General features: G+C 45.8%; 1 protein-coding gene across 2 annotated transcripts; it reads right to left on the bottom strand.

Annotated features, from left to right (window-relative positions):
- Window positions 1-25879: 25879 nt before the first annotated feature.
- On the bottom strand, window positions 25880-41360 carry LOC141166697 (gastrokine-1-like). Of its 2 annotated transcripts, none has more exons than XM_073653641.1 (6): window positions 41245-41360; window positions 40359-40400; window positions 39832-39969; window positions 38821-38931; window positions 36469-36604; window positions 25880-26092 (listed from the first exon to the last, which is right to left on the bottom strand). In XM_073653641.1, exons 1-6 carry the CDS (start codon window positions 41308-41310, stop codon window positions 25998-26000), a joined length of 588 nt encoding a protein of 195 aa, XP_073509742.1. In that variant the 5' UTR covers window positions 41311-41360; the 3' UTR covers window positions 25880-25997. The 2 variants fall into 2 exon arrangements, with proteins under 2 accessions (XP_073509742.1, XP_073509743.1); XM_073653642.1 differs by lacking the exon at window positions 25880-26092 and adding an exon at window positions 34619-34891.
- Between the last annotated feature and the right edge of the window lie 30729 nt (window positions 41361-72089).

The following is a 72089-nucleotide window of genomic DNA, read 5'->3' on the forward strand; positions in this document are numbered from 1 at the left end:
AAGCCTGCGCCCCTGTGCCGGATGGGACTGCCACCTAGCGCAGCCACAAGACCCCCGGCCTGGTCGCAAGGCCGAGTGCCCCCGGGCGCTGCTCCCAGATCAGGTCCCCCCACTATACCATCGCTGGGCGTGGACCTATTGACACATCACACCGGTCCGGATGGACTGCCCCTGGAGTGGCCGGCTGAAGTGACCGGCAATCAGCCATGGAAGGCCCAGCCCCCGCGCGAGCCTCTGATACCGGCTCCTGAACCCGTTGAGGTCACCCTACCCCCACTGGAGGACGTCCAATTTGCGTGGGACCCCACCAGCGAGAACTTGATGGGGTTCTCTCAAGAGACCCGGGCAGACGCGGTCCGTCGTCTGGAGGCCTGTCATCAGCAACTGGCGACCTTTGAGCGGGAGCGACGAGAGAGGCGCGTCAGAGAGGAACGGCTCCAAGCCCAGAGTGCTGAACAAAAGCGCAAGGCCCGCCAAGACCCCCAAGCAGCCCGTGGTCCCCGAATCACCGGGACCATAGTCAAGTTCCACATGGAGAACGACTGGGGCTTCATCAGGGGCCCAGAAACCGCAGGCGACGTCTTTGTGACCCCCAGGGACGTGGAGAGTCATCTACTGGAGGGACATCGCGGCCGTGACCTATACCCTGGTGATGTGGTCGCCTTTACCCGCCACGTAGGTGCAAAAGGACCATACGCCCTACATGTCCATCAGCTCACCGAGGAGGAGCTACAATACCGCGGCTATGAGGAGAGCCAAGAGGACCCGGACGGGTCTGAAGAACCATATGAAGAGGAAGAAGGAGCATATGGAGGACACCGCTACTAGTAAGTAGCAAAGTACCTGTGTACATAGTTACCCGTCAGGGTATCAGAACTGTTTTTGGGACTGCTCCCGTCTTGAAAGTGTGGTCCCCGTTGGGACAAATATTGAACTGTTACCTGTGTGCCCCTCATCCCCTACCAGGCAGAGGACTGTGAGCAGCCATTCCCCTTCCCAAAACTGGCCGAGGACTGAGAGCGGTCAATCCCTTGTATATAGTTGCGCTTCCTAAAGCGCCCCCTACTGGTTTTATACAAAAACCGCAACGTCTACCTCAAGACAAGTTTACTGGACTGTTGCACCTTTACCTGGTCGCAAGTTGCACCGCGGCCATGATCCAAGATTTCAAGAATGTGCTTTACTTAAAAATGTTTTACATGAGAAAGTTTAATATGCTGCTAGGTGATAATGCAAATGTTTTACAAGGTGTTTTATATGACAAAAGAGTTCCAGAGGCATTAGCAAAGTGTTTTATCATAGTGACAAGAAAAGAAAAGCGTTTCCCATAAAGGGAATTGAACGGTATTGCCTGTTTTCTGATGTGAAAAGTTATTGAAAAAGTTTTGCGTGTCCTGTAATTATCTGTTTTTGCTCTTTTCCAGCCCGAGGACGTGCTGTGCTTTACCAGGAGGGAATGTAGCGCCCCGAGGGTTCGGCCGCTACAGGGGTATTGCACCTCAGACCAGAGGTGTGATATTCCACTCCCAGGTAAGGATGGAGTATGGACCAGGGCTCAGTTAGCTGCATACAGCACACACACCCCATTTCCGAGGGACAGCTCAACGGTGCTCCCACTAGACATAAGTGCAGGCACGACCGACTATGTCCCTGCCTGGAGTGGGGAGGGGGGTGGAACACCCAGTGCTGTAGGGGCAGATAGGGGTTGGCTCCTGAGCGTAGGTAGGAGCCCATTAGTTGCTGGTCACCTGGGCTCATGGCTAGAGGGAGGTATAAAAGTTGGGCACCATCTTAGATCGAGGTTCGTTCAGCCAGAGGAGAAGACAGGGAGTAGAGGCTCTGTAGGAGCTCTACTCCAGGAGGGCCTAGTGAGAGGCCGAGGAGGAGGTGAAGGGGAGCTGGGATTTTGGCTCATCTCAGCTCCAAGAGAACGGAACAGAAAGGAACAGAAAGGAACAGAGAAAGAGAAGGAGAGACAGAGAAACAGAAGGGCTCAGGAACAAGAAGGTGGAAGGGACCCTAAGAACCCACGAGAATCCAGGGTGCAGGGTCAGGCAGATTAAGGGTACCGGATCCCAAGTTGGTGGAGGAGAAACAACCCTCAGCCAAAGACCGGTCGTCGTGATCATCTATTGGTGCGACACCTCATCAAATCTGCTAGGAAGGCACCATATAGGACAGCGGAGGACGGGGCCCACGTTTAACCGCACAAGTCCGCGGCAGCCGGACAAAAGTGGGTCACTGGTGAGGCAGGCCAGAGAAAGGATTAAAGGGGGTCCTGTGCCATGCTCTTGACTGCTTGGGAGTTGTCCGAGCCCCACACCTGGTGGACGCAGCACGGCTTGGGCGGTCACTGCCGACGGAAGTGACCCGGGACAAACGAACTGTGAGTAAAGACCCTGGACTGTAACTTGTTGTCCGTGTGCTCCTTCGCTCCTCCGGCACTACCGGTACTGGGACCTTCACCACCATCACTCCCACCATCCACTACACTGCCCTGGGGCCGCACTCTTCCCGTGGGGAATCACACTACCCTAGCTGCACACTTCATCAGCCCCAGCGGTCTGCATGCAGCGGCGGTTCCTAATAACCACAATCCACGGGTGGCGTAGTCGGACATTATCTGAAGCACGTAGCAGACTACCATTGGCCTGACCACCCTGAGCCACGGGACCGGGCCGCCACTACTACTACCCCCATCGTTCCCCTATCGCCCGGATCCTCGTGCCCCACGGCCCAGGGGGCGAGTCAACTGCACTCCGCTGCCTCCGTCAGTTATTTCCGCTGTGCCATCTCTCCTACACCACAAGCCCCCTCATCACCATCTTCTATTCTACACTGCCCTGGGGCCTGCTCCACCTGTGGGGAGCCGTTCCAACCCAGCTGCCCTAACAACCGCCCCAGAGGTCTGAAGCAGCGCTGGTACCTATTACCAGAAACCACAGGTGGCGTCACGAAACAAACCATACACTAAAAATCCCTTTTTCAAGAGAGACCCCAGAGAACGGGCCCGGGAGCCGACTGCTGTGACATCCTAAGCAAGGTAAAAGGCCCGGGTACCGAGTCCCCTATATCCCCCCTGGGTGACACATAGACAAACTGGTTGGCTTAGTGGAGAGATACCAGGTGGTTGTGAGGTCCCTAAGGAAACTTTGCGGTGTTGCATCCCCATACTGGGATACCCAGAAGGAGCCTGTTCCCCTAAAGAAGGGTAGTAGAGCCACAACTGGGGGAAACCAAGGTCCCAATGGCTTGCTGAGGGGTTGCTAAAGGCCACTGGGAAAGACTTGCTCTGCTGGAGGTGTCATGGTCCTGGACACATAGCTGTCCCATTGTCCTATGTCCTCTGAACAATTGGACTGCAGCATAGGAAGGCGGAGCTCATACTATGCCTATTCCGCCTGCAGTGTGGATTATCAGCCCAGTAAGGGGCCACAATCATGTCCCGTGACCTTAATGGGGTACTGGTGTTGGGAATTTTGGACTCGGTGAGTTTGGTGACTCTGGTAAGGGCCACACTCCCCCACCAGTTGATCCCTGGGAAACACATGGGCGTCCGCTGTATCTTTGGGGACGCCAAGGACTACCCCGTCGCCCAAGTGGCAATAAAAATGAACCGTTACACCCAGTTATAATTGGGCGGGACTTCAGGCTGTTCTGGGACTTGTGGAGAAAGGCGGGGGTACCCATTAACTCAGACCAGAGCCGGTTCATCCAGAAGAATCCCCATTACAGTCAGAGCTGGATGAATTCCCCCTGTGTGTCCTTGCTGGTGACAAGAATGTGACAGGGACCCATGAGGATGAGATTCCTGAACTGGGTGTTTCTGGGGGGAAATTTGGCAATGCGCAAATGCAGAATCTTACATTGAAAGGTGCATTTAACAATGGGACTGTCATAAATGGGGTTGAACAAGAGCTGGGGGCTGACATCAGGTTCCCATATTTCACCTTAAATGAGAAGCTGCTCTATCGGGTCACCAAACCAAGAGGGGAAGTGATAGAGCAGTTGTTGGTGCCGGGTCCCTATAGACATAGGGTATTAGATTTTGCCCATTCGCATGTCTTAGTTGGGCATCTGGGAGCAGACAAAACCCAAGAGCAGGTCCTGCAGAGGTTCTACTGGCCTGGGTGTCACCAAGACATTGTTAATTTCTGCCGGTCTTGTCCTACTTGTCAGCTACCTGTTCCCGTGTCCCACTTCCAGAGTCCACTGGTCCCGTTACTCATTATAGAGGTCCCGTTTGATCAAATTGCCATGGACCTTGTAGGGCCCTTAGTTAAGTCTGCCAGGGGTCACCAATACATCTTGGTGGTGCTGGACTATGCCACACGGTTCCCAGAGGCGGTACCATTGAGAAACTCCACTGTGAGCAGTATAGTCCTAGAGCAGGTACATATCTTCTCCCAGATGGGCCTTCCAAAGGAGATCCTGACAGACAAGGAAACTCCTTTCATGTCGAAAGTGATGAGGGAGTTGTGCAAGGCTGTCTAGATTACACAACTCAGGACGTCAGTGTACCACCCGCAGACTGACAGCCTGGTGGAGAGGTTCAATAAGACCCTAAAGTCCATGCTTAAAAAGGTCATGGGAAAGGATTGCCGAGACTGGGATTGCCTACTCCCCTACCTGCTATTCTCCATTAGGGAAGTTCCCCCGGCCTATACGGGGTTCTCACCCTTCGAGTTGCTTTACGGACAGCACCATTGCGGACTGTCCGAAATTGCAAAGGAGACCTGGGAAGCAGAGGTAACACCCCACAGGAGTATTATCAAGCATGTGGCCCAGATGCAAGACCGGATCGCGAGGGTGATGCCGATTGTAAGAAAAGCCTCTTTCAAGTACAAGAGACCCAGGCAAGGATCTACAATCGGTCGGCGAGACTGAGACAGTTTATCCCTGGAGACCGGGTGTTGGTTGTTACAGATCTGGGTGGTGGAACCTCTGTGCTGCGGTGCAAGGAGGGACCAGAGGGGCGTGACTAAGTATCTACTCGGCCTGACTAAGGTCGCAGGGCGGCTCAGTCGACTCCGTGAACCAGCAAGGGACCGAGCGGAGGGACCAGGTGCCACTCTGGGACCGACCTTGTATGAGTGCAGGTGACTCCCACGGGTCAGAAGGCAGGAACTGACCGGTACAGCGGAAGAGCATGGCAGGCAGGCTGACGGGTGATCCAGGTGACGTGCTCCCAGGGCAATGGGGTACTCGGCAGCCGGACCTATGGATGCTGGGGGGGGGTAAAGGTCACAGTGGCTGGCCCGGTCCGTGGCCCAGGGTGGTCAACCAAAAAGGGGATTGTAACTTGGATAGAAAATAAAAAAATAAATAGTTCGTGACGCCACCTGTGGTACCTGGTAAGGTTCACCAGCGCTGCTGCAGACCTCTGGGGGGTGATGGGATAGCAGCTGAGGTGTTTCTGCTCCCCACAGGTAGAGCAGGCCCCCGGGGCAGTGTGGAGTTTGATGGTGGGTGGTGATGTTGGGACTTGTAGTGTAGGCGGATGGCGCAGCAGGAGTAACTGACAGAGACAGGGGATTCGCTTCAATACCTTTATTGGTGCGGATGTCAGGTACGGTCCAGGGTACTCAGTAGGATGGGTACACTTCAGGACTTCTCCCCAGTGAGCGGGTATAAGGCCTCCTGGTCCGTGTCTACCTCTCTGCATGCTCCTGGCCAGCCTGCAACTGGGCCTAGCTTATGTGTCATGCTGTTCCTTCACCTGTCGCTCGGTAGTAGGACCTTCTGCTGGCAACCACTATCCCTGGTAATGCTGGGGCCTTCGTGGTTCCTGGTCCTGTGATGGGTCTAGCTTCAGGTCTGCCAGGGACTTGTAGTCCTCCTGGAATGCCAGTGATCCCTGCTGGGTATAAAGGAACCCTGTAGGCGCGGACCCGGTGTCCGGTTTGTATATCGGGGTGAGCTTATGATGCTCCTCTGCCCCCTCAACTCCTCTCTCTTTTCTCCTCTTGCCTTCGACCACACTCGGGGCCCTCAGAACTCAGCAGCAGACGCGCTGCGGCTTCGCTGCTCTCAGGGTCAGCACGCTCTCTCTCTGACTGAGATACTACTCAATGCCTGGCTCCACCCTCCATATATATATATCCCTAACGGGCTCCCTCTGGTGGTGTGAGGTGGAAGGGTGGAGGTGTTTGTATGTAATGAGGGCCTCTTGTGGAGAAGTCCGTCCATGCACCCTGGGTCCTGTGGTACCTGTGCCCAGCAGGGTGCCACACAGGTAGTCAGGCAGGCTGATTCGGCTGATAGTCAGACAGGTGCTCTGGGTAGGCAAGCTGGTGGGCACAACAGATAACAGGCAGGTGCTTCCAGGTAAGCAAACAGACAGGCACGGCAGGTAAAGACAGGCAAGTGGGCACGGCAGGTAACAGGCAGGTGCTTCCAGGTAAGCAGGCTGGCGGGCACGGCAGGTAAAGGCAGGCAAGTGGGCACGGCAGGTAACAGGCAGGTGCTTCCAGGTAAGCAGTTGGGCAGAACCCATAGACTCGCGGACTGGACGGTAGGCAGACTGTCGGGCTAGAAAGTAGTCAGACTGGCGGACTGGACTGAAGCAGACTGTCGGGCTGGAAAGTAGTCAGACTGGCTGACTGGACTGAAGATCAGACTGGCGGACAGGAATGACTTGCAGAGGACCTGAGGGCTGAAGCAAAGTAAGCATCACAGAGCAACAACCTTGCACGGGCACCTCCATATTGGAGGACTTGCCTTATATAGGGAAAGTCCTCCGGCCATTGGCCGGGGACTTTTTAGGACGGCGCACGCGGCCCCTTTGAGAGGCAGGGAGCGCCCTAAGCACAGAGCTAGGGAAGCTGCGTGCACCAGCGGCAGCTGCAGGGAGGCCGGAAGATGCCTGAGCAGGACCGCGGCGGTATGGGGGACGGCATTTCTGCCTGGCAGGGGGCAGAGATGCCGATGCTACATTGGTGTTGATCCCCACAGTACAGAGTAAATTCCTGGCAAAGTGGCAAGGGCCATATGAGGTGGTCGAAAAGTTGAGTGACGTCAACTGCAAGGTCCACCAACTAGGGAGAAGAAAGCCGTATCAGGTGTACCACATTAACCTGCTCAAACCTTGGCAAGACAGGGACCGGTGGAAGCTACGTGCCTGGGAGTCCATCCTGAAGCCCGAGTCGAGGATGTCACAGTGGCAGAGACACTGTCACCGGCCGAGAGCTGCTTCAGCGGAACCAGGACCTGATTTCGGAGCTGCCAGGTTATACGCAGGTGGTCGAGCATGAAATCTTGACGGAGCCTCATGTGAGAGTGAATCAAAGGCCGTATCACATTCCCGGAGCCTACCACAGGCTGATCTCCAAGGAGGTGAGGAGAATGTTGAGCCTGGGCATCATCGAGGAGTCAAAAAGCATCTGGTCCAGCCTCATTGTCCTTGTGCCAAAGCCAGATGGAGTATGGCGGTTTTGTAATGACTACAGGAAGCTGAATGAGATGTCAAAATTTGACCCATATCTGATGCCCTGGGTTGATGAGCTCATTGAGAGGCCAGGGTCAGCCAAATATATCACCACCCTGGACCTAACAAAAGGGTACTGGAAAATTCTCCGTCCCCAAGTGCCAAGGAGAAGACGGCCTTCTCTATTCCTGACGGGTGCTTTCAGTACACCAGGATGTCGTTCAGTCTACAGGGAGCCCCAGCTGCCTTCCAGAGGGCCATGGCGGATACAAGCCTCTCACAAAAAGTACACCTCAGCTTACCTGGATGACATTGTGATATTCAGCCTGGATTGTGGAAGTCATTTACAGAAGGTCCAGTCAGTACTGGATGTGCTAAGGAAGGCAGGGTTTACTATAAACCCAAAGAAGTGCGCCATGGGGAAAGAAGAGGCAAAATACTTGGGCTACATCGTCGGGAGGGGCGAAATAAAGCCACAAGTAAATAAGGTGGAGGCTATCCAAAATTGGCTGCAACCGAACTCCAAGAAGCAAGTTCGAGCATTTCTGGGAATTGTGGGATATTATCGGTGATTTATCCCAAATTTCGCCATGATAGCTGGCCGCCCCCTGACTGATCTTCTTAAGGGCACGGAGACATCGAAGGCCAAATGGTCCTCTGAAGTGGAGATGGCATTCCAGGAGTTGAAGCTCGCACTATGTAAACGGCCAGTCTTAGTTGCGCCTGACTTCACTAAGGAGTTCGTGGTTCAGACGGACACCTCCAAAGTCGGTTTGGAAACTGTGCTGTCCCAGGAAATAGATGGGGATGAACATTCAGTCCTATTCCTGAGTAGGAAACTCTCCCTCTGTGAAAAAAACTATGCCATCGTAGAGAAGGAGTGCATCGCCATCAAATGGGCAATTGAGACACTAAGATACTATCTGTTAGGCTGAAAGTTCAGGTTAGTATCAGATCATGTGCCCCTAAGATGGATGGCCGGGCACAGGCCCGGTAAACTACATAGGAATGCTGAAGCCCTGTCTAGACTTCTATGTTTAGTCAGTGAAGGGGCCAAAACCCACAACTTTTTGACAAAGTCACTGGCAGAGTGCTGGAGGGGACATATGTTTCACCGAGGCTATTAGCTTCAGTGATGTGAAACCTGGAAGTCTTCTCCTGCATCATGTTATGTCCTGAGAGGGTTAATCAGCCAGTTTTTTTTGTGAACGACTATAGTGCGGGTGTGAGGTCGTTCACCATATCTCCACCCCAGGGTGTGGTCTGGGGGTTTAATACTTGGCCTATTGAGGCATTCAGTGTTCAGTAGTCCTGGATAGAGTAACTCCAGATCTTTTTGTGTGGATTATCCCGAACCATGTGGATTTGCTGAACTCTGAGCAGGCGGGTCCCTTCTACCACAAAGACTGTGCTTTGTGCTACTATTTTGTTTTGTTTTCCTGTTTTGCCCAAAGGGCCTAGTTTTTCTGTTATGGCCTTAATATTGGTTCATGCCGGACTTTAATAAACCAACAACAAATTTAAAGAGACAGCGTACCTGTGTCTACTTCCGTGTGCAGCTGAGTGAGTGATCTACCACAACATACAGTATATACAGTATATACCACCAAGAGTCCATACATTCTAGGCTCAACCACATACACAGAGACACACAGTGATATACACAGACAGACACACACACAGGTCCATTCAGATCATTGAGCTGTCTGTGTCATACAGGACTTTTTCTCCAGAGAGAGACACTCTTTGTAACCATTTATACTCTCAAGAGATGAGGATTCTGAAGACAGGACACCTCGTATTAATTATGAATTAGCTAAAAATGTTTAATAAAATAGGTTTTACAAACTGGTAAGTTAGTAGGAAGAATGTTTTCATAGGATCATCTACTTCAATGTAATTTTCAACATAAAGCTCCTATACACTTCATACTAAAGTCTATTTTACACAAAAAAAGTTACATTTGAATTATTGAGCATCATCCTAGTGTTCCAAAATCCCTATGACAACACTTTCTGTCTTGTGTTATTATGGGGTCACTAGTGGAAATGTTAATTCCTTGTAAGTTCTGCCTGATAACTGTCTATACATTTAGAAATTTAGGAGTGAGTTACCCTAACCCTAATTACATTTTATAGATATGATTATTTTTTTTAGTTTGTTAGTAAACCTATCATGAGCATCTGAAGAATTAAACCTGCCGAGAGCAGTCGTGCTGCTATTATATGGCTATTACTAGGATTTTAACCTCTCCATCCCCAGGCAATTTTAACATTTTTTTTCTTTCCTCTTCTTCCAAGAGTCATAACTTTATTTTTCTATCAATATAGCCATATGAGGGATTGCTTTTTGCGGGATGAGTTGTACTTTTGAATGACTCCATTCTGTTACACAGTGTACTGAAAAACGGGGAAAAAATTCCAAGTGCAATTGTTTTTTTTATTTACCATGTTCACTATATGGTGAAACTGACCCGGCAATATGATTCTCCAGGTCAGTATGATTATGCAGATACCAAACATGTCTACTCTTTTTTTTTATTTAAGTGGTGAAAAAAATTAAAAAATACATATCTAAAAAAATTTTTGTGCTTTTGTCGCCATTTTCCGAGACCTGTAACGTTTTCAAATACGGGTTGTGGGGTTGAGTGAGGGCTTATTTTTTGCGTCTTGAGCTGACGTGTTTACTGATACCATTTTGTAGTAGGTATGATGTTTCTATCACCTTTTATTGATTTTTTTTTTTTTTGCAATGTTGCGGTGGCCAAAAAAACGTAATTCTGGTGTTCTTTTTTTTTCTCGTTACGCTGTTTGTCAATTGGATTAATTTGTTTTAGATTTTGATAGATCTGACTTTTCCGAACACAGTGATACCAAATATTTGTATTTTTTAAAATTGTTTTAAAAAGATATGCTAAAGTTCCCCCTTTTGCGCCATTAAAAATGAAACAATTTGAACTTTTGTGTTTTTTTTTCACATTTTTTAAAACTTTTTTTATTAACTTTTACTGTACTTAATAGTTCCTTTACTAAGCTACGATCATCTGATCGCTTGTGCTATGCATTGCACAAAACACCATCCCCTATGAACGCCAGCTACAGACCAGTGTTCACAGGAGGATCGTAATCATAGTCACGGGGGTCATCAGCAGAACCCCCTGCTGTCAGATCAACCTATTGGCCCCCCGGTGATCATGTCACAGGCGCTCTGATGGGCTCATGCAATGACGTGCACCCCTGACGGCAAGTCCCATTGTCAGAGATTGACTGCGGCATTTAACAGCCGTGGCTGATTAAGAACACACACGCGCCCACACACGTGCCCACACATGCGCCCACACAAGTCTATCGTCTCCTCAGTCGCTCTGACTCCAGCAGAGTAAAGGGCTTGTCACATGACAGTCCTGTAGAGTAAAGACCTGTGGTGACATCACAGTCACATGTCTGGTCAAATGATCATGATGTTACCAAAGGTCCTGAAGTCCTGTAGAGTAAAGACCTGCAGTGAAATCACAATCACATGACCCGTCACATGATCATGATGTCACCAAAGGTCCTGAAGCAGTCTCCAAATAGGAAGCTTCGCTGATAATGTTATAATCAGTGAAGCTCCAGCTGTAGACGCTGGGGGCTCCGAAGGGACTGGGGGTCCTGGGCAATTGCCCAGTCTTTCCTCTCCTAATGCCATGCCTATTACACCATTAATAATTCTGCACTACTTTGTGTCCAGATTAATATTCATGCAGCTACTTTCCCCTTGTTTCAGTCATAGATGCTCCCTTTGAAGCCACATATATCCATCAGGATCTAGAGTGCTCTTGCTTTCTTCATCTGGCTAGATTTCTTTTTGCATCAGACGCATAGTGCTCGCCTCTGAAGTCAAAGAATTCTGCTTTAAGGGTTCCCATTTTAAAATGACTTATATCAGCAAATAAAATGCTGGTGTGGAAAAACTGCTGCAAAGTCAGAATGCTTTTAAAAAAAATAGATATTCATAGTTTACTTTTATCAACTTGCAAAATGCTAAGTGAATGAACAGAAGAGAAATCTAAATCATATCAACATTTGGTGTGACCGTCCTCTGTCTTCAAAACAGCATCAATTCTTCTAGGTACACTTATACACAGTTTCTGAGGGAACTCGGCAGGGATGTTGTCCCAAACATCTTGGAGAACCAACTACAGATCTTCTGAGTATGTAGACTTGTGTACATCTTTTTTGTCTCTTCACATAATCCCAGACAGACTAATAGATGTTGGGACCATATGATCACTTCCTGGACTCCTAGTCCTTCTTTATGCTAAAGATAGTCCTTAATGACATTAGCTGTATGTTTGGGGTTGTTGTCTTGCTGCAGAATAAATTTTGAACCAATCAGACACCTCCCTGATAGTTTTGGATGATGGATAAGTATCTGCTTGTATTTTTCTGCATTGAGGACACCATTATGCCTAAAAATCCCCATCTCCATTTGCAGAAATGCAGCCCCAAACTTGCAAGAAGCATTCATCATTCTTCACTCATTATTGCACCTCTCTGCAGCTCTTCAGAGAACAAACAGCCTTTAGCTTGTGGCCAAACGGCCAGATATTTAAAGGGAACTTGTTACCAGGTTTACCCCATATGAGATATGGCCACCACCTTTCAGCCCTCATATACAGCATACTAATATGCTGTATATAAGCCCCCGTTCCGGCCTGCAACAAAAGAAAAACACTTTTTACTATACTCACCTGTGGGTCAGTCGGGTCCAAGGGGCGTTGCTGAACTTGGTCCAGTGCCTCCCTTCTTCTTTCGATGCCGTCCTCCTTCTTGCTTCATGTGGATGACGTGTCCCTAAGTCATCCACTCAGAGTCCCTGGCATCTCACTCCTGTGCGTACTTCTCTGCCCTGTTGAAGTACTGTAGTGTGAATGCGCCGGGAAATGTCAAAAAGCCCTGGCGCATTTGTGGCACCCTGCTGTGCACAGGTACCACAGAACCCATAAAGATGCATGGACGGACTTCTCCACAAGAGGCCCTCACTACATACAGACACCACCACCCTTCCACCTCAGACCACCAGAGGGAGCCCTGTTAGGGATATATTTACTGGAGGGTGGAGTTAGGTAGTCAGAGTGTGCTGACGCTAGGAGAGCAGTGAAGACGCAGCACGCTGGCTGCTGTGCTTAGGCGAGCCAAGGCCTACAGCACGAGTTGAAGCCTGAGGGGCCCCGAGTGTGGCCGAAGGAAAAGAGGAGAGGAGAGAGGAGTTGAGGGGGCAGAGGAGCATCATAGGCTCACCCCCGAGTATACAAACCGGACACCGGGTCCGCGCCTACAGGGTCCCTTTATACCCAGTAGGGATCACCGGCATACCAGGAGGACTACAAGTCCCTGGCCAACCTGAAGCTAAACCTATTACAGGACCAGGAACCACGAAGGCCCAGGGATAGTGGTTGCCAGCTGAAGGTCCTACTACCAAGAGACAGGTGAAGGAACAGCACAACACAGAAGCTAGGCCCAGTTGCAGGCTGGCTAGGAGCTTAGAGAGAGGGAGACACGGACCAGGAGGCCTTATACCCGCTCACTGGGGAGAAGTCCTGAAATGCACCCTTCCTACCGAGTACCCTGGACCGTACCTGACATCCGCACCAGTAAAGGTATTGAAGCGAATCCCCTGTCTCTGTCAGTTACTCCTGCTGCGCCATCCCGACTGCACTACAAGCCCCAGCATCACCACCCACCGTCAAACTCCACACTGCCCTGAGGCCCGCTCCACCTGTGGGGAGCTGTTCCATCCTAGCTGCCCTATCAACTGCCTCAGAGGTCTGCAGCAGCGCTGGTACAAGTTACCAGAAACCACAGGTGGCGTCACGATCAAACTACAAATCCCATATAAATTATCCCCTTTTTGTTGACCGCTCTGGGCCACGGACCGGCCCAGCCACTGTGACATATTCCCCCCAGCATCCATAGGCCCGGACACCGAGTACCCCACTGCCCTGGGGGCGCGTCACATTTGCACTCCAGTACTTTACTCTGCCCTAGTCAGGGCAGAGAAGTACGCCTGTGCTGAAGCGCAATGCTGGGGAATACTGTGTGGATGATGTAGGGACGCGTCATCCACATGAAATAAGGAGGACAGCATCTAGAAAAGAAGGGGGGTGCAGGACCAGAACTAGTGAAGCTCCTCAGACCGGACCGAATCGCTACGCAGTTGAGTATAATAAAAAGTGTTTTTCTTTTGTTGCAGGCATATACACAGTCTATTAGTGTGCTGTTTATGATGACTGAAAGGTGGCGGCCGTATCTCATATGGGGGAAACCTGGTGACAGGTTCCCTTTAGAATCATCAGTCCAGAGGACCTTCTGACGTATTTTTGAACCGCATTTTCTATGTTTTCCTGCATGCTTGAGTCGCTGGCATTGTTTCTATGTCGAAAGTATGATTTTTTTGGCTGCAATTCTTTAATGAAGACCACTTCTGACCAGACGTCTCCAAACAGTAGATCAGTGTAGCTGGGTCCCACTGGTTGCTGCCAGTTCTGAGCTGATGGCACTCCTGGGACATTTTCCAATTCAAAGGGAAGTAATCATACTGTGTTCTTCTACATCTGCTGCACTGTTTTCTTGGCTGACCACTGCATCGATGGTCCTCAACATTGCCATTTATTGGTGTCCTCAGTGTGCAGAAATACAGGCAGATACTTATCCATCATGCAGTATCATCAGAGAGGCATCTGATTTTCTCCAAATTTATTCTCCAGCAGGACAACAACTCCCCAACATACAGCTAATGTCATTAAGAATTATTTTTGGTGTAAAGAAGGACAAGGAATTTTGGAAATTATATGTCTCCACAGAGACTTGATTTCAACATAATTGAGTTTGTCTGGGATTACATGAAGAGATATACTAAGTTACACAAGCAACATCCTCAGAAGATCTGCGGTTAGTTCTCCAAGATATTTGGAACAACCTCCCTGCTGAGTTCCTTCAAAAACTGTTTGCAAGTGACAAGTGTACCTAGAAGAATTGATGAATTAATCCTGTTTTCAAGGCAAAGGCCAGTCACACCAAATATTGATTTGATTTAGATTTCTGTTTTATTCATTTTTTTTTGAATTTTGTTACTTGAAAAAAAAAATTAACATTTCTATTTTTGAAATCATTATTACTTTGTACTTAGAGTGTAAAACCTGTATAAAATTAAAAGCACTTCTCTAAAATATGTTTTACCTATTATTAACATCACTGAACATTTCTCCCTAGTTGGGCTACTATAAGGTATTGCAGTATTAATGCAGTCCCTCTAAGACCCATAGACCATTAATGGCGGTATATTCTTGTGCACTCAAAATACCAACAGGGCCATTGACCATAACAAAGTGAAAATGTACATATAGTAAGATCTATCAGTAGCAGCTAACCAGATTTTCTAGTTTCTAGGTAGCAGCATCAGTCTTCTATCAACTGTTTTTTTCAGCTCCCTAAATCATCTGGACTACTACCACCTTACCCAGCTAGTGCTACAACCTGCGTTACGCAATATTCCATGGCTACAGCAGCGTATCTGGTTCAATTCTTGCTAGATTGGATAAAAAGTTGTGAAGATAATTGAGTGGTGGATCGTACATAATGCTCTACTTTGTTATGAGTAATCATAACTGATAGATTTTGACAGTATACCACTCTAATGGAGGCATCGAAACTTGGGGCCTGGACTGACATTTTTATGAGGGTGCTGACTGTAATTGTTATGAGGGGACAATGACAGGGGTTTGGCCTTTATTGGGGTTTCGCCTTGGAAATTTTCAGATGTACTGACTGTGCCAATCACTTTTTTAGAACCAATAATGGTTGTGTTGGTGGTAATTATGACTGGTAAGGACAACAACTGAAACAGGTAATGCTGCGGGAAGGAATATAAAATAATAGTTAATACTTCAGACCACTTAGCTCTTTGCCTTCCCAATATTGTCAAGGGACAATATTATAAGGCCTTTTACATACTGCCTTGGTTGTAAGCAAAGAGTGTTTGATTGTGTCAATGATCTGTAAAAATGATATTGGCAATATGTTCATAATATGAACCAGAGTAATACAGAACTTCCTTTAGCTCAAATAAAATCTACATTTTTTATGAATCTTCTTTTTATTTTTATTTTTTTAGACACATTTAATGTATTTCTTTAATAAACCTAAAGTTTATGTCTTCATAGATTTTATGTCTAGACTCATTAATAGAGTACTTATCTATTTTCTGTTTGTATTTGAAACTATACTATATTGTACAATACAGTGATTTCTAAACCTTTTTGTCTACAATATGTAGATTGTTTGTTTTCCTTTTCCCCCCTCTCCCTCCCCTTCCCTCCTTTTTTTATTTATGTACCCTACTCCTTCCCATCCCCTGGCTACTTTAAAAACTTTTTCAATAAAAATATTTTGAAACATAATGTGAACCAGTAGATGTCAGCAAGACACCAGTAGATGTCAGCAAAAGTTTACTGATGCGATTGTAGCTCAAATCATCCAGCTAATTCCATCAGCTTTAATAAAATCTAGCTGTAGTATAAGAAAGTGCAGATAAATGCGAATCTTTATTGATTAACTTTAATAGCCATATTTGAATGCCGATGAGTTTTGAAATACTGGAGTCCGTCATCAAAGCTGCGATTGGAGGTCTGAAATGTATCATCAAAGGTATACATCTTTAATAAAAATATAACAGTATGGAGACTTTATTGTGATCCAGTTTGTGATACAATTGTGACTGGTTCTTTCCTGCCCGTAAAATAGTTTGGTCAAAATATCAGTCTCCATTTAATTCTCTAGAGTGAAGGTCAGAGCATTATAAAATGCAGCTGAAGATTTCAACAAAATAGTTGTTAAGCCTGTAGTTTTTTATGTCTAAAGGCAGCTACTACTCATACTTTCATTTCTCAAGATCTGAAAGGGACTCATTTGGGTTACTCTACTGGTAAATAGAGTTTTAATCCTGTGTAACTGGAGAAAATGAAGTTGTATCCACCCCATAGCTGCTCGCTTCCAGTCATCAGGGAGGTGCAGGGAGCTATAGCAGTCACTGCTCACTATGCAGTGAATGCGGCTGTAAGCAATCAGTAAACCTGCCCTGTACACTCACTGCACACATCCACTGCAGAGCAGGCTGTCAATCAATGTGATAAGGAGTGATTATAGTGCGTTTACTGTGCAGTAAGTGTGGTGCCCCTGCGGGTTTAGTCGCCACAGAGGTACTGCATCTCACCCAGAGATGTGGTACCCCACTCTCAGGTAAGGATGGAGTACTACCCAGGACCCACCCACTTGCATCCATTACACTCCACTTCAGAGGGAAGGGCGAGATTGCTCCTAAGGGAGAGTGTAGCGCCCCGAGGGTTCGGTCGCTACAGAGGTATTGCATCTCACCCAGAGGTGTGATATCTCACTTCCAGGTAAGGATGGAGTGTGGCTCAGGACTCTAACACCCACATGCACTACACCACATTTCCATGGGGCAGGGCGACAATGCTCCCAAGAGTGAGCACAACAGCCCCTGTCCCTGGCTGGAGTGGGGGGAGGGAACACCTAGAAAGGGGGACTCCGGTAGTGTGTGAGTGGGGAGAGTAGATTCAGGGTGCACTGGAAAGGGGAGTATATAAGGTGGGCACCATCTTGGAGTCAGAGAGAGGAGAGAGAGCAGAGAGAGAAAGAGGCTGGGAGCAGGGGCTCTGTACGGGCCAAGTCTCTAGGCTTGAGCCTAGAGAAGAGAAGAGCTGCCGAATTCAGTCAGAGAGGAGAGGAACGGAGGAGGCTCCAGGAGTGGAGTGAAGGGACCCCAGGGGTGCGGACCGGCCAGTCGCCACCGTACGCCCGCCACTACCAGAGTAGGGGGGTCAGGCCAAGAAAGGGAACTGGATCCCTCATCTAGTGGAGGAGAGCAACTACCCTCAGCTAGTAACCGGAGGCTGTGGCATTGCACGTGTTACGGCCCCTCACTACACCCGTTAGGAAGGCACCATATAGGGCCCAGGGAAACGGAACATACTTTTGCCCGTCAAGGCCCGAGGCAGCTGGACAGAAACGTGGTCAATTGTGGAGTACGACGGGCCAGAGAAGGGACACACGACGGGGGTCCTGAAAAGCATTCCAAAGGTACCTGGGAGTTGGCCGAGCCCCTCACCTGGTGAGCACAGTACAACGTGGGCAGCCATTACCTGCAGAAGTGGCTTGGAGTGTAAAACTGTGAATAAAGACCCTGGACTGCATCACTGGACTCTGAGTCATTACTGTTGCTCCCGCGCACCATCACCCCCACCATCTGCACTCACTGCCCTGAGGCTATACTCCTCCCATGGGGAGTTATACTACCCTCTGCCGCGCACACAACATCAGCCTCAGCGGTCTGCCCCGCAGCGGCGGTTCTCAGTGACCGCAAACCACGGGTGGCGTAGTCGGACATTTCAACATTAAAAACCAAGTAAACAGATCCGCCACTGGTTTGACCACCCTGAGCCACTGGACCGGGTCGCTGCCACGGAGACTACAACCCCTGACATTACACAGAGACCGGGCTCCGGGTATTCCCCCACACACGGCTCAGGGGGCGCGTCAACTTTGGCGTAGTCGGCAGGATTTTGTGCCCGCAACCACCGGGTACTGCGTGCCTGAAAGGACGGAGAAAGGGACTGTTTCACTGTAGTGGATGTGGCGCCCGCCCCAGCAGAACGGACGCCATTATGTGCGCGCCAAAAGACAACAAGAAGCCACCTCCCATCGTGGGCCAGGTCCCAGAATGGCACCAAAGACGGAGCCCACCCCCAACAGCCATGAGTGCGGCTGTAGAGATGTCCTTCGACGTGGGGGGGCTGCCCCTGAGAGTGATTGTCAGCAGATTGCCCCGGGACCACCCCCAGCAGGGGCGGAAGGGAAAGAAAACCGAAGGGCAGGTTGTGGTTTGGGTCAGTCTTGGCATACCACACCCGGAGATGGCGAGGAGCGCCAGCCCCAGTACCCTCACCAGTGGCCTGCTGCAAGCCGAAGCGGCTCCGTACAGCCTCGCGGAGCTGATGGCCCAGCTCCTCGGAGAGGACCCTGAATTCCTCCGGGCTGGACTGGAGGATTTAGACCGGAGGATGGTCCAGGCGCAGCGGGAGGCCATCGCGGGGTGGAAGGAGGAAATGGACCGGCAGGTCGCGACCCGGCAGCAAGTGGCGCTGCCAGCACCCGACAGCATGCCTGCCCCTGAGGACAGAGAGAAACCACCGGAGACTGAGAGCAGCGCTGCAATGGGAGCAGGTAAGGGAGACGCCCCTGCTACAAGCCCTGACGCCACTAGCATGCCCCTGGACCCCGTCACGGAGCCGATCGACCCGGGAGTCGCTGCACCTCCTCCGCTCCCGCCGCCTACACCTAGGCCCCAAGCCCCGAGCACAGCCGCCGGACCACGCCCCACGCCGTGCCCCTTGATCCCGGGTGCGGTCGGAAGCGGCCCGCTCCAGGCCTGGTCGCAAGGCCTGATGCCCCCAGGCGCCTTCCACCAGCTAGCGCCCCCGGTCCCAACACTACCACCCCTGGGCACGGACTTGTATAGCCAAATTACCGGTCCTGATGGAGAGCCGGTCCCTGTACTACGCGGATGGGTTCACCCTTGCCACCGGAGGGACCCGTCCGCAGAGGCCAAAGCCTCGCTTCCTCCGCTCCTGCCCACTCCGCAGCCAATCACCATCCTCCAGCTCCCGGATGAAGAGGTCCAAATTGAGTGGGATCAGACCGGGGAGGACCTGATGGGGTTCTCGCAAGAGACGCGGGCGGACGCAGCCCGCAGGCGAGAATTCTGCCGGCGGGAGATAGCGCAGCTGGAAAAGGAGAGGCTGGCGCGGCGCCAAAAACAGGAGCAGCTACAGGCCCGGAGATCGGAGGAAAAGCCCCGGGCCCGCCGAGACCCCCAGGCTGCACGCAGTCCCAAAGTCATCGGGATTGTGGTCAGGTTCCACCAAGAGAAGGGGTGGGGGTTCATTCGGGACCCGACGACGAACACAGACCTCTTTGTCAACTGGAGGGATGTGAAGAGTCGCCTGCCAGTGGGTCACCCGGAACGGGATTTGTTACCAGGGGATCAGGTGTCATACTCCTGACACCGAGGCCTGCGGGGGTGGTACGCCCTCAATGTTCAGCGGGTAGAAGAACACCGCTACCCTGAATCCTGCTACACGGAGGGCCCGGACGGGTCTGAAGAATATGATGAGCAGGAACGTCCACAAGGGGGACACCGCTACTAGAGAGCAGCAGCACGAACTGTATATAGTTACCTGTCAGGGTAGAAGAAAAGGAATTTCGAGTTACACCCGTTTGGGGATTATAAAAAGTTCACCCGGTATGGGATTGTTGTCCGTTTATTTGCTAAAATTACCCGAAAAGGGTCCGTGAACTATCCGGCTGAGGACTGGGAGCAGCCAACCCTTTCTATCCGGCTGAGGACTGGGAGCAGCCAACCCTTGTAAATAGTTGCACTTCTTAAAGTGCCCCCTATTGGTTTTATAAACGCCTACCTCAATAGACACCTGAAGGTGTTTGAAAGTTTGCACTTAGTAAAATTGCACCTTGTTGGGTGACGTGGACACCTGGTCGCGGCAAGGACTGTGGCCTGTTAAAGAGACTTCGCCGTTGAAATGTTGCCGATAATGTTTCATATTTTCTACTTAAAAGAATGTTTTATATGTGTATATTGAAAGTTATATCGAGGAAAGAGTAACCGTAAATGAAAAGAATGTTGTATATGTTGATAAAAAGAGAAAAGTTTTATGACAAGTAACGTTAAAAAAAAACAAAAAAACCCTTTAATTCTGCATGTCTTGAAATCAATTGTCTTTTGCTCTGTTCCAGCCCGCGGACGTGCTGTGATTTACCAGGGGGGAATGTAGCGCCCCGAGGGTTCGGATGCTACAGAGGTATTGCATCTCACCCAGAGGTGTGATATCTCACTTCCAGGTAAGGATGGAGTGTGGCTCAGGACCCTAACACCCACATGCACTACTCCACATTTTCGGGGGGCAGGGCGACAATGCTCCCAAGAGTGAGCACAACAGCCCCTGTCCCAGGCTGGAGTGGGGGGAGGGAACACCTAGAAAGGGGGAACCCGGTAGTGTGTGGGTGGGGAGAGTAGATTCAGGGTGCACTGGAAAGGGGAATATATAAGGTGGGCACCATCTTGGAGTCAGAGAGAGGAGAGAGAGCAGAGAGAGAAGGAGGCTGGGAGCAGGGGCTCTGTACGGGCTCTGCTCCGCAGGGAGGCCAAGTCACTAGGCTTGAGCCTAGAGAAGAGAAGAGCTGCCGAGTTCAGTCAGAGAGGAGAGGAACGGAGGAGGCTCCAGGAGTGGAGTGAAGGGACCCCAGGGGTGCGGACCGGCCAGTCGCCACCGTACGCCCGCCGCTACTAGAGTAGGGGGGTCAGGCCAAGAGAGGGAACCGGATCCCTCATCTAGTGGAGGAGAGCAACTACCCTCAGCTAGTAACCGGAGGCTGTGGCATTGCACGTGTTACGGCCCCTCACTACACCCGTTAGGAAGGCACCATATAGGGCCCAGGGAAACAGAACATACGTTTGCCCGCCAAGGCCCGAGGCAGCTGGACAGAAACGTGGTCAATTGTGGAGTACGACGGGCCAGAGAAAGGACACACGACGGGGGTCCTGAAAAGCATTCCAAAGGTACCTGGGAGTTGGCCGAGCCCCTCACCAGGTGAGCACAGTACGACGTGGACAGCCATTACCTGCAGAAGTGGCTTGGAGTGTAAAACTGTGAGTAAAGACCCTGGACTGCGTCATTACTGTTGCTCCCGCGCACCATCACTCCCACCATCTGCTCTCCCCTGCCCCGCAGCGGCGGTTCTCAGTGACCGCAATCCACAGATGGTGTAGTCAGACATTTCAACATTAAAAACCAAGTAAACAGATCCGTCACTGGTTTGACCACCCTGAGCCACGGGACCGGGTCGCCGCCACGGAGACTACAACCCCTGACATTACACAGAGACCCGGCTCTGGGTATTCCCCCACACACGGCCAAGGGGGGGGGCGTCAAGAGCACAGTCCCTGTCCCTGGCTGGAGGGTGGAACCATGTAGTGAGTGTGGGTGGAGGAAGTAGTTTAGGGGAGCACTTCAGTAGGTGTATAAAAAGGGGAGCCATCTGGAGAGAGGGTGTTCAGTCTGAGGAGGAAGTCCGAGAGGATCAGGAGCTCTGTAGGAGCTCTGCTCAGAGGAGCGGGCCTAGATTGAGAGGCCCAGGAGGACTGGCTGGACGAGGAAGGGAGCAGAGGGAAGGCTCCAGAAGCGAGGGGATCCCAGGGGCACGGTGAAAGCGGAAGCCACCCGTGCGCCTGAATCTACCAGAGCGTGGACGGATCAGGCCGCAAAGGAGACCAGCCCCTAACTAGTGGAGAACTATAAGGCTCAGCTAGAAACCGGAAGCTACTGCACTTTCAGGGTGCAGCTGCTCACAACCGCAACTAAATCGCTAAAAAGGTAGCTGCATAGGATACAGGGGACTACACGTTGCCCGCCAAGATCCGAGGTTACTGGCTTGGGACACTGGTTGAGAGGCACAGAGCAGGAGGGTGAGAGCCAGTGCAGGAAGACGATCGAGGAAGGCACACAGCATGGGGTCCTGTTAAGTGCTCTTGAATTACCTGAGGGATTGCTGAACCCCTCCCTGAGTGTTCAGGACGGCGCAGGAGGTTACCCTGGCGCTGGGAACCTGGAGTCTGACAACTGTGAGTAAATCTTGAAGACTGCACCCCCCACTGTGTCCTAGAATTATTGTCTGCTCCATCACCTGCACCACACAGCACAGCAACATCTATCAAATCACCATCTATACTGCCCTGGAGCTTAGCTCTACCTGTGGAGAGCTGAACCAACTCTGCTGCTTCACCATCAGCTCCAGAGGATCTGCACCACAGCGGAGGCCCCATATAGCCACATACCACAGGTGGCATCACGAACATTAAACTATAAAAACTATAATCCTCTTTTATTGACTGCCCTGGGTCACGGACCGGCTCACTGCCACTGTGACATCCCCTGCACCGACCGGCCCGGCACCGGGTACCCCACAGCCCAGGGGGTGGATCATAAGCGGTGACTGTAACAGCTCCCAGCACTGCCCCAATGACTGGAAGCGAGCATCTGCAGGGGGGATATAACTTACTTTTCTCCCTGTAGCCGCTGCTCTGGTAAGTTGGCTGCATAGGATTTAAATGCTATTTACCTCCAGATTACCCTTATTTCTGCAGGTAAATAACGTTTATGGATGTGACAGATTCTTTTAAAAGATAAAGGGTTTATGTGAACCTTATATAAATCACATACTCTGCTTTATAATGAGAGCCGTAATTGGGCCCAATGCAAACTGCATAAAAGAGCATCCATCTATCATGTGCCATACGTGTTACTATGTGGCAGATAAGCCTTTGGATCTACTAAAATAACTTTGAACCTTCTTTGTTATGGTGAAAGCACACAGGGGCCCACTACGCTCTGTTGCTGCCCAATGCAATAGTTTCAGAATTGTGCCCTCCCTCAGACATTCAGTTCTGAAGCTCAACATACTTGTCTGTAAAATGGTTGAAACAGGCTGCAGCAAGACCCTTTCACAAGAGACAATTTCCGCCATGTTTATTGGGCCGTTCTGCTTCCACTATAATGTTGCTTAGTCATATTATGGTCTTCCATGTTGGTAATACTGCTGTTGGGTTTATTTGTTCTATTGACCTTACGCCATGGGAGCATGATGTTTTGGGAAGAGTATACTGAGTGGTCAGTCCGGCTTTTTTTGGTGATCTGGATCACTTGATTGCTCACGAAAAAGAGACAGCTCTTTTTTATTCTAAATGTATCTCTATTAAATATGCGTTCACCATAAGTCATACAGAGGAGCGCAGAGTTAGAGACACGTCTTTATCTTTTTCTTTGCACCATAGGTGAACACACATTTAAGATGAAATTAACACAACCAAAACCACATCCACCTATGACTACCGAACACCGACATTTTACACCCAGTGAGAGCCATTCAGAGAATTCGGGTTCCAGCAGGGAGCTAGCTCTTTCTTGCGGATTGGTCGCAAACTACCCATCACTAGAGTATACTGAGTGGGCTGTGTAAAAGGGAAGGTTTGCAAAGATGGCGCCTGGCCGAATGGCTCCAGACTGTATCCCTGTTGGCGTATGTAGGTGGTTTTGGACATCCAAAGTAGAACATATGAGGGTTATAGTTGTGTAGTGACAGTGTGGCAAGAAAATGTTTCTAGCTGATTGAAGTTGGAGTTGTGAAATGTAGGGTAGGACTGAGCATATGGGGAAGCATCAGAACGCTCCCAGCATGACTGAGACTAGAAGGGTCTGTGTTTCCCACCACCTGAGGTTAGTCGGAGAGGACACAAGCAGCAGATGGAGCACTATGCTAAACACACCTTATGCTTTGTCACTAGAGGAAAAATAACCTCTAATATGGTACCGGGTATGGAAGACCAACTGCCTGTGATTGCTTCTATCAACTGGGTCGATAGTTACACAGAGGGGATACCAGAACTTGATGCACCTCTACGAGTTGAGAATGGAGAATAATCTGTTTAACTGACCCCCTAGTATACAGTGGTGGCCAAAAGTATTGGCACCCCTGCAATTCTGTCAGATAATACTCAGTTTCTTCCTGAAAATGATTGCAATCACAAATTCTTTGGTATTATTCTCTTCATTTAATTTGCTTGCAAGGAAAAAACACAAAAGAGAATGAAGCAAAAATCAAATCATTGATCATTTCACACAAAACTCCAAAAATGGGCCAGACAAAAGTATTGGCACCCTCAGCCTAATTCTTGGTTGCACAACCTTTAGCCAAAATAACTGCGAACAACCGCTGCCGGTAACGATCAATGAGTTTATTACAATGCTCTGCTGGAATTGTAGACCATTCTTCTTTGGCAAACTGCTCCAGGTGCCTGATATTTGAAAGGTGCCTTCTCCAAACTGCCATTTTGAGATCTCTCCACAGGTGTTCTATGGGATTCAGGTCTGGACTCATTGCTGGCCACTTTAGAAGTCTCCAGTGCTTTCTCTCTAACCATTTTATAGTGCTTTTGGAAGTGTGTTTTGGGTCATTGTCCTGCTGGAAGACCCATGACCTCTGAGGGAGACCCAGCTTTCTCACACTGGGCCCTACATTATGCTGCAAAATTTGTTGGTAGTCTTCAGACTTCATAATGCCAAGCACACAGTCAAGCAGTCCAGTGCCAGAGGCAGCAAAGCAACCCCAAAACATCAGGGAACCTCCGCCATGTTTGACTGTAGGGACCGTGTTCTTTTCTTTGAATGCCTCTTTTTTTTTCCTGTACACTCTATGTTGATGCTTTTTCCCAAAAAGCTCTACTTTTGTCTCATCTGACCAGAGAACATTCTTCCAAAACGTTTTAGGCTTTCTCAGGTAAGTTTTGGCAAACTCCAGCCTGGCTTTTTTATGTCTCGGGGTAAGACGTGGGGTCTTCCTGGGTATCCTACCATACAGTCCCTTTTCATTCAGACGCCGACGGATAGTACGGGTTGACACTGTTGTACCCTTGGACTGCAGGGCAGCTTGAACTTGTTTGGATGTTAGTCGAGGTTCTTTATCCACCATCCGCACAATCTTGCGTTGAAATCTCTCGTCAATTTTTCTTTTCCGTCCACATCTAGGGAGGTTAGCCACAGTGCCATGGGCTTTAAACTTCTTGATGACACTGCGCACGGAAGACACAGGAACATTCAGGTCTTTGGAGATGGACTTGTAGCCTTGAGATTGCTCATGCTTCCTCACAATTTGGTTTCTCATGTCCTCAGACAGTTCTTTGGTCTTCTTTCTTTTCTCCATGCTCAATGTGATACACACAAGGACACAGGAAAGAGGTTGAGTCAACTTTAATCCATGTTAACTGGCTGCAAGTGTGATTTAGTTATTGCCAACACCTGTTAGGTGCCACAGGTAAGTTACAGGTGCTGTTAATTACATGAATTAGAGAAGCATCACATGATTTTTCAAACAGTGCCAATACTTTTGTCCACCCCCTTTTTTAGGTTTGGTGTGGAATTATATCCAATTTGCCTTTAGGACAATTCTTTTTGTGTTTTTTCATTGAAGACAAATTAAATGAAGATAATAATACCAAAGAATTTGTGATTGCAATCATTTTCAGGAAGAAACTGAGTATTATCTGACAGAATTGCAGGGGTGCCAATACTTTTGGCCACCACTGTACATTTCACACTGATCGTTTTTCATGTTATTGCGATGGAACGTTGATAAAAATGTAAAGTCATTCCAGAAATTGTGCCTATTCTACTCTATGTACTCTAGCCCTGAGATCACAATCGGACATTTCAGACCCACATAGACTTTAAGGTTAAGAAATTATGATGAGAAACAATAACGATTCCTCTTTGTGAACTAAAACTTTATTACAGAAGCATGAGTTGATAAAGATTATTTATATAATTTCTTGGAACATCATTAACTATTGAATCATTGAAAATTAACAAAAAACAAAATAGTGGAAATTACTGTAGGCAGTCTGACGGCACCCCGCAGATAGTGATGCCCAGGATGTTTATGATACTGCTGGTGGAGCAGCCCGTTCCATAGTAGCTTGGATCTAGAATATAAAGCAGACAAAAATTACTATGAACAACTTTATTCGCGTTATGGTTAAGTACTGCATAGTGACAGGTTAACAAGGCTATATTAAAGCAGTTTTCCTATGAACAAAGTCCATTTTAATCAATAGATCTTGGAATAATAATAACTTCCACATTTGGATGTGATTAAATAAAATGTTCCTGTGCTGAGATAATCTTATAAATGTGCCCCTGCTGTGTACTGTGTAATGGCTGTGTCTGACCTTGTACGAAACATGGTCTGATCATACCACAGCTCCTGGGCAGGGGAGGAAGCAGAAGAGTATACCGACATTACAGTAGAGGATTGCAAATGATTCTTTCTTTGAGATAAAACATTTTTTTAAAAACAGGCAGGGAAATGCTTTACCTCACAGAAAGAATCAGCTGTGATCCCCTGCTGTAATGTCTGTATACTCTTTTGCTTCCTCCCCTGTCCAGGAGATGTGGTCCCATGTAATGTCTGTATACTCTTTTGCTTCCTCCCCTGCCCAGGAGCTGTGGTCCCATGTAATGTCTGTATACTCTTTTGCTTCCTCCCCTGCCCAGGAGCTGTGGTCCCATGTAATGTCTGTATACTCTTTTGCTTCCTCCCCTGCCCAGGAGCTGTGGTATGATCAGACCACGTTTCTGCACAGTCAGACACAGCCATTGATTAAAATGAACTTTTGCTCATGGGAAAACCCCTTTAATTGTTTTATTTTTTGGGTACTTCTTTTGTATTTTTAGGCTCTGATCACACTAGCGCACGGTGTTGTGCTATTTGTTTAGTAAAATGATGCACAATATAATGTAAACCAGACAGATTCCATTATTTTCAATAAGAAACAAACTGGAACAAGAAGTGTGAACATAGCCTTAGCAGAATTTTCTGCTCTTATATAAAAGACAGTAAACTTCCTAAATGTGTTTAAATTACCACCAGATGATGTTCTCATAGCTTAGAGGTAATTATTTATAATTTTATCTACATTACCACTTCTCTGCAGCACAGTTGTTTTTATGCTACCAGGACTTGCTGTTTATGGGATTACCAGTGTGATGAACTATAGTTCCTATTATTCCTTTTACCTTTAATAGACGTTGCTACTATTTACAGCGCCTACATGCCCTTTTATTTCATCCAGCATGGAATTGCTGTAATTACTCTCTGACTTATCAGACCACTCAGATCTGCTACTGAGACACTGCTGTCCTACAGACTGGCACAACAGTATCTGCTCCCCAACATGAACAGAGAGGGAGTGGAGTGGAGCTAAGGAGAGGAGTAGAGATATCAGCAGAGATGAGGACAGGATCTATGAGTTGTCAGAATCATAGTAGGGTTTCTGCATAGTTGATACCAAGTAAGCAGGGGTATAACGATTACGTTTGCAGAGGGTGCGACCGCGACAAGTCCTGTGCAGGATTGGGACCCACCGATTCCAATTTCACCTAGATGTGTGTCCTCGGACGCACATTCAGCTGAAATGTATTGCGGTGCAGAGACCCATCAGCTCCCTGCACTGCAAGACATGTTGCCGGCCAATCAGAAGCTGGTAGCAGATGTCTGCTTTCCAGTGACTTGTGGAGCATGACAGTCATGCGCTGCCCGCGCCGGCATGCAGAGGTCAGCTGCCAACTTCTGCACCAGCTATAGAGGAGGATACCGCGTAGGAATGAGGGAAGATAAAATTTACTGAAGAAGAACAGAAGGGGCCCAGGATGGGGAGCATTACACCAAGTTGGGGGACATTATACCACGATGGGGGACATTATGACATAGGGGCCCATCTCAGGGGATATTATTATAGAACTGGGGGCCAAGGATAGGGGACATTATGATAGGACAGGGAACATTATTACAAAATGGGGGCCCAGGACAGGGAACATTATTATAGGATGGGGGCCATTATTAGAGGATGGTAGGCATTACAACAGGGCGGAGGCCTGGATGGAGGACATTGTTACATAGTTACATAATTACACAGTTTATAAGGCCGAAAAAAGACAAGCGTCCATCCAGTTCAGCCTATTTCTTGTGCACTGCAGCTATTCCGCAGCGTTGATCCAGGGGAAGGCAAAAAAAAACCATGCAGTATAGGCCAATTTACATCATTGAGGAAAAATTCACTTCCCGACACCAATCTGGCAGTCAGATTAAATCCCTGGATTAATTAACTATCACTAAGCATAAGATGTAATTTTATTGTTCTCAAGAAAGGCGTCCAGGCCTCTCTTGAACTCATTAAGTGAGTTGGACATCACCACTTCCTCTCCCAGAGAGTTCCAGAGTCTCACGGCTCTGACCGTAAAGAATCCCCTTCCATGCTGGTGCGGGAACCTCCTTTCCTCCAGACGCATAGTGTGCCCCCTCGTCTTTGTCACCATCCTTGGTATAAACAGGTCATGGGAGAGATCTCTGTACTGCCCCCTGATGTATTTATACATGTTTATGAGGTCTCCCCTAAGCCTTCTCTTTTCCAATGTAAATAGGCCTAATTTTGACAACCTCTCTGGGTATTCTAGTCCCTCCATTCCCTTTATTACCTTAGTCGCCCTCCTTTGTACCCTCTCTAGCTCCAATATGTCTTTCCTGAGCACCGGAGCCCAGAACTGTGCACAATATTCTAAGTGCGGCCTTACCAGCGCTTTATACAGAGGAAGAACAATTGTTACAGGATAAGGGCCAGGATGGAGGACATTATTACAGGATAAGGGCCAGGATGGAGGACATTATTACAGGATAAGGGCCAGGATGGAGGACATTATTACAGGATAGGGGCCAGGATGAAGGACATAATTACAGGATAGAGGCCAGTATGAAGGACATTATTACAGGACAGAGGCCAGGAAGCGGGACATTATAAAAGAAAGGAGCCAGGACATGGGACATTATTATAGGATGGAGAACATTATTACAGTATCATTGTCCATCTGACTAACGTGCTGGTGGGGGGCCCATGTCCAGATTTTGCACTGGGGCCCATAGGACAGTAGTTACACCACTACAAGTAAGAAAAATTCTTAAGGGCTAACTTCTGGCAAAAGCTGGATTTTGGTTTGTTACTGAGTTATCTAAAAATATGTATAGGAATGCAATTTAAAAGTATAATAGAAATGTACGAAACTTTCTGTGTGCAGTAACTAACATCTTTCATTGTGGGCAACTGTTATTTCTTCCTAAACTTTCACTTAGTAGCCCAAAGATCAGAATGTTAGAGATTCAAAAAGATGGGTAAATTATCCCATTTTAAATGACAAAAAATTCTGCCTACAGCTGGAGAGAATACGTAAAAAATATTTATGAAAATCACTATGGAGGTTTATATCACAATTCATCTTTAATTTTAGTGAATCATGGCAGAAAAGTAATCTACAGCTATCATCGATATGTAATAGGAATGAATTAATTACCGTATGTGACTTTCAAACTAATTCAGAATTTGTATAAAATGTAAAGAAAATATGTTACCTTGAGCAAAAAAAATTATTTCTAAAAATATAAAATGTAAAAGGTCTTATGCCTTCCAATGCTTACAACAATGAAGTACCTTAATTGTGGAGTAAACTGTATTACCACCATATAGGTAATATAATTGTCACATTCACCGTACAGCTGCACAAAACCTGTGTATGATCATCTTTAATTACATTGTGAAATATGCTGTCATCTTTGCTGTCAGATATGCTATATAATATAACATCAATGAAAGTTAAAATTATAATTGAATTAGAAGCGAATCAACCAGTAATAATAAAAATCCTTGTAGGAGTGCAGAGTTTGCAGGCTCACTGATATATAAGATGAGAATACCCTTCCTTTTCTCCCAAACATCATGCTGCTGGGCTGATTTACACATGGAGTTCATACTTCTTTAGAAGCTGCTTTCAGCTGCTGCTCAGCCAAGATCCAGACTCTATTTACAAACAATCAGAGTAAGGGAATTCCCATCTCTGAAACTCTGCTCTCCACTCCTGCACCCAGACAAGGAATATTTTTGTTTTCTGTTTGTCAATGGAGTATGGATCTTGGTTGAGCAGCAGTTGAAAGCAGCTTCTAAAGAAGCATGAACTCTCCGTGTGAAACAGCCCTGCTGTATAGTGTTTGGGAGTGAAGTAATAATAATAAGGTAATGAAGTAACAAAAATTCATAGCTTTGCTATCTTTCTTACTCTTTAAAATGCTTGTCTTCTGCTAAACTGTTTTAGGGGAAAATGCAGAATTTTTGGTGCCCATAACACAGGTTGGCAGCACTTGATGTAGTATAAAGCAGTACATCAAACAGATAAAATTATTTCAGTCTGTGACTCAAACTAGGACTAACATACTGCATACCCCTAAAGTAATATTTAATGGAAGTGTTTAAATCCTAGGCAAGCAGCAAACCATGTCCACTCTTCACTTAACTTTTTACAAACTGAGGTGCAAATATCTCTAAATTTTGGCACGAATAGTTGATAAAATATACTATTTTCAAGTAAAAAGCACCCAAAAATGAATATATGGTTCATTAATAAATGTGGGTCAATGTTTTCTGCTGAGAAACACAAAATGAGAGTTTCTGGGTACCAAAAATCCCACCTATGTTTCCTTATGCAATGTGTCTTGGTATTGTAGATATGCTCCATGAAGGACATATCACAACCTGGCAACCACAGTCTTTTTCAGTCTATTAATATTCTGTAAGGAAATAATTTCTTACACTATTTATAATTTATCGGAATATGAGTCTAGTGAGGAAAGATTAGTAATAAAATAATCTGCTCATTCGTTGTATGTGGGATGATTTATAGGTCCCTCTCTGTTGGATCCTAGGGAGTTTGTCACTTAGCATTGACAGAATTATTATCCTGTCTTCTTTTTCTTATCAAACATTATTAAACATTTGGGTTTTATTGTGCGTCTTCTGCTATTTTATATTCCTCTCATGCTTGAGTATCATTTACAGATGGCTTATTGCAAACCTGTCAAATTGAAAATGCGGCAACTTATAGAGCAGGAGGAGCTGAGCAGATTGACATATACAGGTGCATCTCACTAAATTAGAATATCATCAAAAAGTTAATTTATTTCAGTTCTTCAATACAAAAAGTGAAACTCATATATTATATAGAGTCACTACAAACAGAGTGATCTATTGCAAGTGTTTAGTTCTGTTAATGTTGATGATTATGGCTTACAGCCAATGAAAACACAAACGTCATTATCTCAGTAAATTAGAATACTTTATAACAACAGCTTGAAAAATGTTCTTAAAATCTGAAATGTTGTCCTACTGAAATGTATGTTCAGTAAATGCACTCAATACTTGGTCGGGGCTCCTTTTGCATCAATTACTGCATCAATGTAGCATGGAGGCGATCAGCCTGTGGCACTGCTGAGGTGTTATGGAAGCCCAGGTTGCTTTGTTAGCAGCCTTCAGCTCGTCTGCATTGTTGGGTCTGGTGTCTCTCATCTTCCTCTTAACAATACCCCATAGATTCTCTATGGGGTTAAGGTCAGGCGAGTTTGCTGGCCAATCAAGCACAGTGATACTGTCGTTTTTAAATCAGGTATTGGTACTTTTGGCAGTGTGGACAGGTGCCAAGTCCTGCTGGAGAATGAAATTTCCATCTCCAAAAAGCTTGTCAGCAGAGGGAAGCATGAAGAGCTCTAAAATTTCCTGGTAGACTGCTGCGCTGACTTTGGTCTTGATAAAACACAGTGGACCTATACCAGCAGATGACATGGCTCCCCAAACCATCACTGATTGTGGAAACTTTACACAAGACCTCAAGCAGCTTGGATTGTGACCTCTCCACTCTTCCTCCAGACTCTGGGACCTTGATTTCCAAATGAAAATTTGGAACTCTGGGACCTTGTGGAGTGTGTCAATGACTGCCTTCTGGACATCTGTCAAGTCAGCAGTCTTCCCCATGATTGTGGAGCCTACTGAAACAGACTAAGGGACCTTTTTAAACGCTGAGGAAGCCTTTGCAGGTGTTTTTTTTACTTATTCAAATTTACTGTGATAATGACTTTTGTGCTTTCATTGGCTGTAAGCCATAATCATCAACATTAACAGAAATAAACACTTGAAATAGATCACTCTGTTTGTAATGACTCTATGTAATATATGAGTTTCACTTTTTGTATTGAAGAACTGAAATAAATTAACTTTTTGATGATATTCTAATTTAGTGAGATGCACTTGTAGGTCTGTGGAGAAAGATTTAATACAACTTGAGTTTTATTCATTTCAATCTCTGTTCATTTTAGACTTTTCAGACAAGTGAGGGGTCCTAATAAGTGACTGACAGCTATTTCCGTATGCTCACTTAGAGAAGGAAGGCTGTCATTCACTGATCGGGACCGCCCACTTGACTTAAAAGTCCATAATCAGCAGAAATTTAAATGAATAAAGCACAAATTATACTGAATCTTTTCCCACAAACTTGTATATCAATCTGTTCAGTTTCTCCTCTTCTCTGTCATGCTGCCTGCAGACTGGCCTGCATTTTCAATGTGACAGGTTCCCTTTAATATTATTAAGTACACAGTATATACTTTTTGCATATAAATTACATTTTTGTCTATTTTTCCAATGTGTTTAATATAAATGTTAACAAAAGAGTCTTAGATCTGTTGCCAGTGTTGATTGGCCTCTGGTTCCTGTGACTTGAGGAACAGTAAGAAATCGGGACTGTTGATGTTATTCAATGTCAGATGCTTAGTTGTTCAACCTGTTGATGAATCAAAATGTATTCCACCAAAAGCATCAAATGTGGACACAATTTTTCAAACTTTTGGCTTTGTGAGAAAACATAAGCTGTTGAGCCCATATACTTCCAATATATGTTGGCTGAATATTTATTGGGCCAACAACTCTTCTTCCCGAACTTCCCATATACATTGCCTCGCTCACATGTTTTTTCATTGGCAAGAGAGGAGTAAACCTCTGTCAAACTTAAAATCTTAAACTTAAATCTGAATGATCAACATATTATGTGCAGCACAGTGGCTCAGTGGTTAGCACTGTTGCTTTGCAGCTCTGGGGTCCTGGGTTCCAAACCCTCAAAGGACAACATCTGTGAGGAGTTTGTATGTTCCCCCCATGTTTGCGTGGGTGTTCTCCGGTTTTCTCCCACATTCCAAAAACATACTGATCGGGAATTTAGATTTTGAGCCCCAATGGAGACAGTGATGATGATGTCTGTAAAGCGCTGTGGAGTATGATGGCGCTATATAATATTGGATCCTTTTCTTCCCCAGCATCTTATGTCAGTGGAGAGTGATGAGCCCCCTCCTATATACATAAATTGTTGGCCAGTGCCTTCAAAATTGTGGGTTTGGAAATTTCTCTAATGTTAATGGGACGTTTAAGGTGAACATTAGCGAACATGAGCTGGAGGTTAGTGCATATAAGTGATTATGCATTAAACTTATTAACCATGTACAGTAAGCTCTTAAACTTCTCCTAGTGCTGGCTCAAGGTGGCCAGAACGTTATGATTTAGAGAGATTTTCCTGGACTACAAGGCTTGTCCTTTTATTAAGCCACCACTATCAGGTTGGTAGGAGTCCAACTTCCAGATCCTTTGTCATCAGCTGACTGAGTGGGTCTCAGCACTTGATGTTCTCCTTTATTTACCAGTCACAACTATGGGTTGTCTGGTTAAAACAAGTTATCACTAACCTGCAGGATAGGTGAACACTTACTGATCTATGGGTGTCGTACTACTGGAACCTGATCGAATTTTCATTCCCGATAGGCAACTTTTATCCATGTTGAAAAAAAAAAAAAGGCGCAACAGATCAGATGCCGGACCGCTGCTCCATTCATTTGCCATGGGGTTGCCATAAAAAACTGAGCTCAACGCTAAGCAGAACCATTTAATGAATGGAGTGTAGGTCAAGCATGCAGACTGTTACTCAATTCTAACGGAGGTAAAAGTGCCCCATTCTGCCTATCGGTGGGCGTCCCAGTGGTCAGACCCCCATTGGCCAACAAGTTATCACCTACCCTATGGATGGGTGAAAACTTATTTTAAATGGTCAACCGATATTGCAGTTACTTCCCAATTACTTGAATAGAGCTGAGGTGAAGTGATCAACTGATTGACCATTTTATTTAATTATTTATTTCTTTTACTCGCTTAAATAGCACTTTTAGTGTCCACAGGGCTTTACAGAAATCATCATCTGAACTTTTTCTTAAGAGGCTCTAAATAAATTTATTTATTTATTTTACTGACTTACATAGCGCCATTAATTCCACAGCGCTTTATAGACTTTACCTATAGTTGACCTAGTTGATATTTGAGCATTACCCAAAAGAACCAGATTATTGAAAATTCAGTCAACATACATTTACAGATTCAGCCACCACCAGAAGATGGTCACAAATTCAGCCACCACTGGGAATGATATGAAAAGCTGTCTTATGTTATTATGGGTCTTGACGCTCATTGTATTATATGTCCTAAATATTTGCTGAGTATAATAACATCGGATGCAGAGTGAAGATGGTAAAACGCGGCAGCTGTGTTTACGGTAGCTCTTTATTCATAAACATGTCATCTTATTTTATGTATAAAAACACGGACTATCTGACCAGTGGACACGCAGAATAGATATGAGAGGAAATCAGATGCAGGGCGGAGGGGGTCTAATCACAGCAGCCAGGCACGTTCATTTAGATTAGGAGTTATGAAGGCAGGAGGTCTAGCATCCAATATTCCCACACAGAGAGATGCCCAAAAATCTCAGAATGCCGAGGTCAGTACAGCCATGCAGGTCCACAAAAAAGCTGGAACCTAAGAGAAAGCAAGAGGACATGTAACACCAGCTTGTCATTGCCCCATTCACCCTTTACAGCTGATCCAAGGATGATTTTTAATGAAACACAGGGAACATATGAATTAAGACATAAAGATTTTTTGAGATGTTCTAAAATTAAAAGACCATGAAAGTTACTCAGCAAGAAGTTATGACTTTAAAACATGGAAACAGGAAAGAGTGCATCTGAAAAAAAAACCCTCATGACATTTGCTTTATATTGTATGTGTATTTTAAAGAGGTTGACCACGACTTTAACATTGATGGCCTCTCCTTAGGATAGGTCATCAATGTCTGATTATTGAGGGTAGGACACCTGGCATCCCGCCTATCAGCTGTTCCCGGTGTCGGCGGTGGCCAGAACTGGTCAGTTACGGAGCTGCTTGGCACAGCTCCATCGACCGTAGAGTGGCCATGGCCGGGTACTGCATATCCACCTATTAAATGAATAGGGGGTGGATTTACAGTACTCAGCCATGGTCACTATTCTGTCAATGGATCTATGTTGTGCAGCTCCACAGCCGAGCAGTTCCGGCTGACGCCACTACCGGTAACAGCTGATTAACGGGGGTGCCTGGTGTCCTACCCTCACTGATAAGACATTGATGACCTATCCTAAGGAGAGACCATCAATGTTAAAGTCATGGACAACCTCTTTAATGTACTAGCTTAGATGATTTTTTTTGCATAGTTTCACCAAAAACCTAAAAATTCAGGAGTGATTACCGTTAAGTTCAAATTCTTACTGGCCCATATACTAATAAGAATGCAGGAGGCTTGGGAGTTATTTAGGATCCAGTGGAGAGTTGAAGAATTGTTTAACCCTACTGCTTATGACATGAAACCTGTCACCATGAAAAGACTGTCCAGACTACCAGCTTTATGTTATAGAGCAGGAGGAGCTGAGCAGATAGATATATAGTTTTGCGTAAAAAAAAAATCTGTAATTTTTATAAGTTACTGATTCTGCTCATTTTGGGCTTTAGAGTCCAGTGGGCGGTGTCACCCTCCCTGGACTCCTAGGCCAAGAATGAGCAGAAATTTAAAAGATTAAATTATAATAATAAGCTTTTATGCCAGAAAAGTAGCGAAAATGCTTTGAAAAGTTGAAAAATTTATGCGCAATGCTCAGTTGCGTAAATATTTTGGAAACTTTTGTCATTTTCACGCTAGTTTGAATCAGCTCTATCGATATAGGTTTAGACCGGGCAAAACGAGGTGTAGTCACACCCAGCCATCCAACTTATCAAACGTGCAGGCGTCTTTTATGTCAGAAATGCTACTCCAAGGGGTCGTTGCTCAGGGGTTGTGTCTTTAGGATGCTCTGCATTGCTACCCTGTGAGCAACGCCCCCCTGGTAAAGACTATGAACAACTTTTACTAAATAAAAAGACCCAGATTTCTGGATCCGATTTATAAAAAAAAAACAAAAAAAAACAGAATACTCAGGAAAGCAGGAGTAATAAAATGAGCCAAAAAGGCCACTATTGACCTGCTGACAGGTCCTCTTAGATATCCATCAATCTAAACATCTAGCAGTTATCCAATAACATACCTTGGTTTTCTTGGGCAAAGAAGGTTGGGACCCCTTTGCAAAGAGATTCAATGTGATTACCAAACTGTGCCACATTCTTGACTTTGGTCTGAGTGATTGTGTAGGACAGGGACCTTGGAGGAGGAGCATTGGGGTTCTGTAAAAACATGGAAAAGGGGTGGTTTCATTTTCTTACAATCCAATGTATCATTTTGTGAAATAACAGCAACTCTTGACTTTTTCTAGACCGTAAAGAAATAAATATCTGCACTCTTTTCAGTCATCAATACTCCAAAATGCTCTGTGACCTCGGCCTGATTTCAGAAGACAGTAGATGTTAAGCATTACTTGGATGAGATGTACATGCGGTGACGTTCTGAGGCTTCTTATTTCAGATTAAATGTTTTATCATTTGCATTTATGGAAAATAAAGAAAAATATGTTTCCAGATCTACAAGCCCACGCCCCTGTTTAGTTAGACTTGGCGGGTTACATATAAATATTGATGTGTAAAGAAAACATAAAGATTATATCATGTGTGCGTGTATGTAAATGTTTTGGATGTGTGCTCAAGGTCAGTCTGACACTATAATGTTCACTAAAAATGTGTTCCTATATTTTAAATGTAATGTTTAGTTTTTTGGAAATACAAAGAACTTTTACAGGCACAGTGACCTACTGCTGACAGATAAGGGGTAACAGGAGACAGGCCATACACTTCTGATGGGCTCGTTTGTCCAACAGCTAACTTTCCTGACCTTTCTTTCCCAGAAATGCATGCTGAACTCAGCCAAACATGCACAAGCTCCTTATTTCCAGTGAGAACGAAATAATTAGACATGTTGAAATCCAACATACCCAACCTTTCTTTCCCAGATGTCTATCATCAGTCAAAAGTCAGGGCACCCCCATACATGTTAAATAGATGGTTGACCCTGCCAAAAATACATATTCTTTATAGCCACAAAGAGGTTTTCCCACAAACAAAGTACATTTTATTTAATAGATCTTGAAATAATAACTTCCACTATTGGATGTATTACATTTTTTTTCCTGTGCTGAGATAATCTTATAAATGTGCCCCTGCTGTGTACTGTGTAATGGCTGTGTCTGACCGCACAGGAACATGGTCTGATCATACCACAGCTCCTGGGCAGGGGAGGAAGCAAAAGAGTATACAGACATTACAGTGTGGGATCACAGTTGATTCTTTCTGTGAGGTAAAACATGTTTTTAAACTGGCAGGGAAATGTTTTACCTCACAGAAAGAATCAGCCGTGATCCTGTACTGTAATGTCTGTATACTCTTTTTTGAAAACCCCTTTAACCAGATCACTCCCTAGGTCTGTGTCAAACTGGGGATCCTTGGGCTCTACAGGAAAAAATGAAATTAACGGCTAATACTTCATCTACGCAGAACATGTAAGCTTGTAATTTAATTCAAAATTGTGTTGCTCTAATTGCACACAAGAGACAAATCATCAATAAGATCCAAAATTCAGTTAATAACAAATAGGCCATAGAGGAAAATCATTGGCTTCAAAGACAGCTCCAAATGGGCTTGTCCTGTGGTGGCCCCTTGGGTTCAATATTGTGTCAAGAATTCTAGAGATAACAGGTTCCTTGGACATTAAAAAAAATATATCTATATATATATATATACATATACAGGGTGGTCCAAAAGTAGGTGTCCAGAAAATAATAACATTTATTTTGATTTATATATAAAATTATATTTACTAACACAAGCATAACATTGACAATTAAATTTTATTCTGAACAATAATACGAAAGCCCTTAAATTTTATCATCGCAGGTGCTCAAACTGTTTTCCATTACAATTTGCACAGCTTTGAAGTCTGCCTCTTATTCTTCGACAAACTTTTTTGCACATGTCACTTTGGGTATTAATATATTGAAATGCGTCTCTTATGTAATTTTTCAAATCACTGACACTTTTTGATTTTCGACTATAAACTTTGTCCTTGAGTACTCCCCAAAAGAAAAAATCCATTGGGGTCAAGTCTGGTGAACGTGCCGGCCAATCAAGTGGGCCTCTTCGGCCAATCCATTTATTAGGAAATGTTTCATCAAGATACTCGCGGACTACTCTTGATTAATGTGGAGGGGCCCCATCTTGTTGGAAATAAAGGTCATTTGAATTAGGCTGTTGCTGTAACTGGGGAACAACTTGATTCATTAGAATTTTGAGATACTTATCTCCTGTGACTGTTCCATAACCTTCATAACCTTCATACACTTTCTGTCCACCTACTTTTGGACCACCCTGTATATACATATATATATATATATATATATATATATATATATATATATATATACATATACTGTATATGTTATAGATAAGCTTACCTGTCTCTCCTGGCTGGCTTTTTGCAGTTGTTCCAAGCTTGGTACTACATTTCTGTTCATCTTGCTTACCACGCAATGTCTGGTGGCCATAAGTCGGACAGCAAACATGCCCTTAAAGTAAGTGTGATGAGTTTGATTACAATTCACAGCTTTTGAATTCTTCAAACAATTTCATGTATTTTTAAGTATCTTAATCAGTGGTCTCCAATGTGTTGCTGTCTAGCTGTTGCATAATTAGAACCCCAGACATGATTTTAGGACAGCCAGCTGAATAGTAATAGGTTGGAGATGACTAATCAGAAGTAAAGAGTCTTAAAGGGGAAGATATCTGTTTGGAGTCAAACGATATTGAGAACTTTAAACAGGAAATATGCCAGCCAACAGTTCCACCATACCTTGGTCATTCACCTTTGAAAAATGTTTACCCCAAGCCCTTACCTTAAACACATCACTATGCATAAATTGTTTTCTATTCCCAAGAACTCTATCCCTCTCCAAAGTGGTACAAAGTATAAACTGGCATTCGTTTTGTCGGTCAAAAATGTAGGTTAGAATGGTTTGTGTGAAAATAATTTAAATTCATCTGACTCTTACTATTAGTTAGTCCCAAATGTGCCAAATTTATTAAGACAATACAATCTATTCCTTCTGTGAACAGACATAGATTGATCCCAAAACGTGCCATTTCCTAGCCTCCTATTTAATAAATGTGTCGTAAACACAGAGACCACACTTATTCCACAGTGCCTACTTTTCAACTTTCTCTTTTTTAACTTTTGGTGAGTGCAACATAAAAAGTTAAATCTTTGCACAACTTTGGAAAAAGTGAGAATTTGTAATAATTTTTAGCACAGTATATGCCAAAAAATGGTGCAGTCACACTGATAAATGTAAGCCTATGTGTATAGGGGTAATATAATAGATTATATAATTATGCCTTTGGGGGTACTTTGATGTAATTTATTCAAGTGAGGTGCATATGGTTTTGAATCACAAATCTAGTACACTTACGTTTCCGTAGTCCCACATGGAATTCCATGAGTTCCAGCCATTGTAATGGTTTATATTGGCAATGTTATTGTGATTATCGATGTTCACAGTCTGGTGGACATTGTCTCCATCATTGCCTTGGTTGTTGATATTGATATTCTGTAAGTGATGAGGACAGTTACATTAGATGTGTACAGATGTTTTTCATGATATACCAGTTTAACAATAAAAACATCGTTACTTTAGGAAAACATTTTAAAGGAAATACCAAAATTAGTATAAAAAAATGTAAATAAAGAAAACTAACTTTATGGGAAAAAAGAAAATAATGTTTTCTAAGTCAGAACATGGATATAAAAATCTCCCTTAGGGATGTATGTGGGATTGTGGAATGGATGGCATGCTGAAAATAATTATCTCATTACAATAATATACTTTTAATCATAGTCATTGTCATCCATCAAAAGTCATCTCTAATCAGTCCCAGCTAATAGGCACATAATTTGTATATGGTCATTATGTATATATTAAAAGGACATGTAACCTACATCAGTTGCAAAAACCACGCCAAGGAGGGCCGCGAGGAGGATCTGTAATGCAAATAGAAGAGTTAGTGAGTCAGCCGTGAAACCTGATCGTTTTGATGTCATGAGAGAGGCGTACATTGTTGGTACATGAATCATGTCCTGCAAAATAATTTCACTAGTTACTATATTTAGTGAGCCATTTTCTATCATAGTGTTCAGCAAATATTTTTCTTCTTTGCTTTAAAAAAAAGGCTGGTCTCCATTGGAACTCCCACAGAAGTTGGGGACGAAAGCTAAAGTTGCAAATCTGCCAGGATGGTTGGCACTAAGCATTTGCCACTTAGAAAAACTGGCTAACACAAATGGGAGCAATAATGGTGAATATAATGGTTGTTGTTACCCCAAATTCCTACAAACTTAGGAACTTCAAAGATTGGGTTAAATCTGCGCTGCCGGTGGAAGAGTGATGAGGAGTCAGAAATCCAGGAATGCGGATTAATACATGTCAAAGTGTCACACTCCTTCATCAGGACAAACCATGATCGCTGTGGTTTGTCCTGATGAAGAAGTGTGACACTTCAAAACACATTGACTAATAAACCGTATTCCTGGATTCCTGACTCTTTCTTATCACTCTTCTGCCAGCAGCGCAGATTTAACCAGTTTTCACTCCTATCCTTGATGTTCTCATAGTCATTGGTCTGCAGAAGTCTAAGCCTATTCAGTGGTTGTGATCACACAACCCTACCAAGTGACCACGATTGCCCACCTTCTATTACTTTTAGTCTGAATAAGATCCTATTTCACTTATTGTCCTTCCAGCTCCCTATTCTACAAATGTTGGAAGAGTCTTTGGTTCTAGAAGTAAAGCAGATGGACAGAGAAGTCTGAAGCAGCAGATACTTACTACAGCCTTCATTCTGTGTGTTGAAGATGACCACAAGCAGGGGAGCAGTGGTAGTGTATCTCCCATATATATGCGTGATAATGAGTCTTTGTTAAACAGGCAGCGCCTAAATTCGTAATCATTGGAAAAAGTCCACATCAAAATGACGCATGAGCTCGATAATCTTATCGTCATTTCTGTAGAAGGCAAATTTATTTAATGGGATACAATTTTGTGAAATCATAAACAAATAGAAATAGATGATAACCAATGACTGGACGGGTGTTGTAATATTGTGTAAAAAAAGCTAGAAGGCCACATAGAAACATGTCCAGCATTTCCTGTTTTACTTTCTTTGATGAAACAAAATGCAAATATCACTTTTGTATTCTGCCTCGGCTCAGATTATAAGGCCTAGAATATTCCTTTTTAGGATACATGGAAGTAGTTTACTCACAGTGCTGCGACAACATGGTACTCGTATGGAGACAGGACGGTTGTATTAACAATTGATCTATCCCCATACAGTTATGTTCAGGACCATAAATAAAGAGTTACGATGGACTATATATATATATATTTATAAATATATACATATATATATATAGCGGGGGAGATAATTATTTGATCCCTTGCTGTTTTTGTAAGTTTGCCCACTGACAAAGACATGAACAGTCTATAATTTTAAGGGTAGGTTAATTTTAACATTGACAGATAGAATATCCCAAAAAAATCAAGAAAATCACATTGTATAAATGAGATCATTTTTTTTGCATTTTGCAGTGAGAAATAAGTATTTGATCCCTCTGGCAAACAACACTCACTCAATACTTGGTGGCAAAACCCTTGTTGGCAAACACAGCAGTCAGACGTTTTTTGTAGTTGATGATGAGGTTTGCGCACATGTCAGGAGGAATTTTGGTCCACTCCTCTTTGCAGATCATCTCTAAATCATTCAGATTTTGAGGCTGTCGCTTGGCAACTAAGAGCTTGAACTCCCTCCATAAGTTTTCTATGGGATTAAGGTCTGGAGACTGGCTAGGCCACTCCATGACCTTACTGTGCTTCTTTTTGAGCCACTCCTTTGTTGCCTTGGCTGTATGTTTTGGGTCATTGTCTTGCTGGAAGACCCAGCTACGACCCATCTTCAATGCTCTTACTGAGGGAAGGAGGTTGTTGGCCAAAATCTCGCGATACATGATCCCATCCATCTTTCCTTCAGTACGGTGCAGTCGTCATGTCCCCTTTGCAGAAAAGCACCCAAAGTTTCCCCCACCATGCTTCATGGTTGGGACAATGTTTTTAGGGTTGTACTGATCCTTCTTCTTCCTCCAAACACGGAGCGTTAAGTTAATGCCAAAGAGCTCAATTTTTATCTCATCTGACCACAGCACCTTCTCCCAATAACTCACAGAATCATCCAGGTGTTCATTGGCAAACTTCAGATGGGCCTGCACATGTGCCTTCTTGAGCAGGGAGACCTTGCGGGCACTGCAGGATTTTAAACATTTAAGGCGTAATGTGTTACCAATGGTTTTCTTGGTGACTGTGGTCCCAGCTGCCTCGAGATCATTAACAAGTTCCCCCCCGTGTAGTTTTAGGCTGATCTCTCACCTTCCTCATGATGAAGGATACCCCACGAGGTGAAATTTTGCATGGTGCCCCAGATCGATGTCGATTGACAGTGATTTTGTATTTGTTCCATTTTCTCACTATTGCACCAACAGTTGTCTCCTTCTCACCCAGCTTCTTAGTTATGGCTCTGTAGCCCATTCCAGCTTTGTACAGGTATATGATCTTGTCCCTGAAATCCTTACAAAGCTCTTTGGTCTTGCCCATGTTGTAGATGTGTGGACTGGAGCTGCATGGCCATAAATCTGTGCATGGGGGCCCTTATCCTATGTTGAGGCGAGTGGTGCCCTCATACTTCCCATTGTGGATATCATATTTTTAGTGGGAACCCTCAAACTGCCTGATTAGGCTTTGGGGGACATCATATTGTATGTGGAGGCCTCATACTGTTTGAGGGGGCTGTAAGTGCCCTCATTTTGCCTGTGGGGTTTGCGTGAGACATCATATTGTGTGTGGGGGCCCTCATTATATGTGGTCCATCATACTGCCTGTGTGGGGGGCATTACATTGCCTGTTTTGGCTGTGAGAGACATCATATTGTGTGTGTGGGCCCTGATACTGCCTGATTGTGCTGTAGATGACATCATACTGTTAGTGAAGGATGTCATACTGTGGGGGCCCTTATAATGAGTGGGATGCTGTGAGGGCCCCTAATGCTGCCTGAGTGGGAAATCATGTTGTGTGTGGGTGCCCTCATACTGCCTGATTGGGCAGTTGGTGACATCATATTGTGTGTGAAGGTCATCATACTGTCTGATTGGGCTGTCAGGGACATCATATTGTATGTGAGGGCCCTCATACTGCTTCAGTGGGCAGTGGGGGACATCATACTGCCTGCTCGCACTGCTGGGGGCATCATATTGTTGTTGGGGGCTGTAGAGGCTCTTACTTTGCCTGTAGGGGCAGTGTGGGACATCATACTGCCTATAGGGGACATTATATTGTGGAAGGGGCCCTCATACCGCCTGATTGGGCTATGGGGACATCATATTGTTTGTGGAGCACTCATACTGTGTAGGGGCTGTGGGAGCCTCATTCTGCCTGTGAGGATTGTGTAGGACATTATATTGTGTGTGGAGGCCATTGTACTGTGTAGGGGGCTCTGGGGACCCTCATGCTGCCTTTGGGGAAACTTCATACTGGCTATTTGGGCTTTGGGGACATTATATTCTGTGAGGGCCCTCATACTGTGTGGAGCACTGTGTGGGTCCTCATATTGTTTGAGGGCTGTGGGGGACATTACACTCTTTGCGGGGGCTGAGGGCCCTCATACTGCTTGTGGAGACCTTCATACTGTGTGTGGGGACCTCATTCTACTTGCAGGAGACATCATGTTGTGGGCCCTCAAACTTCATGTGGGAGCTGTTGGATCATCATACTGTGTATAGGGGGCTGTGAGGCCATCATGTGATATATAGGGGAGCTGTGGGGGACATCATACTGTATATAGGGAGCATCATACTCTTTTAGGGTCATGAGAGTAGTATAGAAGTGTGTGAAAACACTAAAGGGCTTCAGTATTGCCATAATAACTGGGCAAAATATAAAGAAAAAACACCAGCTTACCCTTTCTATTCCAAATACTGAGGAAGCACGAGACTGCCCAGCGTTTGTAGATGCAAGTTCAAGGAAAAAAAGGCTCCAACTTCCAGATCCAATTGGAGATATTGGCGATTTTATTGTTAATCCATGGATACCAATATTAAGAACACTTAGCGTTCGAAATGCGTACATTTTACGGAGGTCTACCCTTTCATTTTTTTTTATTTTTGCAATGTGTATATCTTTTTAATAGATTAACAATAAAATCACAATTTTATCTCCAATTGGATCTGGAACTGGACCTTTTTTTCCCCTGATAATTACTGTGTATACATCCATCTCCCTGATTTTAAAAGCTGGGAGGCATCACACCCACCTATTCTAATGAATATTTTTTGAGTGGGGGCCCAATTAGAATTTTTGCTATCAGGTCCCATGATTTTTAAGTATGCCATTGGTTGTGTATATTATGTATTATTTTTATCATTTACTGTTTATGGATTTTAAATTGATTAATATAATCATGATTTTATCATAATATGTCATAAGTCTTGCAACGATCCACTTTTTTAGTGTTGACTTGACATATTGAGCATTTGCTTGATCGATATCTATGAGGAGGGTCAGGAGAAGTACCTGTTCGCCAACAGCTATTAAGGGTATGTGTGCACCTTAAGCCCCTATCCCAACGGAATGTATCGAATACTCCTATGAAACATTGATGAACAGACCCATACTTTAGGCCCAAGTGCTGTCAATTTACAGCTCTTCGTCATGAGCTTTAACCCTATGCTATTATAAATTTACGGTGGGGGTTAAAACTCCTCCTGCAATCTGGAGAAAGTCAAGGCTTTGGCTGTCAGATTTGGGGAGAAGACAAAAGCGGTTTATTCTATATGGCCAGAATGAGGGCTGTACAATATTCAGAAGCATCAATGTTGATGTTAATGTAGGATGAGGTGAGCATAGGTCCAAGCAGACAGCATAGTAGAGCCACTGATGCTTTTCCCTGTAAACTGGGCTTCTATGGATGTCCCAGTTACATTGGAAAAAATGATCAATAAATTAAAAAATAAATATTCCCCAGAGATGTTTGATGATCTCTTGAGGAACAAATGATATAAATATATATGCATAAAAACATGTACAAACAAATTAGGTATCTAAACAACTGTAATCACCTGTATAATTAATTTAACAGGTAATTTGGTGTGAAACATGAACAGTAATAAATATTTTTAAAAAAATTTTCAGGACTAAAAGATAGTATCATTTGTTGCACAAAAAAACAAAGCGTCATGCAACCATATAAGTGAAAAAATAAAAAAAGGTATGACTGCGGAAAAGCGGAGTGATATTATCTGAAAAAAAGTCAATCAAGACCTGGTCTTTAAGGGGTTAAAGACAATTTTATAAAAAGAAAGCAATTAAACAATTGTCCCAATTCATCATTTTTAAGTCACTTTTCTTTTTTTGTCTTGTGGTATTCCATGATGTTTTCTGCGTTTAATTCTTTGAACTAGCACACGTGGATCATGAATTTTATGCAAAATCCAAAATGCTCTTTAATCCAAAATGCTTTGTCTTTAAAATTTTTAGCCATTTTTTAATGCAAAAAGTTGCATGTTTCACTAAAATGTCAAAGAATTTGCACAAAAATTCAAGTCACACATAAAATCATTTGCTCAAAAAATGCCTACAATAATGAACATGTTACGCTCGCGCCCGGACTGACTGGCGTGAGCGTGATAAGTGATCCCACTGTACCATGAACCGAGGAGTGCCTGGAGAGGCGTAACTAAGTATCAACCCAAGGTCGCACGGCGGCTCAGTCGACTCCGTGAACCAAGGAGGAACCGAGCAGAGGGACCAGGTGCTACTCCAGGTCAGACCCCGGTCACAGTTGTTGGCCCACACCGGGGAATGCAGGAACAGGCAGGTTATACTGGCATACAGACAGGTGGGTATTGGCAGGCACGGCTGGTATGCAGACAGGTGGATACTGGTAAGCACAGCTGGTATGCAGACAGGTGGGTACTGGCAAGCACGGATGGTATGCAGACAGGTGGGCACTGGCAAGCATGGCTGGTATGCAGACAGGTCGGCACTGGCAAGCACGGCTGGTATGCAGACAGGTGGGTACTGGCAAGCACGGCTGGTATGCAGACAGGTGGGTACTGGCAAGCACGGCTGGAGTGCAGACAGGGAGATACTGGAAACACGGCTGGGGAACAGACGGGGAGGTACTAGCAGGTTGGAGCGCAGGCTGGATAGGGTCCAGTACAGACTGAGAGACAGGAACAGTTCCGCGGATGCGGTAGACAAGCAGAGTAAAGCGAAACTGCCGGAGCGGAGGACAAGGCAGAGCAGAGCAGAACTGCTGGAGCAGTGGACAAGGCAGAGCAGAGAGGAACCGTCTGTGCGGTGAGCAAGCAGAGCAGAGCGAAACCACAGGTGCGGTGGACAAGGCAGAGCAGAGCGAAACTGCCAGAGCGGTGAACAAGGCAGAGCCGAGAGGAACCGCTAGTGCGGTGAGCAAGACAGAGCAGAGGGAAACTGCTGACGCGGTGAGCAAGCAGAGCGTAGCGAAACCGCAAGTGCGGTGGACAAGGCAGAGCAGAACAGGGCTGAAGGTGCAGGCAGAGAGGACAGGGCTCTGTTCAAATGGAACAGACTGGAAAATGCAGGAAGATGGCTAGAACACAGGAGGTAGATACGGAGGAAGGGAAAAGGGACAAGCAGAACCAGATACACACAAGGTACTTACTAAGAAGTAGCGAGTGGACACAAAACTCACAAACAGAAGTACAACGAGAGACAGCGAGTTGGATTTAGTTGCAGATTGAGATACTGTAGGAAAAGGGAAGGTACGGACATAGAGACAAACAGGTAACAGGCTAGGATACAGTTCAGACAGGAACTGCTATTTCAACGAGATACAAGAACGAGCCTGGGTATACAGCCCCCAGAGTGGCAGAAACAGACTAGAAGTCAGAGATAACAGGCCTGGGTATGCAGCCCCCAGGGTGGCAGAAACCGACTAGAAGACAGAGATAACAGGCCTGGGTATGCAGCCCCCAGGGTGGCAGAAACAGACAAGATACAGGAAAAGACCTGGCAACTCAGAAGCAAGGAGCATACTGATAGTTAGTGTTGCTCAGGCACCTCCTTCTGGGTGGAGGGGGGTTAAATATCCAGTGACTCACAAATAGGCTGGGGACGCATTAGGAGTGCGCCCACAGCAGCTATAAGAATCAGGAAGTAACTGGGCCGCCGCCCTAAGCAATCAGACAAGAGTCATGCACACAGCATGAACTGGAGCAAGGTTTGCAGGCTGGACTGACAGGTAAGATTGCGGTCTTGCCCCCTCTTCTTCAAGCCTGCAAGAGTCTTCTGCAGAGAATTTGGAGGCCAATCCTTCTATTCAAGAGGATTACCTCTTCTGTCCATTAGAGGAAACGAAACTGGTCTCATCATCTTGGTGACTAGGATGCTTCCTCCTATCAAGCCATCCTCAGCAACAGATGAAGTGGGTGAAGTACCAAGAACAGCACACAGGAAAGTCTCTCTCCATTTGTTATCAGGTAGCACCCTGGTGGATTCAGGAGACAATTGGAGGTCCTCCGCCTGGTTGGAGGGGTGCAGAGACTCGGGGGTAACCACCGCCTTGACGTACACTTTGCCAAGCTTACTGGATGAAGTGGGCGGCGTACCAGGTACCGGGTGTAGGAAAGTCTCTCTCCGTTTATCAGGTTGCACCCCGGGAAATTCAGGAGACAACTGGAGGTCCTCCACCTGGTTGGAGGGGTGCAGAGACTCGGGGGTAATCACTGCTTCGAAGTTCACTTTGCCAAGCTAACTGGATGAAGTGGGCGGCGTACCAAGTACCGGGTTTAGGAAAGTCTCTCTCCGTTTAACAGGTAGCACCCTGGGGAATTCAGGAGACAATTAGAGGTCCTCCACCTGGTTGGAGGGGTGCAGAGACTCGGGGGTAATCACTGCTTCGAAGTACACTTTGCCAAGCTTACTGGATGAAGTGGGCGAAGTACCAGGTACAGGGTGTAGGAAAGTTTCTCTCCATTTGTTATCAGGTAGCACCCCAGAGGATTCAGGAGACAACTGGAGGTCCTCCGCCTGGTTGGAGGGGTGCAGAGACTCGGGGGTAACCACCGCCTTGATGGACGTAAGACCAGATTTATTAGAGACGGAGGGTCCTTGCTTTGGGACCATCTTCAATCTGGTTTCAGAGATAACATGTCTGTAAGGCGAGACGGTATCTGAAGCCAGATCATTGGTACAATCGTCGAGACTGTGTGGGGACATCGCCTCCGCTTCTCTTCCTTCGGAGACTTCAGCGCACAGTGAGTCAGCGACTAGCAGATCTGGTGAAGAAGAAGAAGAAACTGCTGACTGTCCTGAAGATATGGGGACTGGACACCTCTTGTACCTTAGCAGTCCCCCAGGATACACCATGCAGGATCTCCAGACCTGAGCGGGCACTAGACCTCTCGGCTCTGGACGACCTGTGGGTAAGCCAGTCAGCCCCTGGAATGTGAACTTCTTCATATGTAATGCTCCAATCTGGAGCTTAATTTGTACAGACATATTTTGACTGTTTCTGAGTAGGGCTCGTCCTTCTGCTGACAATGCCCAAACCGGCTTCTGGAGTTGTCGGACGGGAATCAGACACCGACTCTTCAAGGCTTTAAGCCCGAAACTTCCGGTTAATCCAAGGCCTTCACTTGCCATGGAGACAGTCATGGTCATCTGTGGAGAGGAAACACTAACGCCAAGGGCAGCCTCTCCTACAGGCCTAATGTCTTGGGATTCTCCAACCTTCGCTGGGCAAAGACCGTCAGGGGGTCCCAAACCACCGCAGCGGGACTGCAATCCGATTTTGTGTCTGAGTTCTGGCTTCTGCTTTGCCTGACAAACATAGTCATCCTTCATGGATTCTGTGCGGAAAGCTGCCTCTACAGGCAGGGGAGCAGGAGGTCTTTGGGAGGACTGAACCTGGCGTGATGGTTTACCTCTACGCCTTGCACGTCTGGACTGCCTCTTGAGGTTGGGAAGAGAAGTATTCTGTGGAGCATAGTCATCCTGTGTGGATTGTGGGTGGGCAGCAGTCTCTTCGGCTGGAGGACTGGTAGGATACCTACACACATTACCCATCGGGGCTGCTTCGGGATATTGGGAAGGGAAGCTTTAGCAGAGGCCTCAGGATTAGGGTCATCGAAGACCATTAGAAAGGCCACCAGGAAGGCCTGCAGGTCAAAGACAATAGGATCCCATGCTTCCCATCGGGGGGTGATTCATTTCAAGGCGTCACCCGCTAGGTAGGACATCATAAATGCCACTTTAACCCTATCGGTAGGAAAATAGTGAGCATAGAACTTGAAATGCAGCATGCATTGCTCCACAAATGCACGGCTTTGTTTTTGATCCCCATAGTACCATGGTGGATCCACAGGAACGAGTGCTGATAGAACCATTTGGGCTGGTGCGTAAATCGCCTGGGCCATAGCTTGAGAAAAAATTTTTTCTTGGTGCACGTATTCGCCAGACAAGGATTCAAAATGTCTCTGAGAGCGAAAGACCGTGGGGCTCAACGGGAACCATGGCCTGAGCAAACTATTACGCACGCGCCCGGACTGACTGGCGTGAGCGTGATTAGTGATCCCACTGTACCATGAACCGAGGAGTGCCTGGAGGGGCGTAACTAAGTATCAACCCGATCCGACCAAGGTCGCACAGCGGCTCAGTCGACTCAGTGAACCAAGAAGGAACCGAGCAGAGGGACCAGGTGCTACTTCAGGTCAGACCCCGGTCACAGCTGTTGGCCCACACCGGGGAATGCAGGAACAGGCAGGTTATACTGGCATACAGACAGGTTGGTATTGGCAGGAACGGCTGGTATGCAGACAGGTGGAAACTGATAAGCACGGCTGGTATGCAGACAGGTGGGTACTGGCAAGCACGGATGGTATGCAGACAGGTGGGCACTGGCAAGCACGGCTGGTATGCAGACAGGTGGGCACTGGCAAACATGGCTGGTATGCAGACAGGTGGGTACTGGCAAACACGGCTGGAGTGCAGACAGGGAGATACTGGCAAGCACGGCTGGGGAGCAGACAGGGAGGTACTAGCAGGTTGGAGCGCAGGCTGGATAGGGTCCAGTACAGACTGAGAGACAGAAACAGAGCCGCGGATGCGGTAGACAAGCAGAGTAAAGCGAAACCGCTGGAGCGGAGGACAAGGCAGAGCAGAGCAGAACCACCGGAGCGGTGGACAAGGCAGAGCAAAGAGGAATCGCCGGTGTGGTGAGCAAGCAGAGCAGAGCGAAACCGCAGGTGCTGTGGACAAGGCAGAGCAGAGCGAAACCGCCGGAGCGGTGAACAAGGCAGAGCCGAGAGGAACCGCTAGTGCGGTGAGCAAGACAGAGCAGAGGGAAACCGCTGACGCGGTGAGCAAGCAGAGCGGAGCGAAACCGCTGGTGCGGTGGACAAGGCAGAGCCGAGAGGAACCGCCGGAGCGGTGGGTAAGACAGACCAGAGAGAAACCGCTGACGCGGTGAGCAAGCAGAGTGGAATGAAACCGCAGGTGCGGTGGACAAGGCAGAGCAGACAAGGGCTGAAGGTGCAAGCAGAGAGGACAGGGCTCTGTTCACATGGAAAATACTGGAAAATGCAGGAAGATGGCTAGAACACAGGAGGTAGATACGGAGGAAGGGAAAAGGGACAAGCAGAACCAGATACACACAAGGTACTTACTAAGAAGTAGCGAGTGGACACAAAACTCACAAACAGAAGTAGAGAGACAACGAGTTGGAGTTAGGTGCAGGTTCAGATACTGCAGGAAAAGGGAAGGTACGGACATAGAGACTGTAGAGGACATATTGATACTCATGCTAGAGCAACTCCATTTTGCCTGCTCGCTTTAAAATCATGTTATTATCACTCCTTGCATAACATACATTCTTTCTTTCTCTTCCCATAGAACTTATCTCACACTAGCCTTTTCTCAAGAGAACATTTTGTCGGACACTCTGTTATCTAACTTGTTTAGGCCAAGTTTGACCTTGTAAAATTTCCATAGTGCTTCAAACTAACAATGATAATATGACCATATATGTGTTTCCGTAATAATTGTACTAACATCAGTTAGCCTATAGTATTGTAGCATGGCTGTAGAGTTGATTGGCTATTTGATATACTCAAAACAATATAAAATGCTAAGCAAAATAAACGGGATCAGAGATTCTTTGAATCCTCCCAATTCAGAACATTGTTTCCGTTTGGTTTTCTGTGGATTGCAATCAACATAATAATTTAATAATTTGACACTCACTTGGTCAACCGTGAAGGGTTATTGCCCTCCCTTAACAAGACAAATAGGTAACAGGCTAGGATACAGTTCAGACAGGAACTACTGCAACGAGATACAAGAACGAGCCTGGGTATACAGCCCCCAGAGTGGTGGAGACAGACTAGAAGTCAGAGATAACAGGCCTGGGTATACAGCCCCCAGAGTGGTGGAAACAGACTAGAAGTCAGAGATAACGGCCTGGGTATGCAGCCCCCAGGGTGGCAGAAACAGACTAGAAGACAGAGATAACAGGCCTGGGTACGCAGCCCCCAGGGTAGCAGAAACAGACAAGATACAGGAAAAGACCTGGCAACTCAGAGGCAAGGAGCACACTGATAGTTAGTGTTGCTCAGGCACCTCCTTCTGGGTGGAGGGGGTTTAAATATCCAGTGACTCACAGCAATAGGCTGGGGACGCATTAGGAGTGCGCCAACAGCAGCTATAAAAATCAAGAAGTAACCGGGCCGCCGCCCTAAACAATCAGACAAGAGACATGCACACAGCATGAACTGGAGCAAAGTTTGCAGGCTGGACTGACAGGTAAGATTGCGGTCTTGCATAGTGGGAGGTGGTGCACTATGCAAGCATGCATACTGTATGTAAAATAGACATTGAAAAAGGTGCAAATTAAAAGAAAAATAAAGTGCAAATGAAAAACAGCCGAAAAACACCAAACACTAGACACAAAAAGGCGCAAATATGATAAGACAGGCAATTACCTGCCTCTTGTGCCGGTACCAACTTAGACCACAGAGCAGCTCTTCTTCTGCCTGTTAATGCTTAGGCCCATTGTGAAAAAAAAAGTCCCAGATAACCCCTTTAATAGTCTGAACAAAACACACAAAAATATTGACAATGCCAACAAACTCTTCAATGATGGTACTCATTGGACATAAATCAAAGGTCCTAATGGATGCTCCAGTACTCACTATACCACCTTCCACCTGACAAAAAAGTGAATCCAGGGGTTTAGCATGGGGGGGACGACAACAACAAAATACCCCTGAGTGGGCTTTTAACCAAGGCAATCATGGTTACAACTATGGTGGCGCCCCCTAATCACAGTGGGTAAAAGGGAATCTTAGCAGATGACCATGCTTTTACTGAGAATAAAATCACTATACAAAGACTTAGACCAATATTACTGCCAGTGATCATATAGTGGTAAATACTAATCCTCAAGAACATATAAGAGATAGCGGGACAGTTAGTGACTTACAGGTGATGTGACATTCTCTCTGATGAGGACTTGGTCTAATGTGCAGGTTAATCTGTGTAACCCCTGCCCTGCCCTCACCACAGATTAGCAGCTTGTCCCCTAAGTAATATTGTGTCAGAAAAAAAAAACATATATACTGTACTCTGTGTGCACAATTATTAGGTAATTTGTATTTTTGATGATTAATTTATTATTGAACATCTACAGTACTGTCGGTCAATGCAAAAGGTTAAGAAACAATAAACCTGAATATTTAAGAAAGTAAAAGTGAAGTTTTGTTTTTCTTAGAAGAATATCTATGTGCCGAATTGTTATGCAACTAAATGAATATCGTAATATCGTAAATTTTCCCATCTCAGTTGTTTATTTTCATATGTTAAAGTGAGAATAATACCCAAACAACTCAAAATGTGCAAAAATACATTTCTGACATTTAAAAAAATATATTAGTAACCAAACCACGGAGCATGTTGGTTTCTTAAACTATTAACTTATTGGGCAGCACCAGAGACTGTTCAGAGGTGACTGTTTTCCTTCACTGTAAGGGCCCACCAGATATCAATAGGGTTTAAGTGAAGAAGGGGCCATGTCACTATTCTTTCATCGTTATGGACTTTACTGGCAACCAAGCAGGGGAGACTTCGATAAATCTAATAGAGCATTGTCCTGCATAAAAATCATGTTCTTTTTTAAAAGCTGTAGTCTTTTTCCTATACCACTGCTTGCAGTAAGTGTCTTCTAAAAATTGGCAGTAGGTTTGTGAGTTGATTTTAAGTCCATCTTCAACTCCAAAAGATCCAACTGTCTCATCTTTAATAATATCATCTCATAACAATCCACCTTGAGTCAAAGTGGAGTTCTGTGCCCATTACTGTCACGGGTGTGTCAGTTGTTACAGACAGTTGCTCTGGATCTGGCTGTAGAAAGTCACTGCGCTTGGCATTGCAGACACCTTCTTGGTCCTCTCATCTCTGTACTATAGTTATATCCTCCTTCCTTTAGGACCCAGCAGCTACCTCCACCTTCTGCTGCTGATTGACACACCCTTGCTTGGTAGTTTAAAAACTCTCAGTTTCTCCAGAGAGTCGCTGGTGATAGTTCTATGTACCTCTATGCAGGCTTGGAGCACTAGCAGTTGGCTAGTTTCTTCTCTGGTGCCCTTGGAGGACATTTGGCATTATCTCTCTGGTGTCTGTTCAAGCTAAGTGTATCCCCTTTGTTTGTCTACCTTGTTGTCTTTAGTTTGTAGTGGGGCCTGACTAGTGCTCACCCCGTACCTTCCCTATCAAGGGCCTAGCTTTAGGGACATTCAGGGCTTAGATTCCTGCTCGGCGATTGGTGCAAAACCAATATAGAGATGATAGAGTAGGCAGGGTGATATTAGATTGGCCTACGGGTCTCCTCTCCCCCATTCCCTAGTTGTTGGACTCTCTTCCCCTCTTCCCATCATTGTGCACTTAGTCTTTCCCTCACTTTGCGTGACAGTTACTGATCCAACTACGACCCATCTATCTGTTCCGTCAAGAGTCACTCTCATCTCATTAGTCCATAAAACCTTTGAAAAATCTGTACTCAGACATTTCTTGGGCCAGTCTTGATGTTTCTCTTTTGTGTTTTGTTCAGTACACGGTTGCCAACTTGACTTTTTATTTTTTCAGGACAGCTTATCAAAAAATCACAGACAGAGAATATTTTTGAGGCTATGTGCCCACGATGCAGAAATGCTCCGGATTTTTCCTGATCGTTTCTGCATCTCCCTGGCAGAAAAAACGCATGCGGATTGTACATGCGTTTTTCCTGCCAGGGACATGCGGATGTGAAGCGTTCTTCACATGCATTTCCGCATGCGGGTTGACAAGCGCTTTATATAGTGTGACCTTAAAGAATGGTTAAAAATAAAAAAATGAATCTATACTTACCTTCCAATGGCCCCCGCAGTCTTGCTTAGCTCCGTTCTCCCTTGTCGGCAGCTCGCGGTACACTGCACTAAAGGACCTGCCGTCACATGACTATGACTTCAGCACAGGTCCTTCCGTCCACCGCGATCTGCCGGCAAGGGAGTGTAACACGGGTACTTTAGATGCAGCGACACAGAAACACAGAGCAGCCATTGCAGGGTTAATAAACAGGGGAAGTTTATAATAACAGGGTAAATCTCCACGCAGGGAGTATCAGGGGAAAATATGGGGGAAAACAAGGAAAGTAGCAGGTAAAAGTCTTTGACAGTTCACAGTTTAACTAGATATAGCAGAATCGAAACGGCTGTAAACGACAGTTTTTACACTTAGCTGACTCTTTTCCTCCACAAGTCAGTTGCCAGCTGAGGCCGATGTTGATTTCTTCAGGCTTCCTCGCCCAAACAATGCTCCGTCTTCTGGCGGCAGCGGGCGGTCTCCGGTTTTACCCGCTGAGCCCTAATCCATAACACGGCACCTCACGTGCCCGGCTCCACCGACCCTGTGTCTCTTCTCTAGTCGGCTTGACTCCTCTGGTCCACTGCACTCGGCTCTTGCTCCCAGTCCTGGAGCCAGGAGCCTGGACCCTCTCACACTGCTCTGCTGAGCAGGACCCAGCTGCTCTTTCCCGCACAAAATGTCCTCATCTCTTCCATTCTCTACCCACGTCACCAGTCTCTCGGTCACCTGACCTCCCAGCTCTCACTCTGGACACGCCCCCAGCTTCCCTGTCACCTGTCTCCTGTGCTCGCAGTCTGTCTTCTCCCTGCAACCAGAGGCATGGCCCCGGCAGTTCCGGATCCCTTGCTCTGAAAGTACTTACACCCCGGTCTTCCCCCTTACAGGAAGACGAGCGCAGCGGGGACCGTCAGAAGGTAAATATAATATTTATTTTTTATTTTATTCTTTTTTTCACAGGTTCTATGGTACCCGGGTCCAGAGGAGAGTCTCCTCTCCTCCACACCCGGGTACCATCCGCACATTGAAACGCGTGGAATGCGCATCTACATATGCAGTGATGTGTAATGCGTTTCAATGCAAGTCAATGGCAGCGAAAACGCAGCACTTCCGCAAAATAATTGGTAGTGCTGCGTTTTTTTCCGCAATGATAATCCGCAGCGGAAATTTCAGCAGCATGTGCACAGCACATGCGGATTATCATTGGGGACCATGGCAGGCCTTCTACCATGCATTTTTTAAGTGTTTCTGCAGCGTTTTTGCCGCTGCGGAAACGCACACAGCCTTACAGACATATTGGAAAATTATAATAAATCATTATGATTATAAGTGATTCATGTCTACAGCCCATAATTCTGATATAAACACATGAGCTACATTTACTATAAACTGTACAATTATGATAAGTAAAGAAAAACCTAAGACAAGCAAAATACCCAAATATCTAGAAGTAAATGGGTAAATCGCACAGTGCAAAAATAATGATAAATAATAAAGGGTATTTACAGTAGTTAACATAATTTTGATCAAAATAATGTAAAAGCCATCCCACCACGTCACGGTAACCCTTATGGGACAGTCCTAACTCTAATATTAAACCTTACCATTTGTCCCAGGTTTTTTCTTTTTTAATTATGATAAGTGTAGTCAAAATAATCTGTATATGTTTCTTTAGCTGCAATAAAATCACGGACACATTAACCCCTTTCCGACGTGGTACGTAATAGTACGCACCACGTCAGCACCCCATGTTCAGTGCGGGCTCCAGCGCTGAACCAGGCACATGTCAGCTGATTTATACAGCTGACATGTGTCCGCAACAGCCACAGGTGGAATCGCGATCCATCCGCGGCTGTTAACCAGTTAAATATCGCTGTCAATCTCTGACAGCGGCATTTAACATCGCTGCACCGGCATTAGCCCCGCTCATTGGTAACCCCGTGGGTATGACAACCTGGGGTCTGCAGCAGACCCCTGTGGTTGTCATGCAAAGATTGCTATGAGTGCCACCTAGTGGTCGGCGCTCATAGCACATGAGCATTTCTACTACATAGAGGCGATCTGCTCATCGCCTCTATGTAGCAGAGGCAAACGGACTGCTGCTCCTCTGGAGACTATTGAAGCAAAGAAAAATTGTAAAAAAAGTTTTTAAAAATATTAAAAAAATATAAAAGTTTAAATCACCCCCCCCCTTTTGCCACATTCAAAATAAAATAATAAAAAAATAAACCCCACATACACATATTTGGTACCGCTACGTTCAGAAACGCCCGATCTATCAATATAAAAAAAAAGAATTAATGCAATTGGTAAACGGCGTAGCGAGAAAAAAATTCCAAATGCCAGAATTGCGTTTTTTTGGTCCTCGGAACATTGCAATAAAATGCAATAACGGGCGATCAAAACATAGGATCTCCCCAAAATGGTATCAATAGAAACATCAGCCCGGCGCGCAAAAAATAAGGCCTCAACCCGACCAGATGCTGAAAAATGGAGACGATATGGATCTCGGAAAATGGCGCTTTTTTTTTTTTTTTAGCAAATTTTGGATTTTTTTTTCACCACTTAAATAAAAAAGAACCTATACATGTTTGGTGTCTACAAACTCATAATGACCTGGAGAATAATAATGGCAGGTCAGTTTTAGCATTCAGTGAATGTGGTATAAAAAACAACTGTCGAATTGCATTTTGTTTGCAATTTCACCGCACTTGGAATTTTTTTACCATTTTTCAGTACACAATATGGTAAAACCAGTGATGGTGTTTAAAAGTACAACTTGTCCCGCAAAAAATAAGCCCTCATATGGCCATATTGAACAAAAAATTAAAAAGTTCTGGCTCTGGAAAGAAGGGGAGCAAAAAACGAAAACGCAAAAACGGAAAATGCTCCAGTCATGAAAGGGTTAAAAAAAATTACTGACAGGGCGAAAAAGTGCTTTATTTTTACGAACTGTCCTGGAATTTCTGGATGGTAGGCAACCCTGGTTCAGTGGTGGTCGGGTTTCAGCCTTCTGTACCTTGTCCATATCTCTGAGCACTGAACACCTTGAGATGTGCAGCATCTGAAACAACGGATACTGGAAGCCTGTGCTAGCATTTCTTCTGTGGTGTTGCTATCAGTGTGTCAAGAGTGGGAGAAGAGGGTTGCATTGACAATCCAACACAATGGGCAGCACTTTGAACACATTTTATAAGTGGTCATAAACTTGTAAACAACTCATGAAAGAATAAAGTTGCATTAAAACCAAGCTCACCATTGTTTTTCTTATGAAATTCTCAATGTGTCACATGACCTTCTTCCCATTAAAAAAAATAAAGTTGGATCCAAAATGGCCGACTTCAAAATGGCTGCCATGGTCACCACCCATCTGGAAAAGTTTTCCCCCTCCCATATACCAATGTGCCACAAACAGGAAGTTGATATCAGCAACCATTCCCATTTAATTTAGTTGTATCCATATAAATGGCCCACCCTGTACTTCTGTGTCTTGCCCAGTGGTGGTCAAGTTTCAGCCTTCCTTATGACGTGCCCCCTGGGCCAAGGGGTGCTCGGGAGGCCGGGCCGGTCGAGGCTGGGGGATGTCACAGTGGCAATGACCCGGTCCGTGACCCAGGGCGGTCAATAAAAGGGGAAAATTAAAAGGAAAGGGGAATAAAGTTTTTATAGATGTTCATGCCGCCACCTGGTATGCGGCTATATGAGGCTACCGCTGCGGTGCAGATCCTCTGAAGTGCAGAGTTGGTTCAGCTCTCCTCAGGCAGAGCTTAACTCCAGGGCAATAGATGGTGGTTTTATGAGGTAGTGTTAGAACTCTCCTGTTAGTTTTTTTTTAGTTTGCTGGTCACATGACCATTTTTGCCTATTTAATCCGGCTCCGCCCTCCTGGTCTTGCTGGACTTCATTGTATTTACTACTCTTGAGCTATATGAGATGGGGAAAGGGGAAAGTGGAAAAGTGTGGATATAAGGAAATTAAAATGCATAAACTTTATTGATTAGTTAAAATCCTATAAATGTGAAATTGCTCATGCATCTATAGATGCATATAAGGTAACCACTTACTAGTTGAAAAAGTGGTACCCACTAATAAATCTGGCTGGATGTAGTGTAGGGCAAATTTGGGACACCTCAGTCAAGTCCCTCTAATGTAGAACCGAGGTTATATATATATGATATCCCCATATATTGGAATAGCCTAAATATGAATGTCAGGTGGAACAATTAAAGACACATATAGTTGCTATAATAGCAAAATGTACATGTATCAGTCTGCCATAGGGCATTACTATTCACCACCTGACAGACATATATATATATATATATATATATATGTGTATAGGCTCGCTTAAATCCAGTTGTTTTAAATATTAACAGTGGGAGATGTCAGAAATCAGCACTCGCCTTCTGCTCAATCACACAATTGCACAGTACGTGTATTTAGGCTGCTATTAATGAGCCGGCACTGTTCAAAATCATTAGGAGGAGATCACACTGACAAGCGATCGTCTCCTCTGTTACACTGAGGGGCCGTCCGCTGCACCGAGCGGCTCCTCACATGTCAGAGGTTAATGATCACACTGTAATTCAGCCTGTCCAGCTGTACAATTGATCGCCCGAGTGAGGAATAGTATATTATCCCCTGTCTCATTCCCTGCACGCACGTGCCGGCATGCCCAGCACAAACAGCTGATCGCTGCAGTGTTGAGCAGTCCGCTGTCTCGTAGCTGCACACGTGTTTGATGTGTCCGACTCAAACAACCGAACACTGCGGCTATACTCTATATGATCCGCTACAGCTAAGGGTGCTGACACAGTTCTCCCTTATTATAATGCTGCCATATTTGCCCTACACTACATCCAGCCAGATTTATTAGTGGGTACCACTTTTTCAACTAGTAAGTGGTTACCTTATATGCATCTATAGATGCATGAGCAATTTCACATTTATAGGATTTTAACTAATCAATAAAGTTTATGCATTTTAATTTCCTTATATCCACACTTTTCCACTTTCCCCTTTCCCCATCTCATATGACTACTTTGGTGGTGTACACCTGTGGATATAGATCTGATGAGAATAGACTATTCTTTTGACTACTCTTGAGCTAGCTTGGTGCTCTGTTGCCGTTCTCTGTTAGTTTTGCTAGGTCTTCTGACCTCTATGCTTTTTGTTGTGTGTTTGTCTTTGACTGCTACTATTTCTGCTAGGAGGTGTCCAACTTATCCCAGTCCCTAGTTCTTGTAGGGATCCCTCCCTCACATCTATAGGTCTTCGTTCAGACTAGCCGAGGACTTTAGCGCGTCTGATCGCAGGATCAGGTTCCCCGTTACATCGTAGGGATCTAGTTTAGTTCTATTGTAGGGACAGTTCTCCTGTCTTTCCTTAGTCCCTGTAGCAGATCATAACAGTAAGTCCAGCCCTAAAAGAAAAAAAAAAAAAAAATTCTCTAAGGAAAGACCTCCAGTTTTCCATCATGGTCTCGGTTCAAGATTTGGCTCAACGCTTGCAGGGACTCTCTCTGGAGGTGGCCAAACTCCAACAACACGTGAGTAGCTGTTCTGGAGCACATTTTGTGGAACCAAAGGTACGTCTGCCTGATTTATTTTTTGGCGAACAACAAAATTTTTTTTCTTTTAAAAATGCTTGTTTATTGTATTTTCGTTTGAGACCCGGATCCTCTGGTGATGAATCACAGCGCATAGGGTTCATAATGTCACTTTTGCGCAAAGATCCTCAGGGATGGGCCTTCTCTCTCCAACCTAGTGATCCGTGCTTTAGATCAGTGGATAGTTTTTTTTCTGCTTTGGGTTTGTTGTATGATGATCCTGATCGTGTCTCATCTGCTGAGTCTGAATTGAGACGTTTGAGGCAGGGATCAGGTAATGTGGAACAATATTGTTCTCACTTCCGTCGGTGGTCTGCCCAGGTGGGATGGAACGATTCAGCTTTGAAAAGCTTGTTTCTTGCAGGGCTAGGTGAAAGGGTTAAGGATTTACTGATTGCTTATCCCACACCTGGAAACTTGCAGGAGGCTATGCAATTAGCTATACGGGTGGACAGGAGACTGCGTGCAAGGGTTAATGAGAGCAAATCCTCTGCTATGTCAGCTCCGAGTCTTCAGAGGGTCTGTGCTGACGATGGAGAGCCGATGGAGATTGGGGCGATGGCACCCCGCTCTCAGGAAAAAGATCGCAGGCTTTCTGAAGGCTTGTGCTTCTATTGCGGAAATTCTGGTCATTTTATTAAGAACTGTGTGCTTCGTATGAAGAAAGAAAAAAAATGGTCAGTTATGCCCGTATTGCCTGTTTAAATTCTAAGGGAGTATTCCTATCTGCCACTACTGCTGCTCAGGATGAATTAATTGAATTTCGGGTATTTGTGGATTGTGGTTCTACTCTGAATGTGATTGATGGGGGATTCTTGGAAAAACTTAGATTAGAACCTAAAACTTTGTCATCCCCTATTGCTGTGGTTTCTGTTGATGGCTCTCCCTTGAAGAGTGTTACTCATAAGGTCTGTGAATTTCCCCTCACTATTAATGGTATTCACCAAGAAAATTTGGATTTGGTGGTATTGGATAATTTGCCTTCTCCAGTAATATTGGGGTTACCCTGGTTAAAATTGCACAATCCTGTACTGGATTGGTCTACCAATGAAATTAAGTCCTGGAGCCCTAAGTGTTATGACAAGTGTTGTAACGCACGTATTGCTGCTGTGGATAAAGGGGAATTGCCTGTACCTATTCAGGATTTTTGGAGAGTTTTTTCTGAGGAGGAGTCACAAATTTTGCCTCCCCATAGAGACTATGATTGTACCATTGAATTTGTCCCTGGAGCGACTCTTCCTAAAAGTCGTTTATTTAATCTTACTATTCCTGAGAGAAAGGCTTTGGAGGAATACATACAGACAAGCTTGGCCGCCGGTCACATTAGGCCTTGCAAGTCTCCTGTAGCTGTTGGATTTTTTTTTGTAAAAAAAAAGATGGCGGTTTACGTCCTTGTCTGGACTTTCGTGAGATTAATACAATTACTGTACGCAATCCTTACCCACTGCCATTGATTCCTGATTTATTTAACCAGTTAGTGGGGGCCAAGTGGTTCTCTAAAATTGATCTCCGGGGGGCATACAATTTGTTCCCCATGAAGGACGGTGATGAATGGAAGACTGCTTTTAACACTCCTGTGGGTCATTTTGAGAATCTGGTTATGCCTTTTGGTCTTACCAATGCTCCAGCATTTTTTCAAATCTTATTAATGACATCCTTAGACCTTTAATCGGCAAAAATGTGGTTGTGTATTTGGATGACATTCTGATTTATTCGCCTGATCTGGAGTCTCATTGGCGGAGCGTACGTGAGGTATTACAGTTATTAATGGACAATTCGCTTTTTGCTAAGCTGGAGAAATGTGAGTTCGCTGTACAGAGAATTAGTTTTTTGGGCTACATTATCTCCAGTGAAGGTTTTGAGATGGACCCGGTTAAAGTTCAAGCTGTGTAGGAATGGCCTAGGCCTATTGGTTTGAAATCGATACAGAGGTTTTTGGGTTTCGCCAATTATTACAGAAAATTCATAAAAAAATTTTCTATTATTGTCAAACCGCTGACCGATCTCACCAGGAAAGGTGCTAATGCGGTTCAGTGGACTTCTGAGGCCATTGAAGCTTTTGTGTTTCTAAAGGAGAGGTTCACCTCTGCTCCCATCCTTATGCAGCCTGATGTGACTAAGCCATTTTTGGTTGAGGTTGATGCTTCTTCGGTGGGGGTCGGTGCGGTGTTGTCTCAGGAAAACAAGGATGGAGTACATCCCTGTGCCTTTTTTTCAAAAAATTTTTCTGAGACTGAACTTAATTACGATATTGGTAATCGGGAATTGCTGGCGATCAAACTCGCATTTGAACACTGGCGTCACCTCTTGGAAGGTGCTGAATTTCCCATTCAGGTTTTCACTGATCATAAAAATCTGATCTATCTTGATGCTGCCAAGCGCTTGAATGCCCGTCAGGCTAGGTGGGCACTTTTTTTCTCGCGGTTTAATTTTTCCGTTACTTACATCCCGGGTACCAAGAATGTTAAAGCGGATGCTTTGTCTCGCAGCTTTTCTCCCATGGTCGGTTTGAGGAGGAAGAGGAGAGCATTTTACAAGAAGGTGTTGTGATTGCTGCTTTGGACTCCGTTTTGGAGGATGAGATTCTTAAAGCTCAGGAGAATGCCCCATCTAACACTCCCCATGGGAGGTTGTTTGTGCCTAGGACTAGAGATGAGCGTTGTTCTACTCGAACTGTTCGCCAATCTCAAATTCGAGCTGTTTTGGGCGGTGTTCGAGCCGGTCGGCGAACACGAACAATTTGAGAAAAATTCGGCTGTTCGAGGTTATGTTCGATAACTGTTTGTGCACCAAAATCATAACTGGATTTTTTCTCAGTAATGATGAAAATTAATGTTAATACGCAGTTTGAGTGTACAGCGGGGCGGGGGGAGGGGCAGGGGATGGATCTCTGCAGGAACAATGAAGATCTCCATTTTTTTTTCTCTTTCCCGCATTTGCAGTGGGGAGGTGCAATCTGTCAGCCTATCAGCAGCGCACACACGGAGCGAAGTGCTTTTTTTCACACAAGCAAGGGCATGTGTGATTGGCAGTGTATGTCACATGTCCTTGCCCTATAAGACCAAGCCATTTTCCCCGTCGCCACCATTTTCTCACTGCTGCAGCTGCGTGTTAGACGGCACCGCTGTTGCTGTGTGCGCTATACCTTGTTAATTTCAAGCCAATTTTCGCATAAATATACAGATAGCTTGGGAGTAGGGAATAGTTGTGATTGCAGTCCTTTTAAGGACTAGGTTACAGCATTTCCTACGACTTTTATCAGGCAGGTCTGTGCTCTTAAATAGATAGATTGTGGGAGTAAAGACTAATTGTAATTGGAGTCCTTTTCAGGACTAGGTTACATCAGTTCCTATCAGTTTTTGCCAGGCAGGTCTGTGCCAGTGCTGTGCAAGTTTTTTTCACAGCATTTGGCTGAATCTAGCAAAGCTAATCCTTTTTGGCCTATTGCAGAGTGTGTTAGTCAGTGGAGTAGCCTATCTGTGTTGCAAGATATACCACCTGTGTATAGAATACCAATTTTTTTACTGCACCTAGTGAAGTAAAATCTTTTGGGCATAGCATCATTCTATTAGTCCATCTATACTGACCTCCATCAGGTTGCAAACTGAATATAATTTTTTTCTGCATCTAGCTCTGAAAAAATATTTGGGCTTCTAGCAGTGTGTGGGACTTGGTCTATTAGTCCATCTATACTGACCTCCATCAGGTTGCAAATTAAAAATAATTTTTTTCTTCATTTAGCTCTGAAAAAATATTTGGGCTTCTAGCAGTGTGTGGGACTTGTTCTATTAGTCCTTCTATACTGACCTCCAGCAGGTTGCAAATTGAATATAATTTTTTTCTGCATCTAGCTCTGAAAAAATATTTGGGCTTCTAGCGGTGTGTGGGACTTGGTCTATTAGTCCATCTATACTGACCTCCATCAGGTTGCAAATTAAAAATATTTTTTTTCTGCATCTAGCTCTGAAAAAATATTTGGGCTTCTAGCAGTGTGTGGGACTTGGTCTATTAGTCCATCTATACTGACCTCCATCAGGTTGCAAATTAAAAATAATTTTTTTCTTCATTTATCTCTGAAAAAATATTTGGGCTTCTAGCAGCGTGTGGGACTTGTTCTATTAGTCCATCTATACTGACCTCCATCAGGTTGCAAATTAAAAATAATTTTTTTCTGCATCTAGCTCTGAAAAAATATTTGGGCTTCTAGCAGTGTGTGGGACTTGGTCTATTAGTCCATCTATACTGACCTCCATCAGGTTGCAAATTAAAAATAATTTTTTTCTGCATCTAGCTCGGAAAAAATATTTGGGCTTCTAGCAGTGTGTGGGACTTGGTCTATTAGTCCATCTATACTGACCTCCATCAGGTTGCAAATTGAATAAAAAAAATTTCTGCATCTAGCTCTGAAAAAATATTTGGGCTTCTAGCGGTGTGTGGGACTTGGTCTATTAGTCCATCTATACTGACCTCCATCAGGTTGCAAATTAAAAATAATTTTTTTCTGCATCTAACCCAGCCAATAGTTTTGGCCTAATACCACAGTTTGGCCACTCAGCTCTGCTCGGTTACCATCCATTGTTTTTTTGTGCAAACAACTCCAGAGTTGTGAATTAGTTAACCACCAAAATGAGTGGAAAAAGGCCTGCTGCTGGTGGAAAGGGGAATAGGCGTGTTGGGAAGGGGAAAAAAGGTTGTGTCCGTGGGGTAGGTGCAGAAGAAAGACCATCTTCCAGCCAAACTAAAATGTCTACTTCTTTTAGCGGACAATGTGATAAGATTCCTTTCTTACGGCCACGCCAATCGCTACAAATTCCAGATGAGGCACAAAAACAGCAGGTGCTTCAACGGATATCAAGTGCTCCTTTAAGTGGGCTCTCCTCCACATCAACTTCAACATCACAAATACTCCAGTCCTCAAAGGTGTCACCCAAATCGCACTTGCTTCCTCACAGCTCCCAAATCTCCAGCTGCCCGTCTGAGTATGAGGTAGAACAGATGGTTGAGTCTGCAGAGCTGTTTACTCATACTATAGCCTGGGAATCAGAGGTCGACTCCAGCGCTTCTGTGAATCCAGACGAGGAAATGATCTGCACTGATGCCCAGAATCTTTATGAGTCGGATCCAGGACCAGACGCAGAAGGTTCTGACCATAATGTAGACCCTCATTCCCAAACTGTAACTCCTGTTGGTGGAGACAATGAGGAAGACGATGATAAGACTCAAATACCTGATTGGAGCGACAACTTTAGTTTTTTGTCAGGGCAGGAACAGGTTGGCTCTGAGGACGACGGGTGTGATAACGCACAGGGTGATGATGATGAGGTCGGAGATCCCACTTACTGTCAACCCACAGTCAGCCAAGAGATGAGGTCAGCAGAGGAGGTGGAGGAAGATGCTAGTGACGACGAGGTCAGGTTGCGCCTTCCTGGACAGAGACGTAGTACTGGAAGCACGTCAACAACTGCATCCTCAAACACAACTCTGCCTCTCACCACAAGTCATGGTGGCTCTTCAGGTCGCATGGGTGCTAAGCCTTGCATAGCCTGGGCATTTTTTCAGATCGATAAAGATGACCCAACTCGTGTTATCTGTAACATTTGTCAGCAAAAGCTAAGTAGAGGCCAAAAAATACATAGTTTGAGTACTTCATGCATGAACCGGCACATGGACATGAAGCATAAGTTGCAGTGGGAAGCTCAGTGTGCTACAATGCGGTCTAGCCGGCCGGGCCAACCACCGTCTGCCATATCTTGTGCATCCGCGGCCTCTTCATCCTCTGTGACTGGGGGGACAGCAGTCACACCTGTTTTGGGGCGCAGACCTGCCACCTCTTTACCCGCAACAGCCAGCGTGATTGGCAGGTCATCATTTTCTTTGGAGGTGGTAACACCAGCTGGTCTTGAGCGCTGTCCGACATCGATAGCACCACCTTTGGATCAAGGCAACCTAACATGTCCGCCTGCATCTTCCTCACAGACCGGCAGTTTGCCGGGGACACCCTTATCAACCCCGTCTAAGCACAATAGCCAGCCCTCGGTCCCTCAGATGTGGACAAGTAAAAGACCATTTCCTCCTAGCCATGAGAAAGCTAAGAGGTTGAATTTCACCATCTGCAAGCTCTTGGCTACAGAAATGCTGCCTTTCCGCCTGGTGGACACAGAGGATTTTCGAGACCTTATGTCCGTCGCAGTGCCCCAGTACCAGATGCCCAGTCGGCACTACTTCTCAAAGAAAGGTGTGCCTGCGCTCCACCAGCATGTCGCACACAACATCACCGCTTCTTTGAGAAACTCTGTGTGTGACAGGGTGCATTTCACCACAGACACTTGGACGAGTAGGCATGGACAGGGGCGTTACATGTCGCTGACTGGGCACTGGGTAACTATGGTGACAGCAGGACAAGGGGCTGCTGTCCAAGTCTTGCCGTCCCCACGAGTTGTGCGTCAATCCTCTTTATGTCATTTTTCCTCCACTGCTTCTGCCTCCTCAACCTCCTCTCGGTCTTCCACCTGCACCCAAAGCCTGTCTGGTCATGCCACAAGCTTTCTAACTGCGCAGAAGGGATCCTGCACACCTCCTTACTATGCTGGCAGTAGGGCTCAACGTCATCAGGCGGTTTTTACATTGAAATGTCTGGGAAATGTGAGTCACACAGCTGAGGAGTTGTGGTCAGCTCTGGAGAACCAATTTCATGAATGGTTGTCTCCACTGGACCTGAAACCAGGGAAGGCCGTGTGCGACAATGCTGCAAACCTGGGTGCGGCCCTTCGCCGGGGCAATGTCACACACGTGCCTTGTATGGCTCACGTGTTGAACCTGGTTGTCCAGCAATTTTTAGCCCACTATCCCAGACTAGATGGCCTTCTGCAGAGGGCACGGTCGCTGTGTGCTCACTTCCGCCGTTCGCATCCCGCAGCTCAGCGACTTACATCTCTACAGAAGTCGTTGGGCCTGCCACTTCACCGGCTAAAATGCGATGTGCCTACCCGGTGGAATTCAACTCTGCACATGTTGCAGCGACTGTGGCAGCACCGACAAGCCCTGGTGCAATACGTTCTGACGTATAGCCTGGGCCAACGAGATTCAGAGGTGGGGCAAATCACGCTGGAGGAGTGGTCTCAGATCAGGGACCTATGCACCCTTCTGCACAGTTTTGAAATGGCGACGAAGATGTTTAGTGCTGACGATGCCATTATCAGCATGACTATTCCGGTGATTTACATGCTGGAGCACATGTTAAACAGAATTCGGAGTCAGGTGGTGGCACAAGAGGAGGTGGAGGAAGTAGAGGAGGAGGAGTTGTATGCGGAAGGGCTAACATCTGCAAGGTCCAGACGGTCGGCAGCACCAGGGCGGCAGGCATGTGAGGGTGGGGGAGATGATTTTACCAGGGCGCATGGTAGCAGCCAAACTAGTGAGGAAGGTGCAGGAGCCCAGGAAGAAGTGGAGGACGAACTGATGGAAGACTCATCAGATGAGGGAGATCTTGATCACATTTCTGTTGTGCGAGGTTGGGGGGAGAGGACAGAGGAAGGAAGCATGATTGTTACCTCGCCACCAACACAACAGGGACTTGGTGCTCCTGGATGCGCAACACACATGAGTGCCTTCTTGCTGCACTACCTGCAACATGACCCTCGAATTGTGAGAATTAGAAATAATCCTGACTACTGGGTTGCCACACTGTTAGATCCCCGGTACAAAAGTAAATTTGCAGAAATTATTCCTGCCATAGAAAGGGATGCACGCATGCAGGAGTATCAGCAGAGACTGTTGCAGAATCTTACATGTGCTTTTCCACAAAATACCAGTGGTGCACGTAGTGAATCTCACAGTTCCAACTTGCCAACCGTGGTCTGTATGGAATTGTTCAATAAAGGGCCCAAAATTAAGATAACATAGATGGGAGAGGTCTCTATGAATAGGAATTCCTAAGTATTTGATACCCTGTGAGGGCCAGGCAAAGGGAAAGTTGGACTGGATGGAATCCTATATGGATTTAGGGAGGGAGACATCGAGGGCCTCAGACTTCGCTGCATTGATTTTAAAATTTTACCATGTAACAAAGTGATCTATTTTAGCCATAACAGCAGGGATGGATATATGTGATTGAGTGATATATACTAGGACATCATCAGCAAATAGAGAGCACTTGTACTCGTTGCCTCCCACCTCAATCCACCTAATATTGGGGTTATGGCGAATTGATGAGAGCAGGTGCTCCGTCACTAGGATGTATAAGAGAGGGGACAGAGGACATCCCTGCCTTGTCCCATTGGTGATTGTGAAAGGTGATGAAAATGTTCTGACGCACCCCCTGGGCCTTGGGACACCCGGAGCCGGACCCTTTTTGGTGGATGCTGGTGGTTGTAGTCTTCGTGGCGGCGATCCGGTTCCGTGGCTCAGGGCGGTCAAACCAGTGGCGGAACTATTTATGTGGTTTTGATGCTTAAATGTCCGACTACGCCACCCGTGGATTGCGGTCAGAGTGAACCGCCGCTACAGGGCAGACCGCTAAGGCTGGTGTTGTGGGTGCAGCAGAGCGTAGCATAACTCCCCACGGGAGGAGTATAGCCTCAGGGCAGTGTATGCGGAGGATGGGGGTGATGGTGCAGGGTAGCAGCAGTAATGACACGGAGTCAGTGATGCAGTCCAGGGCCTTTACTCACAGTTCTTATTATCCAGACCACGTCTGCAGGTAACGGCTGCCCACGTCGTACTGTGCTCACCAGGTGAGGGGCTCAGACAACTCCCAGATAACTTTGGAGTGCTTCACAGGACCCCCTTTGTGTGTCCTTTGTCTGGCCTTTCTTACCAACACTTCTGTCCGGCTGCCTCGGGCCTCCTCTTGGTAAACTTGGCGCCAGTTTCCCTGACCCTATGTGGTGCCTTCCTAGCGGGTGGAGCAAGGGGCTGCGCCACATAAAATGTCAGAGCCTCCGGTTTCTAGCTGAGGGTCGTTTCCTGCCTCCACTAGTTCGGGGACCGGTCTCCCCCTTTGGCCTGACCCCTCCACGCAGGTGGATTCGGGCGTGCGGTGGCGACTCGCCCGTCCGCACCCCTGGGATCCCTTCATTCCTCGTTCCTGGAGCCTTCTCCGCTCCTCTTCCTTCCTTCTCCCTCTTGCAGGCCTGGGCCTCTGTTACTAGGCCCGCCTCCGGAGCAGAGCTCATGCAGAGCCCCTGCTCCCTGCCACTTCTGCTCAGACTTCTCTGCACTGAACTAAGATGGTGCCCACCTTTTATACTCCCTTCTCAATGCACCCAGGAACTGCTTCCTCCCTGCTCCTGCACTGCAGGGTTCCCCTTCCTCAGTGTTCCCTCCCCCCACTCCAGCCAGGGACAGGGACTGTCGTGCCCATCTCAGGGGCATATTGGTCGCCCTGCCCCACCGCAATGTGGTGTAATGCATGCAGGTGTCGGGTCCTGATCCACACTCCATCCTTATCTGAGAGTGAGATATCACACCTCTGGGTGATGTGCAATACGTCTGTAGCAACCGAGCCCTCGGTGCTACAGTTCCATTTATCTTCAGCCTAGGTGACGTATTGTGATACAGGGCCGTGATTTTGGCTATAAAAGGGTCCCCTAGACCCCTACCCCAAGCTTTTTAAGAGAATCATATATGGCGTGCCAGGAGACTCTATGGAATGCTTTCTCAGCATCCAACGAGAGTATCTACTTACAAATTTTTAACTGCATCTAGCCCAGGAAATACTTTGTGCCTAGTAGCAGTGTCTGCTAGTCAGCGGATTATCCCGGCTGTTAAGCAAGCTACACCACCTGTAGTTTGGACACTTAATTTTTTCAAAGGAAATGCTTCGGGACCACGGGATACTTAGTGAAGAGCATCAGGAGGCACCCCAAGGCATAGGGGCTGGGACTGGCACTAGGATGCCTTGCGGTGGACAGCCGAGCTCGATCCTTATAAAAGCTTTTTAACTGCAGCAGCTTTAGTGGACGCTACTGGAGCTGGAATTACGCGGCTGCTGGCATGAGACTTGCCCTCCAATAGATCCTTGTAAATGGATTTAAAGTGTATTCATTCAAATTAGAGGGACAATTTAAATTAAAAAGCTTAGAGCTGCCTCCACCACAGGGGGGCTCTCTCGACCCACCAGCGGACAGGCACCAGTATTGGGAGAGGGGGGCTGGCCGTCAGGGTTCACCGCGGCTCTGGCACAAACCCGGCGACACGGAGGTGGCACGGGCAGGAGCGGACTGGCCGTCTCGGCTTCTCACTTTTTGGATTTTAGAAGGGCATGACATGCCTATATCTGTGTCTCCCCCTCCTTTTACTCCTCCACCTCTTTTCTTTTCGCATGACTATATGTACTTGTCACTTTTCCATGTGTTAGTTGTGTCTTCTGAGCAGTTTGTCAGCTTTTGGACACCTTTGAAGGTGTTTTCTATGTGTTTCTATGTGTTTTTGTTTGCCTGCCATTGGTTTTAACGGTGTTCGAAGGTGTTCGACGAACAGTTCGATGAACAGTTCGGCGAACACACGGGTGTTCGACGAACCGAACCGAACTCGAACACTACGGGGGTGGCTCAACACTACCTAGGACCTTTAGGAGAGATTTGTTTGTTGAGTGTCATGAGTCTCGGTTGGCAGGTCATCCAGGAATTTCTGAGACCAAGAGACTTGTGGGTCGCAGTTTTTGGTGGCCTGGATGGCAGAAGGAAGTCATTAAGTGGGTGTGCCAATGTACTGTGTGTGCTAGATCCAAGTCTTCGCATGCTCCTGCTGCGGGGTTGCTTTGCCCTCTGGAGGTTCCTAGTGCACCTTGGACACATCTGGCTATGGACTTTATTACTGACCTTCCCCCCTCTGAAGGTTTCACGGTCATCTGGGTGGTCGTGGACCGTTTTAGCAAGATGTGTCACTTGGTTCCCTTCATCAAACTGCCTTGCGCTAAGACACTCGCTAAGGCCTTTGTCAAGGAAATTGTCAGACTACATGGTGTTCCTACTGACATTGTTTCTGATAGGGGACCTCAGTTCGTGGCTCGTTTTTGGCGTGCCTTTTGTGACAGGTTGGGAGTTCATTTGTCGTTTTCATCTGGATATCATCCTGAGTCTAATGGCCAGACAGAAAGGAAGAACCAGGATGTTGAGCAGTTCTTGCGTTGTTTTGTGGCAGACAATCAAGAGGGGTGGTCTGAGTTTCTGCCACTTGCTGAATTTGCTCTTAACAACCATACATCCTCTTCTGCTGGGTGTTCGCCTTTTTTTTGTTGTTCTGGGAGACATCCGTCTTTTGGGTCATTCTCCAAATTGGTTTCGGCTGTGCCTGAGGAGGAGAGTTTTTCCGGTGATTAGGAGAGAGTTTGGACGGATGTGCATGGTAATCTTCAGGAGGCTAACAAAAAATCTAAGAGGTACTTTGATAGGAAACGGCAAGAGGTTATGTTTGCTGTTGGTGACATGGTTTGGTTGTCCTCTATGAATCTGCGATTGAGGATTCCTTCTAAAAAATTGGGTCCCAAGTTCGTAGGGCCCTTTAAGGTGCTTCAGATAGTTAACCAATCTGCTGTTAGGTTGGAGGTTCCTACGTCCTGGAAGATTAACCCGGTGTTTCATGTTTC

This window comes from Phyllobates terribilis, unplaced genomic scaffold, assembly GCF_046119375.1.
Source record: "Phyllobates terribilis strain yellow unplaced genomic scaffold, ASM4611937v1 Scaffold_11__3_contigs__length_659146591, whole genome shotgun sequence".
Lineage (NCBI taxonomy): Eukaryota > Metazoa > Chordata > Amphibia > Anura > Dendrobatidae > Phyllobates > Phyllobates terribilis.

Excerpts from the sequence above, each read along its gene's own strand:
- LOC141166697 (XM_073653641.1), bottom strand. The coding sequence starts at position 41,310 with ATGGGAGATACACTACCACTGCTCCCCTGCTTGTGGTCATCTTCAACA. Across the intron at positions 39,970-40,358 it reads GCGTGGTTTTTGCAACTGAT|AATATCAATATCAACAACCA; the intron begins GTAGGTTACATG and ends CATCACTTACAG. Across the intron at positions 36,605-38,820 it reads AAGCCAGCCAGGAGAGACAG|AACCCCAATGCTCCTCCTCC; the intron begins GTAAGCTTATCT and ends ATGTTTTTACAG.